Source organism: Vigna angularis, chromosome 2 (genome assembly GCF_016808095.1).
Source record: "Vigna angularis cultivar LongXiaoDou No.4 chromosome 2, ASM1680809v1, whole genome shotgun sequence".
Taxonomy (NCBI): domain Eukaryota; kingdom Viridiplantae; phylum Streptophyta; class Magnoliopsida; order Fabales; family Fabaceae; genus Vigna; species Vigna angularis.
The window spans coordinates 35,275,600-35,347,688 of NC_068971.1; the positions used below are offsets into that span (position 1 = coordinate 35,275,600).

Below are 72,089 nucleotides of genomic sequence, written 5' to 3' on the forward strand. Positions count from 1 at the left end.
ACACCATGGCGGCGACGCTCCTTCACACCACGGCGGCAATGGAAGCTTTCAAACCAAAAAAAAAAACTGGGAAGAAAAAGGAATGGAAGTGCGGGAGGTGAAACGAAAATGGGGAAAAGGGAAGAGAGTTTCGTGGGTGGGTGCTGGGAAAGTAAAATTAGGGTTTCAAATTATTTAAAACAGGGTAAAAGTAAAAATCTTTTTAACTTAAGGATATAATTATATTTAAAATAATGTGGGGAGGTAGAGGAAGTATAGGGTGGTGGTGGAGGGAGCAACACCCTTTCCCTACATACACTCATATTCCTGAAACAGACCCAAACACTAAGTCTTTTCTCCTATACCCCTAAATTTTCCTACCCATACCCCTCCTACCACTAACTAGTCAGACTTCACCAGATCATGCCACGTGGCAATCCACCATTAACAAATTGAACCACCCAGATGATGCCACATCACTAATCCTTTCACTTACTAGTGAACCAATCAGAACACGCCACCTCAACCCTAACACATGAGCATCATCTTCTCCAAAGAGAAACCCTAATTCCCAATCCAAACCCTAGCCACCTATGGTGCCGTCCGCCGTTGTCGCGCAACCTCCACGGCCACTTTTTATCTCCTCCTTTCTCGTTGGCGCATCAACGGACCACCACTCCTGCCACCACAGCACCTCAACCATGTCGCCCCGTAACCGGACAATGACCATCTTCCTCGCGAGATCCGTCGTCGCCCTCCTCATCAACAGTTGTCGTCACGCACAACAACCGCACCGCCACCACGATTCACATTCATCACCATCAACACCATCGCGAGTTCTTCATCGCCCCAACAATCGCGATCCAACCTGCATCAGAAACACAACTCGCGAGAATCACCCAAACCTCAAGCCGTCGTTGCACAACAACCACCTTCATCGTCCTTCGCCTTCAAAGCGTCACCCAAATAGCCACCGCGTCGCTGTAATCACAGACAAGAACCAAGAAGGGCTTTCAATTCGCCAAGTAGCGATGTAACAGGAGGAAGAAGTCGCGCCAATCAGAATTTCTCACGTCTTCGCACATGACGGCTCAGGAGTTTTCCCTTTTCCCTAATTTGCTGAAACTCTAATTTTGGGTGAAGAAGGAGATTGACACGTGGCGGGCATTCATTAGGCGCGTCCTTTCTCTAGTCAAAGCTGGTCAACAGGGGCTCTAGTGCAATTTTAGAGAATTCTGAAGGGGCTAAAGTGCAGATAGAGGAAATTTCGAGGCTATGTGTAATTTTGGAAATTCAGAAAAGCTAAAAGATAAAATTCAGTTGTTGAATTAATTTAATTTGGGAATATCAACAGAAAATATCTTTCAAATAATGTTATAATTATCTAAATCTTTTAGTTATTTGGAAGATATAAGATAAAAGATTTTGTCAACTGAATATTCAGAGTCCAAGCCCAATCAAGCCCTATATAAAGAGACCCATGGAAGACAGAAGGGGGACTTCACTTCATTCATTCATTCACCACTTCTCTCACTTTTCTTTCATCTTGTATTCAACTCCATTCATGGAGAGCTAAGCATCTAGGGGTATTCTGCTGTAATTTCATTATGGATTTTGAGGTTAAATTGAGTTAATGCAATTGTTTATTTTGATTATTGATTTAAGTTGTTCTCTCTCTATGTCTTTCATCTCTCTATCAAATTAAAAGCAAACATTTTTGCATCATAATATGTTTGAATCTACATGCATATTGATTATATGAGTTTTACGGTTTCTAGGTTTAATTGAGAATCTACTTTGATTTAATTTAGGAACTTTCATATGATTAAATGATTTTTACTATCAATTGAGAATGTACTTTGATTGGTAGTAATAATTTCAACTATAATCAATTGAGAATGTACTTTGATTAATTAACTTTTAATTTGGTTAGGAGATTTAAGAATATACATGATTAAACACAATAGGATTTTATTGAGAATGTACTTTGGTTGAATTCATTGTGAATAATCTAGAAAGGTTTTGCATTTGGTTGAGAATTTACTTTGGTTAAATGCATGATCGCCCTCAAATTAATTAAGAATGTACTTTAATTAATTTGAAACTTAAATAATAATCAATTGAACAATTATCTGTGAATAACCGATGATGAATCTATCTTGGAAAAACAGTGGAATTAGCATGTTTAATCATAACTGTTTTTAAGTTTCTTATTTGTTCTTTAAACATTATCCAAACATTATCCAAACATTACTTTTATTCTTGAGCATTGCATTGCATTCATAAAATTGAAATATTGAAAGGCAATTTCGTATTCATTGGGAGACGACTCAGGGTTACTTTAACCCTATCTACTTTCTTGAATACTAGTTGGCAATACTAAAGTTGCCTTGAAAAGTAGTATTAATTTGATAGCTTCAACGACACCCTATCACTCCTCAACTAGGAGAATTGGACTCTTCAAGATGGTTTTTTGCCTGTGTTCTTGGTGACTTTTTCCAATTTTTGAGAAGGGTGACTGAGTTTAATGGTCATGGGTGATGTATAGTGCACAAATGAACATGTTAGGCCATTAAATTGTTGAGAAAATAGGTCATTTAGATGCTTTCATGTAAGTTAAATAAGGTCCATTAGCATTGTTGACCATTTTATGCCCTAGTAATTGATTACAAGGGTCTTGTGAACGATTACTAAAGATCTAAAGGACATTTGTACAAAAAGTTCAACGTGATTCCCCAACTAGGAGAACTAGACTCTTTAAGATGGTTTTACTTGTGTTATTGGTGACTTTTTCCAATTTTTGAGATGGGTGGTGAGTTTAATGGTCATAGGAACATTCCATTAACATGTGAGTGAGTTTAAATCCATTAACATGACATTATAAGAACATAGTTTGGTTCAATCCATGAATATTAACATTGAAAGAAGACGTTGTGAATTGGAAATGTTTGATACAATCCATTACAATAATTGTTAAAAATATTAACGTGAGCATGATAAGAAAGTAGACATTCCGTAATTTTATCAAGTAGACATTCCTCCTCCTGAGTCAATCTTTCATTCAAAGCACAAAACAACTTGGTTTTGAAAGAATGTCGCACACACAATTGCATAAAAAAAAAACTTTTCACATTAAAACAATCCAAAAAATAATCAACAAAACTGGAAACACAAAATGGCAAAGGGGAAAGGGAATAGCAGAAATATTTTGCTCTCATCATCGAAATCACTGGAAGTTTCCATTTCGCAACCTACAACTCAAATAAGGGGAAAGGAGAAAGGTGTCTCACCGGTGAACGTTGAATCGAAAAAATAAAAGGCCCTAACGAATGAGGGCAACGTCTTGACATTAGTGATGGTGAAAGAAACAGAAAAGGGATCACCGGAGAAAATGATGGAACGAGAGAGAAAGGAGAGAGAAGGGAGAGAACGAAAATAAAAAAAAAAATAGAAAAGAGAAAACCAAAAGGAAAATAGAAGAAGAAGAGAACCAAAATAAAATGGAAGAGAGAAAACGAAAATTAAAATGAGAAAGAGAGAAAAAAAATGAAAATCTGAGATGTATGCCTTTCTAAGTCATTATTTCAAATTAAAAATACAAATTTTAAACCGACCAATGAATTTTAAACTGGTCCTTTTAAACATATACATATGTTGTTATTGTACCTATTGATCTGATTAAGTACTTAAAGAATTGGTGTTATTACTTTAATTGCATAATTTTGATGATGTTGAACAAATTACCATGCTTAATTGTCAATCATCTTACAGTGCATGGCTAATTGTCAACCCACACAGTGCATGTTTAATGCCCTTTCTTTTCTTCCTTTTTCACCTTTTCCTTTTCATAGGGAAGCATAATAATGAATCAAAGTAACCATTGTGTAATTGTCAACCACCTTCCTGTTTACATACAAATAATTGCTCATGTACTGTACACTAAATAATTTAAATAATTTTACCCTAAAGTCTCATATCTAGCTAATTCTAATTCCAATATTTAAAAAATATAAAAAAAATCTGTTTTTAATTTTTATAAAACAACTTTATTCTATTTTTTGTTTTTAGCACATCAGTATTTTCGCAGGAATTTAATTAATGAGGTGCGGAATTCAAACACTTAAATTATAAGATTCATGAAATGTGCACAAGTGGAATATCCAATGATTTAAAAAACAAAACTGATAATGTTGCACTGTTTTACAATGTGATGTATAAGCATTAATTTATTCTAATATTTTTTATCTAATTTTTTAATCTTTTTACTTATGTATGATGACCCCGCTGTCATTATTGACTTTTGATTTTTACACTAATTAATCCAGAAAAAGAGAGGTAATAGAGCACAATAAACCCAAAAAGGAACATGAATTTAGACTTGGTGAGGCATATGAATTGCATTTGCACCTGTGCATTAGAGTGAACATCTTAATCTTAATCATATACATCTTAATCTTAATCATATTAATTTGCCATTTATAATGCAAATTAGTCTTGAGGCACCCCCACCAAAAAGGAAAAAGAAGAACATAACAAGAAAGGCTGGGTAAAATCACAAGATATTATGACATCACTTGGACCTCAATGTTGGGGTGAAATTTCAAGCTTCATCATGTGGCTTGACAAAGAGGAACAACAATTGAAGTTACTTTGGCTAAGGTATCTTTGTCTACAAGCAAAACAAAGATCTTTCACTGCTTCAGATGCTATTATTCTGACACTGCTTCCACCATGTTTCTGAAGTGAACATGGTTCACACAGCAACATATATGTGCTGCATATTTATTACTTTTCAATGGATGCAGTGTACAAGTGTGAATTAGTTCTTTTCTTTATGCATAATTTTTTTCAAGATTCATGTCATAATCCATTCCAGTATCTGCATGAGTATCCTTAAAGTGCACCATTTATGATGATTCTTAATTTCTGCCGTATAAGGTTAGATAATACATATGCATGCGTGTTCAACTTGCAAAATAATCAAAAGGGCAAAGCCTCAAAATGTGTTCCTCTTTTGTCATTGTTTTTGTCCGAATTGATAAATTCAAATCGAAAGGTGAATTATTATTGTATGTAAAATATGTTTAAAAATGGCTACCATTTTTTTTCTGATTTAGTCTTTAAAATTCAATTGGTTAATTCTTTTTGAAATACTATACATTTCGGAGTCCAAACAAATTATCAATGGCAGCTTAATAATATGCATATTGAACACATTGTGTCGTATAAATTATATTAACAAATATATCGTTATAGTTATCTTTTTAAAATAGACATAAAAAGTAAAGAAAGAAATGTAAAAAGTGTATCTCCCCGTTACCCAAATTAAACGAATAAGACCATCATTAATGTCCCTCAAATAATCCTTCTAATATAAGCATTATTACGATCTGTTAATAAAGCACCTATATAAAGTTATTAATACAATAATTATTCCATCGGAACAGCAGAAGTTTCAGGAGAAACCACTGCTCGTGAGAAGAAACTTTCTCGCTTATGATAATAATACTTTGAAAACATTTTTTTAACAACATTGTGTCATTTTATAATTGGTCCAAAATTACTCCACAACTAATAATAATAATTATAAACACCAACCTACAGAATGACATTTAAATGATGTTAAAATGTTGTCAAAAAAATATTGTTAAAGTATCATCATCTAAAAACAAAATACACATAACTATCAACAAAATTTCTTGGATATGACGAGCAACCGTAAAAAAAGCTACAAAAACTAATGTATATTAAAAATGATCAGGCCTTATTATTTTATGAACTGAACCAAAATTTAGCTGGTAAAAATAAGATATCATAGCATTAGATGTAAATTTATACATGCACAGGAAGTTATATCTGGTACAAAGTTCCTTATAGCAGAAGTTACATTATCCCCAAAAATTACACCTTGTATATATCCTCAGGGGATTTGGGCTCCGTAACTTCAATATCACGAGCAAGGGTGAGATATCCTTCACTTAACTTAGAATTGTTGAGGATATCCTAAAACATTTCCATGCCATCATCTGCAGCCATCTCCTCATCAAGCTCAAAAGTAATTCCCTGCAGATAAATAATAATCAACAATAAATATCTCACAAGACGATAAAAAAGGAGCCCCCAAAAGAATTTGATAGCGGAATCTTGTCAGTATATATGTATGGCCTTTTAGAGTAGACAAACAAGTTAGGCCAAATAACATAACTGTTAAAAAACTTACGGATCACAGCTACCTCACAAAGAAACATGAACCAAGATAATTTTACAAAGTAATAAACAGAATGCAGGACTTACATGACGTGCAAGCATGTAACAGAATGACTTCTTTCGCAGCACATCATTACAAGAGGTGAACACCTCCCTCACATGCTTTCACAACACTGCAACTAATCAGTTTCAAGCCACAGTAATAGATACAAAAGATAAATATTTCCTGATTCATATATCTATCTATCTATATATATACACACTCTGAGAATTGAACCTCTGCATAAATACACCCATAAACCTCTGCATTATTATAAAATAAAACATCACTCTCAAATTTCAACACCAAACTTAGAAGCTTCGGAACCTCTGTAACTATAAAAAAAAAAATTGTCAGTAAAACCAGACTTCCCAATCTACAGTATCCTTAGCACAATTGTAGTAAGAGATCCAACGACAACTTAAGCAAACAGCAGTTCTCATTCCCAAAGTATTGGAACACTCATCACTTATAGAAGACCAGGGTGATAAACTAAGATTGTTTAGTTACTAAATAATTTAGTATAGGGATTTAGAAATTAATATAGAGAAATCATAGAAATAGAAAACCAAATGAAAAAGCATGAAATTGCAAAACAAAAAATACAATCAAACCATAAAAGATACAAACGTTCATATGCCATGATAAATTCTTACTCCCTCCAGTCATTATTATAAGACCTTCTAGAAGCTCTATATGGTCCTTTTCGGAAGGCACTTTATACTTCCAATGATACATTTAACGTTTTATTACTTATTCATCCTTAGTAAATGTTTTCGGTATGTATTTTGGGGTTTGTCTGCAACGATGAGAGCTTATAATTCACGTACTTTCCAATGAAATGTTATTTGGACCATTTTCAATTCCTAAAGATTGTGCCATTTTCTACATAAACTTCCATTCATTTATAGGTCACTCAACTGACTATCCAGTTTTCATTCATGTAAGCTTTGATAAGCTATTTTCTCACTAAACATTCTCATTCACATATCGTTTCACTCTTGCTTTGAAAAATCTGATTACAGAATTTTCAATTTAGTGGGAGAAGTTATAAAGGGAACTTATCAATTCTTGATTAACAATCTCAATGTCTGTTCAGATAATTTTGGTTATGTAAAAAAAAAAATCTCAATGTCTCAACGCATTAGTAAAAATATCAGAATAAACATATGGTTGATCGTTCCAGCACCTATTAGACCCAAGGAAATTACTGCCGCCTAAAGCATATAAATTGTTTTAGCTACAAATAAGCAATGGTATATATAGACTCAAATGTTCAAAGAGACTTGAGATCTCACCATAGCTACTTCTGAATCCATATCATGGCTCGGTCTACTTAAGGTATCCATAACACTGATCTGTAATGTTTCAGTAAAAATTTAGCAAAGGTTATCAAAAGTGATGTCTGCACCCATACAATGATATAATAGTTTGAACTACAAGTAATGTTTTTCAGAGCACGGTTAATTTGTTTCACTTTCACACTGTTAAAAGTTAACGCTGCAAAGTGCACTTTTTACCTTTGGATTTGATATGCAAAGTAGACCAAGTGCCAGAGGAACTGCTCTACAAATATTCTGCTCTCCATACTGTAGATGTTCTAATGATCGAATTGTCATCTCAAGTCCCAGTTCTTCAGCCACGGCTACCAGAGCAATTCCAAGCACACCAGGACCTTGGTGAGTTTTACATTTATCAAGATGTTGCAAACAATGACCTAAGAGATTCTGGACCTACAAGAGCCAGAAAATACAAACATAAAAGCATGCATACACAATTATGAACATATAAAGGTGCCGCAGAAGTTTGTTTTTTAAAAACTTCATAACATTGTACCTTGAGAACATTTCGAGTTCCAGCATAGGCACATGACAAGCGTCATGTCACAATACTTTCTAATTTTTTCATTAAAAGTCTTTGAAACTTCGGCAGTTGCATCAACACTGTCCTGCAGTAACAAAGCACAAATGAAGAGTGAGTATTATACCTTAACAACTTTGACCTCACCCAATAGCAGGACCCGCACAATATCAATTGTTATTCAGAAACTAAAGAAATAAGATTAATGAGGTGAGAAGAAAATAAACTCTAATTCAAGAAATAAAAACATCATACTGCCGACCAAATGATTACCTGCTTCCCAAGATATAGAAGATCAAGGCCAAGAGGTAAAAGTCGGGTAAGGGGCTCTCCTAACTCTGACTCACTCCTGTCCATTAGTGTATATATAATTTCTTGGGCAATTTCCTCATTGCAAGAACCCTCAAAGATCAAGCCCAGAGAAATAGCAGTGAAAGCAAGCACATCAAGTGATGCTTTAGAATCATTCAGTACACCTGTCAATTTCTCAGGTAACTGAAATAAACAAAAACAAATTAAAAACTTTACACATTTGCATATAGTGTGTATCTCAATTCGGAACAAATATTATTACAAGATTTTCCAAAATATAGAGAAAACATATCACCTGCTCACTCTGGGAACCAGCATATGCAATACCCAAACCCATTATAACACCAATCCTGATTGATGTGTCTTCTTTATCTGTATAATCACCAAGAAGTGCCCTTGCCTGAAAAGAAATCAAATCATATCTAAAATATAAATAAAGAATCTAATGTATATGTGTTGCCAGATTCTGGTAGTGGAAGAATCTTATGAATAAGGTGTGGAAAAGGGCTTAGAGGTTTTGGAATTTCAACCGAACCTTTTAACATTTTCACCACAACACTCATTACAGGTCTTGATTCTTGCTTATATTGAACACATGACAGAGCTACCTTCATCATTCTTTTTGCAGTCTCTTTATTTTGATCATCTATCCCACTTGCTACCATCAATTCTTCTGCTTCTTCAACCTCAATTTTTTTTCCAAATCCACATTGGAAACCACTCCTGGCTCACAGCAAGGTCATCTCAAAGTTTCTTCTCCTTCCAAGGATTTCAAATAACAGCATCCCAAAGCTGTAAACATCACATTTTTGAGTTACAGGAAAATTTGGCGACCAAAGATCTAGTGCAGCATAACCAGGAGGGCCTCTGATAGTGGCATATTTTATCATGATTTCAGTATTGAATTAAGAGAAAATGTCAACTCTTTCTTAATTTTTTGCCTTGTAAATCCTAGTTTTCTTTTAGTTTCTTAAGTAGTTGCATCTTAAGCTTTAATAAGATAATTTGATCACTAATCCCTGCTTTTATGTGCTTAAAGTAGTTTGAAGAAGTCTATGCATCAAATGAAGGCACTGGAACCCAAGGAGAGCAAGAAAAACAGCATAATAGGAGAATTCTGGAATGCTGCCGCTGGGCTACCACTGAGCGCTTTGTCACTGGAATTTTTGGCGCTGGGTTGCCGCTAAGCGGCAACGACGCTGATGTGGCAAAAATAGGTCTATTTAGGTCTGAAACGCGAATGGCTTGACATCTTTGGGCACCCAGACACAATTTCTCTCAATTGGAGTTCTTGGAGGCGAGTTAGGAGTTGTGGGAACAGTCCTTCTTCTTCCTTGGGTTCTCTCCGTTCTTCCATTTCCACCATTGTTGTAAGCTCAAGCTCTCCAATCATGGAGAGCTAATTTCATTGTTATTGGGGGATTGATGTAGTCACTGAACTCTTATGTAATTGCTATTGATTTGAATATATTTGATGCTTCTTTCATTGATTGCTACCCATGGCATGATTATTGGTTTGCTTGATATTGGGAAATATTGTGTAAACTTAGAACTGGAACAAATTACCGAAAGAGAATTGTATCTAGGGATAAAACTTGGACTTTTGGTTGTCTTAGATCTCAATTCTTAAAGCAGATTAACTTGTTAGGTTTTCCAAGGGAGTGGAGTTTAATAAGAAAGTCTAGGCTCTTTCTACCAAGAGATTGGTTTTGAGTAAATTAGAAGATTGACATTAGTAATTTAATGAAGAAGGTGTAATTTTATATGCATAAGAGTGGAGTAGGTGAAATCATATCCCCAACAATACCATTCCATATCATTTCTAATCTTTCCATTTGAGTTACCAAAGTTCACTTTATCATTCTTGTATGTTTACTTTAATTGCATTAAAACCCAAATTATGGAATCATTCTTAGTCTATATAATTAGAAATTATACGATCATTCTTAGTCTATATAATTAGAAATTATACGATTGTTTGGTGACACGAGTCTTGTGGAAGACGATGTCCAGTCTTATATGTTTATTATTTGAAACGATTTGGTACATTTGCGAAAGTCTCAACCGTCTCTGCCCTTAGTGAAGGTAATGAAGAAAGTAACCGGAAGGGTAACACTGCATCAGATCAAAACTGACAGTGGTCGACAGTCAATTCGGCCAACTCACTGAAACGCCATATCTCTTGTAGTCTTGGCCAACTTTTGAGATATAGTTCGTGCAAAACTGTGAAATACGGACGTGCAAAACAATAAGGAAAAATACGAAACTAATTATTTACAAGCATTAGTACTCCACAAATACGAAATTTAAAATCAGTAGAATTACATAATCTTCGATATGTTTCGACTACTTAGTACAATTGCGCTTATTTTATATCCAAAGTATCAACCAGATTCAAGAGCAATACACAACCACCTTTTTCTTCAGATGAATTAGAGATCCAAAGGTTATTTCTTCAGGAAAAAAAAAAAGAAGCTTGAGAGTTTACAAAATGCGATTAAAAGTCATACCTGCGCTTCCACATTGCAAAGTCAATCTTGGTTTCTCCAGAACTTGAAATGTTATCTGGCACTGGAAGTGGAGAAAAGGAATATAAATTGAAAGTGGAAACCCGAAATGGATCTTAAATGGTACATCTAAGAATCTGACCTTGTGGACCTTAGGAATAAAAAATTCATTGGTGGATTGACCTTGTCTTTGCAAGAGACACACTCCTTAGAGGAACTTGTTGTGTCCAACAATCCATTAGATGCCCTAGGTTTTAAAATTGGGGATTTTCAGAACTTCATGAACCCTACAAAGAAAATTGTCAGATTTGATGCAAACGGAGAACAACATTGTGTTTGTGTTGTTCTAGGAAGGGAGGAACCCGAAGAATAACCAAGAAAAGAGTAGGAAATCACGAAATAGAATCGACACCGAATGCATCTTTATTGATTGGATGGGAATTTGAATGAATATTATATATATATATATATATATATATATATATATATATATATATATATAATTTCATTTACACTTAAACAACTAATGGCTTATAAATTGTAACTTGTACTAAGACTAACTAATTATTTTTATGCCTCTCAATTATAAAGTTAAGTAACTCAATATTAACCTAGATTTATCTTCTTTTATTAATTCTTCCTTTTTAAGCTAATCTTTGTTTTCAAAAATAGAATTCTCCACTTATATTTTTCGGAATGATTCTTTTGACTTATATTTTTCGGAATGTTTTTTTTGACAAGTACGTTAGTAACAATCTTATTTCCTTGACTATCTTTTTATTTAGGATCGCTTTTGAGTATTAGATTTTTATTTCTTCATCATTCCTTAGGCAATAAGTTGATATGCTACATAGACTTGTCTTTAAGGGTATAATTTCACAAACATTAAATCTCCAATTTCAAAGGCCATATAGGATCTATTTTTGTCAACTAGTTGTTTCATTCTTTCTTGTGTTCTTTTCATGTGGAACTTGACCATCTTAAGTTGTTTCTCCCTCTTTTGTAGATTTATATCAACAAGTTCAATCTTGGATTCTCCTGGTAAATAAAGTAAGTAAGTTGGAGGTGTTTGTCCTTACATGTTTCATAAGAACACTGGCCTTAATAGTGTTGTGATATTTAGAGCTATACCATCATTCAGCTAAGGGAAGTCATTTGGACCATTGTTTAGGATCATTTGAGCACATACACATCAGATATGTCTCAATACACATTATTACTACCTTTGTCTGCCCATCTATTTGAGGATGGTAAGTAGTAGAAAGTTGAACTTGAATCCCTTGGTAAGTCATGAATTCCTTCAAGAATTGACTGACAAAAATTGGATCCCTATCACTTATTATTGAAGCTGGATAACCATGAAGCTTAAAGACATTATTCATAAAACATTGGACTACATCAAAAGCAATATATGGGTGTTGTAATGTTATGAAATGAGCAACCTTGCTCAGCCTCTCAATAACAACAAATATCACTTATTTTCTAAAGGAATTGGGAAGACCCTCTATGAAATCCATGGTAATTTGATGCCAAATCAAATCAGGGATTGGGAGTGGTTGTAGTAACCCATGAGAGGTAGAATTATCATACTTACATTGTTGACAGACAATACATTAAAAGATAAACCTTTTAACATCCTTAAACAATCCTTTCTAGAACACCATTGTCTTGACTTTTTTATAAGTGGCATCTCTACTTGAATGACCACCACATGATGAAAAGTGTAACCAATCAAGTAATTTCCTTCTCAATTCAGGATTTATATATATATATATATATATTGCGTATCTATTTATAAATAATAATAAGTAAGTAAATTTAGGCCTTGTATCATGGGCCAAATAGTATAGAATTTCCATTTGGACCTTGTATAATGGACCAAGTAGTGTAGGGTTTTTGTCAACTTGAGTTAACAAAGGTTAACATTTAATGTTGACCCAAGAGAGATGCATATTCTAGAGTTGACTACATGGACCGAAGTTTTGTCTTAGCTTGGAAAGCAATTTGGGAGAAAATTTTTGAGTGTCATCCTTTCAATGGAAAGAATTTTCAATAGGTAATGGTCATGTTTCATTCTAGGAATAGAGAGGATTCTCCCATGTTAATGGCCATATGTCCTCCTCCTAATGGAGAAGATTTTGGCCTTAGTTTCCAAGCTAACTAAGTTGAGATTTTTAGGTTTTTACTTCTATAAATTTGGAGACATCTTAAGCTTATAAATAGATGTGTTTTCTCCCATGTAAATTCACTTTGAAATTAGTATTGCTATGATGTCAACTTATTGTGCGCCCATACTTGTTTCTAAAGTCATGGTTAGAGCATTTCATGTGGTTTCCTCTAGCCACCTTCCTTGAGAGTTGGCTTAACCTCTTTTAAGAGCCATCAAGTACCACCATACCTTCACTCCAAACATTAAATCGAGAGTTATCATCACTCATTCCCCATTTCTTGAGGGCATCACATATTTATGGTCTCATCTTCATGTTTTGGATCATCCTAGATTAAGAAGGAGGTTATCAAACCCATTGGTCACCTTCAAAATCACCATCCTTAACATCGTTGACAACCATGTGAACTTAGTTGAACCAACATACAAATGTGTCTTTGCATCAGTAGACATTGTCTCATACACATGTGCTTGGGCAAAAACTTAAATGTTAACATCGCGAATCATCTCCTTTAATCGTGAGACAAGATGTTCAGTTTGGGAGACAACAAGTTCAGTTGGGAAGATAGTTGAGAAGTCTATTAATTCGTCGTGTCATGTCCAAGTTGTATAACTTCGAAGGAAACCATCATAGATAAGATGTTCCCTAATTTTGTTTGCATTCAACTTTCTTTAGTCCAAACAATTGTCACAAAGATATCTAAATTTCACTTTATCACCAATTATACCCTCGTTATGTTGTGCAAATTGTATAATTTTTTCAACTCCTCTATCATACTTATCACTAAATGCATGGTGAATTAATCCAATATCAATCCATACGTATATATACTAAAATTGTGTGAATAATTTTAATAATCTGTAAATGAATGAGGACCTCCCCTTTGTATTCAAGATGCGACTTTATCTCATTCAAGAAGATTCATTTTTTTAGTTTATTGCTAAATATCAATTTTAAACAACATATCTTAAAGTTCACAAAAATTTTCCCGCATTTTCCATTGGTCTTCAAGTTACACGAAATGAAAGTGATTATCAATCATAATCAAATATGCACTCAAAGATCAATACAAAATATAATTAACAAATATTCATGATTTTTAAGATATATATATATATATATACTAATAAACTATTAAAAAGATATTAATCTTCTTAAGTTGTCCAACCAAACAATCCAAAAATCAATACGTAATTAGTAGTGTCTTCTCTTATATATGATTTTTTTTAAAATACATTTTTTTCATAAAACTTAGAGGTAGTAAATAATTTTCATACTAAATCTCAAACAGGAAACTAAGGTTAACTCAATAACAATATCACATAAACAAAATTTAAGCATATATAATTATGAATTATAGAAATAGAAATAATACAGCATATATCAAGCATTAAAAAATCATATTAAACATAAAAATATACTTTAGTATTAATATAAAAAAAATATTAAAAACATATTTATAAAAAATTAAAAAATCTTATGAACCTGAGAACGGAAAGCAATATTTTTTTCATAAAACTTAGAGGTAGTAAATAATTTTCATACTAAATCTCAAACAGGAAACTAAGGTTAACTCAATAACAATATCACATAAACAAAATTTAAGCATATATAATTATGAATTATAGAAATAGAAATAATACAGCATATATCAAGCATTAAAAAATCATATTAAACATAAAAATATACTTTAGTATTAATATAAAAAAAATATTAAAAACATATTTATAAAAAATTAAAAAATCTTATGAACCTGAGAACGGAAAGCAAGATGGAATCACAAGTCTTTCAAATGTTCGGAATGCTAAGTGAAGAAATGTGTGTAATGTAAATAACTTGACAAAAAAATAGTTGCATTAGAAAGAAAAGTTTACGAAATAGAAAGAAAAAAATTACAAACGCTTTCGAAATAGGAAGAAAGGAAAGTTCATGTTAGGGATGTGAAAGGAAGGGAAGGGAGGAGAGTGAAGGAGTGGTGGCTCACGTTTGGCAACTAGGACAACAAAAAAGGAAGGGAAGGGAGAAAAGTGAAAAGTGGTAGCAAAAGCGATAGTGTGGTCGTGTTTGGCAATGAGGAATAGAGGATAGTGGAGGAGTGTGGGTCTTGCATTTGAAAAAATTAACCCTAATTGGATCTTTAGGGTTTTGGTTATTTGTAAAATCAATATCTATTCATTTTCAATTTTACAAATAGCTAAAGCTTTAAGGGATGCTACATAAATAAAATATTTTAAAATGAAGTGAAAGTTATGAAATTTTATTGAACATTTAGGCACTAGTTCTTGGACAACCAAAGCTACTTCTCTTTTAGGCTTTGATTTTTGGAGAACCGAAGCCTAAAGCGTGCAACTAAAAAACAATTATAAAGTACAATGTCAATTTTGAAATTAATAAGAACGTACATGCTTTGATTCCTAAACAATTGAAGTACGTTCCCAGTAAATTTTAAAGTGTCATCGTATTTATATTAACTTTGTTTTCTTTTAACTCAACGCATATTAGACGAAATTAAATGAGATTTTTACACTAGTGTGATAGGGGCTAAGCTATAATGGTGAGGAGAAGAAAAATATTGGAGAGCATGCTAAAACTATTGTGTGGGGGTGCTAGTGAAAAAGATGAATATGAAAATTGTTGTGATGATCATGTATGAATGAAAGAGAGGAAAGTTTCAAAAAGGCATCACATATATCAAATATAACATGTCTATATCTGTCACCTTTAATTTGAAGTGAAGAATGTATTTTACTTATATCTAAAATATAAGAATGACTTTCATATAAACTTTAGAGGGTAAATGAATTCTAATTTTACAAGTTTAAAATATTTATCTTATTTATATCAACCTAGCATACTAACTTGAAGATGAAGAATGTCTTTGAAAAATCCGAATTCATATTTCTTTTCTTTATATTGAGAGGATTCAAGCAAAGTGGATAGATTTCGGAATAAAAATGGAGGACAATGAACCTCAATGGCACATCTCTCTCGATCTAATTAGTAAAATTAACATTTACATGTACATAAATATTTTATTTCATTAGCATTTTCGACATGAGGTTATAGAAATTCTTAAATACTTTTGTCTTCTTTTTTTATCCAAAAATGATACACAAGTCCCTATGTATAGATCTATGTGGTAATAGTCACCAAAATAAAATATTTATTTTCAATGACCTATAAAAATAGTTTAGTTAATAAAATTTAAAGATTTAATATTTTCAATGCACCAAATATACAAAACTCCACCGTCTCATATCTCGTGGACTTCATATTCTAATTTCCCAAAGCTAATTAGTGGCAAGCAAAAGGCATGCACTGTTCCTTCCACCTCTAAATGTCCTTCTCCCATTTTCTCTTGTTTTTTTCTTCCACTCATAAATTCACACCATTTCCTTGTAGAGTCAAATCAATACTTTATTAAACATTAATTTGGTGCCTCTTTTTTTCGGCTGGATAAGAGCAAGAAACTGAAATCTTCCAATTTTTGCAATTGAAAAATTTGATATAAATAGAAAAATACCATTTATTAATCTCCTAATTTTACTATGTAAACAATACAAGTGTTTAAGAGATTTGGAATTTTTGCTACTATTTGCTTGAGCTCTAAAGTGTACAGATTTAGCCAAAGCAAAAACCAAAGACTGACACATTCTCCTGCACAAAAATATTGGGGATGAAAGGAATATTTAACAGTATTCAAAATCCCATAGAAGATTTTATAGCACTCATTCTCTCAGGCCTTAAAATCTACAGAAAGTTTATGCATTTGCTCAAGGTGTTCCTGGTGTCTTTGGATCATGCCTGTTGTTTGCTCCAGTCCCTGGATAATCATTATTTTCAAAATCAATCCTTCTCTCCATAAACTCTTCTGCTAGATCAAACAAATCTTCTCCACTTCTCAATTCCTCAACACCCTGAAACCATAGACCCAGAAATTGTATTTTCAGTTATATTACAGACCCCTTTGCTGCATGCAGATACAATACAGGAACATCAGAATATATCAGAAGGTAAAACTTGAAGACAGTATCATAGCATTGGTGTTAATTTTCAATCAGAATGGTTTTGTTTTGTCAATCACTTATTTGAAAGTTAAAATCTGATTGAAAGGACTAGGATTAGATTAAGTTCAATCATAAGGGTCTAAATTATTATAACCTTATCTGATGAAATTTGGGCTGAGAGATTTTCTTTGTTTGGCAAAAACCTTCCTGCAATCAGTGAAATTTGCACATAGCATTAAAATGAATTATGAAAACAAGAGAAGAGATCTAGATAGAATAAATAGTTGTATATTAATTATATGAAAAGTTTAATTTATATTCTTACTGGTTTGCACAGCAGCAGAAGACATAACAAAAGAAAGGGCCAGAAGAAGGATAAGGAGCAATTGCATAGGAGATTTGGGGTTCATGTTGAAGAAGAAGAAGAAGAGGGATCTGAAAGGTGACAAAGAAATGGTAAGAAAGAGAAAGTTGAAGAAGGTGAATTTTATGGAATACTTTGGAGATAGTGTTTATATGGAGAATGAGAATCCAAGTACCATTGCTTGATCCAAAGTCAACCTAAACTTTAACATTTTCATTAATTATTGATTCTTCCAAAGCTTTTCAAAATGAAATATTTTCAACTTTCATGTCCATGTACCACAATCAATGTGCCTTTCCCCACACATCACTGCTCTACTTTGGATTTGTTTTTATTAGGTATTAAAAAATAATTTTGAAATCAAAATAATATTTTTAAATTCGGTATAGCTTTAATGACTAATTTTTATATAAAGTCAAAGTTCTTATAGTCTATTTTACACACATTGTAAAAATAGTGTAGGCTAATTTTTCTTCTTCTCATATGTTAGTGTACTATTATTAAATTGTACTTGAATATTATTACTTTGTACTTGAATAATATATGTAAAACAATTGTATTCTTCTTAATTATTCTCTCAAGGAAAAAAAATTATATAAAGGTCAAAGCTATTCCTATTGCTGTTAAGATACGTCCATGAACAATAACTAATTTTAATTTAAATATTAAGAGGTTAATAATATATAATATAGTTAACTAATTTCTTTTAATTTTGTGTGAATATTTTTTTAAAAATTGAGAGCGGAAAGGTATTTTTATTAATTATATGTGAAAATTATAAAATAAGGATAGGATAACATATTTTTACATTTATTTAATACATAATATAAAAATAAAATGGTTAAAAAGGAGTGAATTTTTATATATTTTTAAAAAAATATATAAAAATAAAACAGAATAATATCAAATAAATATAGAAATTTTATGTGTGAAATTATAGGTAAATTGTTAAGACGATATTTAGAAAACAACAGTTTTGGATGGATTGAAAGTTGTTGCAAATTAAAAGTTGAATGTGCAACAGAAACCACAGGAAGAGTTCACGGGTTTTCATAGGTGTCGTGCAAAGGAAGGATCAGTTTTGGAATTATTTATTTAATCACCATTATATTTATACCAAATATTTATTGATTTTGTTCAGGAATCATTTTTTTCCGACAAATCTGTTTATTTTTTATAGTAAGATTTTTCTCTTATAGATGATATCATATTTCAGGATAAGAACTTGCATCTTTCGTTTTTCTTGGTTGTTATTATAAGGGTTTCCCTGTCACAAGATATAAGTGTCACATATCTGTAGTATTTGAAAAAAATACATGTGTAATGTAAAAAGTAATTATATAATATCATTTTAAATATATAAATGTTTTATATAAAAGTTTAAAAAATTGAATTACAATATAATTTGAAAATTTTCATAATTTAGTTTTATATTTTATGCAAGATGTCAAATCCAAAATCCAATTCCACTGCTACTCATCAAAGCACTGAAGAATTCCTTGCTAGGTTTCATTTTTGTAACTAAAGAAAATAACATGTAGAAAATAGAGAAACTTACAAAATCAGATAAAAGAAAATGGATTGAGGAAAGAGTACGGAGAGCACACCATCGGAAAATATACTCAAAACATAAGTGCAAAGAAAATTCATCTTTTAAAAAAAAAAAAAAAAACTCTCCATAACAAGAATCAAAGCTTAAATAACCTTTCATACTAAACATTCATTTCTTATATTAACAAAACAATTTAGCATAGAATTCATTTATTATATTTTCGTGGGAATGTGTAAGTAAATTTTTTTTTTTTTTGGAATCCAAATGTAAGTCCAAATCTTACATTGTGTAAAAATGAGAGAGTGAAGCAATATATAAAAGTGAACATTCATTAACCAATTATAAGATTTTGAGTAGATGGTGGTGTCAATCTCTTGTGTGGTTGGACTCAGGTCTCATTGTTGTATCTCTCCTGTGAAAGGTGAAGACCCATTACCTTAAGATTTTAGGTAAAGAGTGGTATCAATCCTATTTATGGTTAGACTAAGATCTCATTGATTATATCTCTCCAATGAACCTCCTTCTCGATAAACCTAGAATTGGTATTAGAGACGATGGTTCAAGTTTGATGACCGGACTCGGACAAGTACATCCCTCCATGATAAAGTGAAGCCTTGGCAAGCAGTTGGTGACAAACAACTAGATGAATGATGAGAAGTGGAGAGCAAGAGATGCTCAATGGTGTGTTTGTAGATCATGGTGTACTCGTGATAAGAAAATAAGACTTTCGCTGGGGGGAGTGTACCAATGTGGAAGAGACTCATCTCTAAGGGGGAGATTGTTAGAATTCGAAGTGTGAGTCTAAGTCACACAATAGATAGAAATGAGAAGACTCATTAACCCATTACCTTAGCAAAGGCTTCCAAGTAAGCATGTTCCGTTAAGATATGTGGAAGGAACCCACCTTTGAGAGAGAGAATTGTTGAGAATATAAGTGTAAGTCCAAGTCTCACATTGGGTAGAAATGAAAAAGTGGAGAGGTGAAGACTCATTGCCTTAAGATTTTGGACAATCTTTTATATGGTTGGACTCAAGTCTCATTGATGTTGTATATCCCGATGAATTTCTTTCTCCATGGATGCAATAAACTTACGAGCATTAAATGGATTATTAAGATTAAAATGTCTTGATCAAATTCTCCATAACCTTATCATATAAACTTAACATCCTTTATTTCAAAACTATAATAATTATTTGGTTTAATTAACATATTTGGTTTTATATGTTTTTTTTTAGTTTTATTCCATTATTTTGAATGCCTTTAATAATTTTATTCCATGTTTTAAAAAAACAAATCAGTACAGTTCTTTTTATAAAAGTTATGAATCAAAGTTAACTTGTTGATAAAATTATAATCTTTAAATATTTATTTTTTATAACGAATGATATACAATCAATTAAAGTTAGTTAACTATTAATACACTACCAAAGAAAATCGATTTCTTATTAACAAAATTATAATATCTCAAATTTTCATTTTAATGTTTACTTTTATGAGGACCTTTACTATAGTACATACAATTTTAAAAGTGGTGAAGTAAAATTATTTAAGACATATTTAATGTATAAGTTCATATTGAATGCTTATATATAATAATTGGTTATTGTAAGAACTATTAATTTAATGTTGATGACTATTATTTTAATAGCCTAATTTTTTTTTTTAGAAAACGGTATGAAAAATATAAGAATGATCTAATAAATAGTTTATTTTATTATAAAGTAAAATTTACGTCCATTAGGCAAATCTATACCAAAACTACTTTCAACTTTCCACAATGACGATACACATTTCTTTGTTTACTTTGAACCAAACAAGTTGTTAATAATTTAAAAAGAAAGAAAAAAATACTTAATGCATATATTAGGATGAAATATATATATATATATATATATATACACATATATATATTTAATGAATAATTTTAAATTTGAATATTAAATATAAAATTAAATTTGTATTGATTGTATATGACGTTATTGAATTTTAAAAAATTTGTCTGCTTTTTTTTAATTTTACTGCAAAAAATATACCTAATACATTACCATGTTAGTTTTGCATATTACACAATAAATTTGATATATTAGTAATCCAGCACGAAGTGTCAATGCATAAATAAAGTTATTTTAAATTTTATTCAAATTAGATCTTAGACAAATTTTGTCATAGTTTAATTGCGAATAATTAGTTAGATTACCTAATACTAAAGAAACTGAAAATTGTAATAATATGCTAACATGACTTTAACTAAAATAATAAATTTTACTATTAAGTGACATTTTTTTTATAGCCAGCTGTATTTGACTAACGAATTTGTTCAGGAATAAAAGTGAAGAAATATTAAGAAATATGAATAAGTAAGAGGATTAAATGACTCTTGAAAATATTAATGCCTCATAATAACTGTTAGAATACGAAATCCACATTTGACAATTGTTACAATTAGTTATGTAACTTTATTTAGAAGAGTACTTTTAAGATATTGGTTAATAACATGTGTATTATTATAGTTTTAATAAGAAAAAAAATTAATGTTTCAATCATACCAATTAGACATTTATGAATTAGTTTTTTACTTCAAGCTATAAGTGGTGTTTGCCACTGGTATAAAAATAGATTTTTACGAACTTAAATAACAATGATCGAAAAATAAATATCGTCAAATGAGATGTGACGGTATTGTTTTGTAATTTTGACAAACTTTTACATAACACTAAAAGTCACACAATGGAGAAATAATAATAGTTTCCTACTTCAAATTCGTTAAAAATTCAACTCAATTTTTCATATTTTATTTTTTCTTCTTGAAGTTATATGTGCTATTTTTCTCTCTTGTTTTAAACTTCTATCGTTTGTATGGTTATTCACCCTTTTTAATGTCGTTTTAAACTTCTATCGTTTGTACGGTTATTCACCCTTTTTAATGTTCACATTATCACTATTGTTCAACCCAATATCGTCATTCATGTCTCTAATTGTGTCATCGTTTAAATTCGCGTGTCCTGTTGCTACGTGTTCTACTCATGTTGTCATTGTTACATGTTATACTCGTATCATCATTTGTTTGCACACCCCACTTTCGTCGTCATTAGTTTGCATCCCGCATCATGTGATGTGAACTTCCAAACCCTACGAAGCTTTGCGCACCACATCATGCATTTTGAAAACCCGTGAGACTCTGTCACATTGCATCATGCAATCTGCATCATGTGAAGCTCTTATGTACAACATCACACACTTCTCATAACTCCTCTTCACACTGCATCATTGTACCTCCACCTTTGTAGTGTCAAACCTTTATAAGCGGTTCACGTGAAACCTAATGCATTCTTTGCGAGAAGTCCACAAGAAAAATGACACAACCTTTGCATTTTAAACCCTAATATTTTAATGAAGGTTAGAATTTAGAACCGTCTTCATTTAAAAAAAATTTAACGACGGTTCAGAACCATCGTGAAATTCGCAACCTTTTAACGATGTCTAATATAATGACAGTTAAAAATTTGTCTTTAAAAACCTTATTTGTTGTTAAAAACATTTTTCGCAGTAGAGTGTATAACTTATACTTTCAATTAAAAAAAATATTATGATTAGTCTTATCATTATTTATTATTATTACCATTTTCTCAAACCTAATATATTGTCATGCCTAACCACAAATATTTATCGATGTGATTTAACGAGTTGTACAAGTTATAAGTTGAGTTTTTTCATTAAAAAAATTGTAGGATAAATATAAAAATGGTTAATATAATTAAATTAAATTAAGAAAGACATCCTTAATTTAAATAAAAAATAATTTAAATGTCTAGTATATTAACATCTTTAATGTTTTCTAAATCATTAATCAACAACTATATTGTTAGTAATTAATTACATATTAATATAAGACTTAATACCTTTTTGGTCCCTCGAAAGAGGGGGATTGTTCAAAGTGGTCCTACCTCTTTTAAAAAGTTCGAAGGGGTCCCAATTTGTGACAAGTTAATCCTTTTTTGTTACGCCGTCAAAAATTTTACGGTCCATGTGCTCCCCTGGACAAAACATAATGAGGTGTCCAGTTTTTGTGATTGTGTGGCACTGTGAGGGTGAATGAAGTGTAAAATAAAAAATTGGACAAAAAGAATAGATTACGTGGGAGTGTACTTTGAGAGGTTAAAAAAAGAGGGGTTATGGTTACGATGAAATAGTGATTTGGGATTAAACATTCTGATAAAAGTGGAGTTGAAATTGGGGTCAGTGTTTATCTCGTTGAAGGTGAAATTTGAAGATCGAATTGAAAAGCGTAACTCAGGCCATCTTTGAAACGAGTAACATTGCCAATACAAGACATGAAATAATTATCAGGGAACTCATCCTGATAACCTACTGGGTTCCCGTTTTTTGTAACAGCCTTTGCATTCAAGTCTGTTACTGATTTTTCTGTTTCTTTATCAACTTGGTTACCAAGCAATTTTTGAGCCGCTTTGAACATTATATCACCAAAAAAGCAGGAGTAATATGGGTGCTCTACAAGTTCATACACACTCACAGTTTCCTCCAATTTTTCTCCAGTCAAATTATCTAGGTTACATATGGAAATAGTTTTCCATTGTACCTTTACAGTACGCTCATTTGCATCCATACATTGGACAACACCCCATCTTTGACTTCTACTTTTAAGAGGATAATCAGAAGCACCTTTTTCCATAACAAACTGGTGTGGCCAAAATTCATGATTGTTTATAACATTCACAGGCAGTAAATTCTCTGGATCCAATCCCAAAGTATGTTCACCATTTTGCAGGTTCCAAAAGTTTGATGCGCTGATGGCGAATTTTGGTTGGGTGATTTTCGCGAGAGGGTTGGGCGTTTTTTTATTTGCGATGAACTCGTGATTAGGGTTGCTAATTTGGGGTTTCCTGTCCTGTGATTAGTGTTCATCTGGGATTTGGTTGTCGTAGGTTCTCGGTGGCTATGGATGAGGCTCGATTTGGGTTTCTTTAGGTTTCTTGCAGGTTTCGAAGGAAGAGATTGGTGGAGGAGCTTGCGTTTTTGTTTCTGAGTTTTTTCAAAAGTCTAGCGGAGAAGATGGTGGTGGTTTTTTAGTATCGTTGCAGTTGCACATGGAGGAGGAAAATGTGATCTGGTTGTTAGGAAGAAGCTGGTAGCCTTAGCGGTGGTTTGAGGTGTTGACGGCGACAGTGTGTGGCTCTAACGTTTCTAGAGGTGGAAGATGAAGCTGATGTGGCAAGCAACTTTTTTTTAAAAAATTCAAAATTGACACGTTATATTACCTCAATGTGCCACGTATGAAAAAAAGTGGACAACTCATTAAGTTTTGGCCAAGGAGGCAGTTGCACCGTTAAAATTTTGACGCTGTAACCAAAAATGATTAACTTGACCCGATTTTTCACATGTTGGGACCGCTTTGAACTTTTTAAAAAAGGTAGAACCACTTTGAACAACCTCCCTCTTTCGAGGGACCAAAAGAGGTATTAAGCCTTGATATAATATAAATATCTTGAATAATTTTCTTGTGAGAGTACATACCAAACAAGTTAAATTTGAAAAACATCGTTACGATAATTTGTCTCACATTGGATCTAATGATACTCAAAAGGCTAAACATGATCCACATTTAACTATTTAAAACTATAAGTTTTGAACTAAGGAATTATAAAGAAAGAATAAATCTGAATCAATTTCATCATTAGATCAGTCTTCGAGGTTTTCTAATTTATACAGATTGGTTGATCGAGTCATCCACTCCTTGAGGAAATTTTTTGTCTTCAAAATCTAAGAGCTCATATTATATTACTCTATGGGTGAACCTTTTGAATAAGGCTTTGTGGATTTGGGTCATCGAGTGAGTAAAACATTTGTTGAGCGAAATTCATTTTGTCAAAAACTTGAGAGTTGAAGGTGGCTTGGTCATTGGGTGAGTGTGATTAAGCGAATTAGTTTGTTCATAACTTTCAATACTTGGTTATTGAATGAGTTAATCCTCTTGTTGAGTAAAATTATTTTAATTAAAATCCAAAAAACTCAAAGGGGATTGGTCATTGGGCGAGTCAAGTTTCACTTGATGAGTATATCTCTAGAGGTGTCTTTCTCGAGTGAAAATGCTAGTTGAGCGAGCCATAATTTTAAAAACTTGTAAAGTGGTCTCATTGGGCAAGCTAATAAGCTTACTAAGCAAGAGAGAGAGAGAGAGAGAGATAACTTGAGTAAGCAACTTAGTGCTTTTGGATTCTTGAAAATGCATGTAACTTGTTTGGGTTATGATGAATGAAAATAAGAAATGATTTGTTTATTTGGATGAGAAAGTTTAGATGTTTGAAAATTTAAATTGAATATATGTTGTGCATGTGTAACAGAATTGAGTTAGGGATTTAACTATAATTTACTTCTGTGTGATTGAGTAGAGCTATCTCTTTAGTTTTAATATACTTTGATTTATTTATTTGATATTTGTATGTTGTAAATATAGTTATTCTCAAGAAGAAAATACTATATTGTGAGGTTATTTGTGTATTTAATGAGGATTCGAAGAATGAAGTTATCTAGATTCTGTTAATATTAGACTCTGTTAATATTAAATTCACATAGAAAAAGATATTAAATAGTGAGAATCGATAAAAGTTTCTATGATCCAACTGTGAAAAAAAAATAACTATGATAGATTATAAAAAATTTATATAGAGGACTTAGTTTATTTTACTTATAATTTTGTTTAAGTGAAGGTAACATGATAAATAGAGAACTTTTAAATCTAATTCAATGTATAAGTAGTTTAATTAATTGTTTATTATGATATAATGTCATGAAAATCAGTGACTTATATATATATATATATATATATATATATATATATATATATATATATATATATATATATATTATTTATTATTTATTTATTGTGTATGGTTGTAGAAATTATTATTACTTATAGATTTATGCTTACTTTTTTAATTTGTATGTGTTATTTTTCTGATAATCTTTGTACATATAAATATATTTCATGTAAAAGTGTTTAACATTAATACACCGAAAAGCTATATGTGAATACTTTAAAATGTTTAGTAAAATACTAGTAATAATGTAACTTATAAGAATAAGAAGAATAGATGCGTATTGATCACATCTCTACGTCTAATTAGTTAAATTCGCAAGTAAAAGTATTCAAATAAAATTCCACAAAAACAACCAGAATATTTCTGAATAAAATTTAACTTAAAAAAGTTTACTAAGGTAATATTTTTTTTTAATTTTTATTTGTATTATTTGTACTATTTTTTTAACATATCAAAATAAATATGAAAATCTAAATAAAATATTATAAATATATTCTTTAAAATTATTTTTATTTAAAAATATAAAATTATTTAAAATATTATAAATACAAACATTATTCTTCAAAAAATTATATTAGTATATTTTTTATATTTTTAATTAATTAATTAGTATTTAAATACATATACTTTTTAAATTAAAAAGTAATTTTCATCTATCTCATACATTAAAACAAAAATAAAATAGTATATACAATATTTAGCAATTATTGTACTTAGGATAGTAAGGATTGAGGAGTGGATAAGCTTTGCTTCCATAGACTATGGTACTGACCACCTATTTAAGACAATCAATTACCTAATTCTGACCTTGTCTTTGATTGATGTACAACATATGCACTTTTGGTGCATGCATGTTCATCACTAACTTGCAATGGCACTATTGGACAGAAATCAAAATCAAATAGAAAGAAATAAAGCAATATTAAATGAGTAAAGAGTTGAGAAAGTAGAGTTGTTTAATTGGTCGGTAAGAAATAAATAAAAATAATAATAAAGTAATGCTTAATATCATTTAATTTTAACATAATATACGTGTGACATCGATAACTCTTTTAAAAACCATGAAAATTGTTTGAGAATAACTGGTTTTGTTTTCTGACTGTTAAAGAAAGTGACATTTCATACCATTTATCAAAAGAATCAATTTTGCCCATTTTAAATGTGTTAACCTTCATGTCTCTTATTAAAATGATTTCTGTTTTTTTTTTCTTTGGTGATTTTAGGTAACAAAAAAAAATTATTTAAAAGATAATCTACTTTTTACTTTATAAAATTTTAAATAAATAACTGTTATTTTCAACCCTATTGATCCATTAATATAATAATATACAAATTAAAAAGGCTTAGTTGTTTTTACACTGAAAATATCATCTATTTAATTACTGTTATCTTCTTTCTTTCCTTTTTTTTTTTACTTTTCTTTAACTATCTAAAATAATAATAACAAATTAAAATTATCATATATAAATTAAAAAAGAACTAAGTTCTTCTCGCACTATATTTTATCAAATATTTAATCTTATAATTTTGATATCTTTTCATTATAACCCACCATTCAAATAAGATTATCTTAAGCATCATTATTATGAACTTTAATATTTTAAATATGTTTAATGTATATATTAAAACATAATTTGTTATCATATAAAAAATAAATAAAATAAAAGAATATAAAATAGGGAACTACAATAATAAAAGTTACCTTTCATAAAACACAAACAAACTATAATTACTATGAAAAAAAATCTAAATATAAGTAAAACATTAAATCACTTATATTAATTTTTATAAATTAAAACTAAATTAACTAATTTATCATTAAATGATTTCTTTAAAAAAAAACATAAAAAGTTTTAAATTACATATGTTTAAAAAAATGTAAACACCAACATCATTTTCCTCTAAAACTTCTAGGAATCACTCATTAATCAATAAAAATCATGACACACTAAAGAAGAATCTCTCTTCAACTAAAGTCTTTGAAAGTCTTCCTTTCAAGCATGTTCAATTGCATAAATGATCACATAAATCCAACATAAATAAAAGTCTATATCTTAAAAAAAAAACTGAAAATTTACTCACATACTTCTTCCAACTTTTTCAAAAAATATTACCACATGAAATCAAATAAGGACAACCCCTACCTCCACCATAATATTCACCTTAAACAAATTCGCATATAGAACTTGTCATATTACATCTATAAATAAAATCACTTTATCTTTCCTAGTTTGAATATTGAATTTTAAAATAATATTATTCATATGTTTCTTAGATTTATTTTCAATCATATGCACTAACTCTTTAATTATAAAAAATAACATAAGGAATCATAATTGGATCCTGAAATCTATTATGTTTTCTGATCTTTAATCTTCCAAATAATAATAAAAATCACTGTAAAATATTGAAGTAAAAAGGGACTACAATGAGACTTCATAGACTGAACAACCAAATTCAAGAAAGAAAACTACAAATTTTAAAAAATTTCCTTCAACCACGTCCACACCTGTATAGTAATAGAAAAATGAAAAAATAAATAAGATAAATATTCAACATCATTACACATAAAAAAACACGTAGAACATGAAATCACTCATTTTTTAACCTCCAAAATCAATAAATAAACAACTATACAACAACTTTGAAAAAAAATCAAAGTTTTTAATTAATAGTGACACCTTATTAAACAAGTCAAATATAACCAATAATAACTTTTTCTATTTTTTTTTATGTCATTTAATATTCTTTTAGAAAACTAAGATATATTAATTTTATATATTTTTACTTTTACACTAATATATATATATATATATATATATATATATATATATATATATATATAAATTAAAAACTAAGTGCAAAATAAAAATAAGAATAAAAAAATTAACTAATGTTTTAAATTTTGAAAACTATAATCAAATAAAAAGAAAAGAATTTCAAATTCCCTAGAGTTAAAAGAATCAAACTCTTGATATGTATATATTTGGAGCATAATTTAAAAAAGAAAAAACTACAAATAACATGAAATATTTTTTTTTTAAAAAAAAAGCTAAGGAGAAGGAGGAATTTATCTAAACTTGAAAAGAGTAACCATGATTGTGCAACTTTTTTTTATCAACAACTTATGTCTTCTTTAGCCACGCTCTTTGAGATGTTTAGTTGTGTTTGTGTGAAGTCTTGTCACATTAAGATGGATAGAAAAGGACAACACCCAGATGAATTTCCTCCATGAAAGGCAAATAAATTCCTTCACATAAATAGATAATAAAGGAGTTAGAATTCAATGGTTATGATTGTGAGAAAATGGTTAATAATTGGTTGCATTGTTTGAAGGTAACGAGAAAAGAATGAATGGAATCTTGGGATGCCATAATTGAAGTTAGAAGAAAGAAGTAAGAAGTGACAGTGAGAGATGGGAGCAATGGTGGCACAAAAAGGTGGACTTGGGCGGTGGATCTATTTCTTAAGGATATGACGTTAAAATTTGTCTCATTGCTTCATGTTTGTGAATATCAACATACCAATTATTGTATACTCTAAGGTCAATATATCAACTTATAAGGGCTCAAGTACCTAGTGCTTTTCTTAATATATTTATTGTATTATTCTAGATCTTATTAGAATGTTATTTTATTTCGTAATATAAAATTGTATTATTGTAATATTTAAATTAAAATCATTATGTGTCAAATAAAATGTTAAGTAATATGATCAAATTACCATATTTTATGATAATATTTTATGCGTCAGGTCATCATTTAAGATATAAATAATAATAATAATAATACATATCAATCACGTACATAATTCATAAATAAAAAATATTTACATAAGGTTCTTTTGTCTTTAACATTCTTGTATAGTTGATTCTTTTAGCTTAAGTTTTTCGCTGTATCAATTTCTTAATATATATATATATATATATATATATATATTTGGAGTTTTAGTTACCTTTAAGACATTTACGAGCTTTTGAAGTGATAAGCCTTCCAATTTTTATATGTTGACATTATTATTTGTGGTTTTCATTGTTTATGCAAACTTTTCAAAATCTTATTAATATAATCATAATTGTCATATTATCATTGTGTTTTGTTTAAAGAATGAAGAATTTAATATGGTTTTAAATCTATTATTTCACATGTTTTCACTTTCTTCTATGTTGAGAAAAAGAGAAAATAAATGATTGAGAGAAAAGGAAAATACAGAAAAGGAATTTAACTAAAAGAAAACATGGAATATATATATATATATATATATATATATATATATATATATATATATATATATATATATATATATATATATATATATATATATATATATCAAAGGTAGATTTCAAAACTTACATTTTTTTTCTATTACAAATTTTGAATCTTGTAAGAATCTGAAAATAAATTAGAAAGTTAATGGGGTAATTAATTTAATGAAACCAAAACTCTTTCATTTACAAGCCCATTTTCATACATTTTGGTTCAGTAACCAAACCCCATTATCTCTCTAAAACTTAGTTTCAGACTTTTCTATGCCTTATCTCTACCACATCTCTGCCTTCTGTCTTCCAGTCCTCTTCATTGAGCCACTGAATTTCTGTTTAGGTGGCGCTCAAACGTCCGCGACGTAGAGGGTTTCACAACCATCCGATTCGTTTTGGGTTCTAAGCTGGTAAAGTCCCACCATGCAACCTCTTCTCTTTCCTTGAACTAGCACATGCAATCTTTGTCAGTTGCATGTGTTTTGTGCTTTCATTTTCTTCAATTTTCCACTCCATTCTAGCTCTAAGAGTTGTTTCTGTCACCAATGTGGTGTTCTGTAGGGTTTTTGTTGAGTTCTCACAACTCAAGGTTCGGTTGAAGGGTTCTTGTGAGTTGTTTAGTCAAGTTACTCTAAGGTAAAGGGAGCTAGATACTTTTCCATGGGTTGTATGAACAATGCATCTGCTGAAATCTGTAATATTATGTTGTTTGATGAACAAGTTTGTGTTTAGAGTGACCTTGTTTTGTATGCATCTGTATGAGTAAATGTGGAACTGAAAATTGTTGTTGTAAATTGATCTGGGGAAAATGTATTGTTGTTATTTGGGTTCATTGGTGAGGTAGAGATGTTATGAAGGTGATTAGATAAGGGGTCAAGTGAAACTGTAGTGTTTTGGGGTAAATTGAAGGTAGTGAAGTAGCGATTTTGGGCATGGGAGATATTGTGTAGGTTTGGGCTGTTTGGGTAGCTCATATAGGTCAATTTTGACTTGTTAGGAACTTCAAACTGGTCTAAAACAAGTTACAAGTAGTAGAATTGGATTTAGGTCCCTAAGTTGTGGAATTTGGTGTTCTAGAGTAGAATTTGAGTCTAAATCACTCTAGATTTGTAGTAAGGAGGGTTGGGATCATCTAGATAAGTTTAATTAAGTATAAAACACAAATTAGGAGTGTTAGAAGTTGGGGAAAATGACTAGAAATGGTAAAGGGTGTGTGAGTTGCATAATTCTGTAAAATTTGCGCTCTGCAGATTATGCAGACTCGTTATGCGAGCTGTCTCGCATAGCGAGACCCTGTAGAGGGTGCTCATTGTCTGGGTCATTCGCTATGCGAGCTGGTGCGCTGTGCGAATGACCAGAGGGTGCTACTTTTTGTTTGAGGATTCGCCTAGCGAATCCTGTCGTTATGTGACTAGTGATGGTCTAGAACAACTCTTATTTTAATTCGAAGGGCGAGTTTGGGCGCATAGCGTGTATTTGGGAGTGGTGGTCTCTGTTTAGGCTCTCGCATAGCGACCTCGGTGCGCTATGCGAGAGGTTTAAAGTCTGGTGCATGCTGCAAGTTAATTCGCTATGCGAATTAAGGGGTGCGCTGTGCGAGATCCTCTTGTCTCGTCTTGCGAATAGGGTGCGCTGTGCGAATCCTCTGAGTCCAAAGTTCTCTTTTGCTCTCTTTTTGGTTGAATTAAGTGTGTGGAATGTTTGGAATGCATAGTATGATGTTGGTAATGTGATTATATTGAAAGTATGCGAGTATATGAAACATGTTTGGTGATTGAAAGTATGTGGTTTTAAAAGTATGGTTGATGGACGTAATTCCATGGACCTCAAAGGAGGTCATGGTGGTGCCTTATGTTATTAGACGTAATTCAATGAATCTCAAAGGGAGGTTACATGGTGGTGCCCTATATTATTAGACGTAATTCCATGATCTTCAAGGAGAAGATTCATGGTGGTGCCCTTAGTGTTTAGAAGATTTGCATGGTAGCTCAGTCTTGGGGGTTATCCTGAAACTACAATGGTTAATCATTCTCAAGTAGAGAGGATTAAATCATGTCGTGAGTAGTAGTAGGAGGTCCTAGTCTTAGGTGCTTCCAGTATGGCCCAAGGTGAGTGATAACGGACTAACCTCGTGAGTGCGGTAGGGTGAAACCCATTGGCAATGGTTTTGCAAAGCAGTAGAGGCCACCACGAGTGCATGACCCGCCATAGCTCGGCAATCATTCTAAGTCCGAACGAGTCAAGTTTATAGTGCAACAAGTCATGTTTGTATAGTATAGTATATTTGTCTTTATTTGCATATTGTGTATGAATGTTATAACATGATTTTTATATCTAGCTCACCCTTGCTTCTGTGTTTGTGTTTTGCTTGGGTATGCTTTTCTTTTGCAAGGATCATCCACTTGGATGTGAGCATAGGTGGATGAGGTGCCTCTGGAGTAGGCTTTGGAGGAAGATGATGATGCTGCACCTTAGTTTAGTTAGGACTCTTAGTTGTTCCTTATTATTTTGAAATACTCTATTATGTTTAAGTTTTAAATTAAGACTTATTTTGGAATGACTGTAACTTTAATATTTTACTTATAGTCTACTTCTCATTGTTCTCTTATATTAAAATGCAGACTTACTATATTATATGTTTCTATATAATCGGGGATGTTACATATCTTTTTCTTAAAAGTATTACTTATATAAATTGTATTGCTTTGTTGCGTAGTGAACATGGGCATATCAAAGGACAATAACATAAACAGTGGAAAGATGAAAAGAAGATCATATAGACGATAAAAGTACATATATAGAAAGAGATGCTTATATAAATATTTTCTATAGGTTTTTCCTACACGGACACTTATATGAACATTCGTGTTAAATGAATAAATTATATGCTTTGAAATTTGTAATCATATATATAATAAAAGTTTAGGAAACTAAAAATATTTTAAAAATTATTTCATAACTTTGTCTTAATTGTATTTGATTCAAAAATAAAAAAGTGAACAAGTACGAAAATAATATTGGAGGTTTTTTCATAGTACATGTAATATTTCGTTCGATAAGTATGCTAGATAAGATTCATATTATCTTTAAATGTTAAAAATTTGTCTTTCATGATATAGATGGTTTAAATTTGAGGATGAAGTCCTTTTAAGAGGGTAAGAATGATTTTTAAGAAAGTAAGAATGATGTGACCATAATTTAAGAAGAACCTGTATTATTAAAAAAATTGAGTTACTACAAAAATAAGTTAATCCGAAAAGAAAAATACAGTTTATTTAGTCTAACTAAATATCAATATAAATATGTTTTTTTATTGATAAAATGTTAATAGTTAATGTTTTATTAGTGAAAAAAAAATTGATTTTATAATTTTTTCACTTTTTTCTGTTAATAGAAATATATATTAATAAGAATAATTTATGAATGAGCATGACATACATTTATATTACATTCTTTTATATTGATTTACACTTTTTAACGAGTGATTGTGACTAGAGGTGTCAATTTGTCTTCAAGAGTTACTTCTTTGTATTAGTCCATGATTATGAGTTGAAAAAGCATTAGCTTTTAAAGTCCTTTATCTTAAAGTGGCATGATAAGTTTCAAGCGGGTTTCATCTTAGTGGAATATTTTAATTACCTTTTAAATATTTTTCATAATATCACTAGTCTTTAAAATATTTTAAATTTCTAAATATTATCATTTATTTTACATTAACTATAAATTGGTTATTATTTAATTTTTACTAACTTGTAACTTAATAGGAAAGTAAATATTCAACCTGACTTATCAGAAAAGACCAAACCAACCTAACTTAGTTTCACTCGAAACTAACTTTATCAATCGTGAGTTCAAACTTGTTGAACATGTCTCAACCTAAATTAGCATGACATGATCTAAGCTTAGCTCAACATCGACTTGACATGTATCCAATTCAACTTGGCCCAATCAACTCAACCCGATGTAGGCTAGACTTGATTTATCTAAAGATCGATTTGACTCAACTGGAATCAAAGTGGGAAAAATCAACTCGGTCTTATGGGGCTTAACTAGACTCAATAAAAATCAGACTATGTGATTCAATATGACATAACTTAGTTTTACTTAGCCTAACATGTGCATAACTATACTCAATTGGATGTGTGTGACTCGACTATGCCTAAGGTGTATTTGACTTAACTTTGTTTGAGATGAACCTACATGGCTCGACAAAAATTGAATCTGACTTGACTTAGTATGAGGTAGACTTAACTTGTCTTAATCCAATGTACACTCAAATTGACTTAGCATAAGGTGAGTTTGATTAGACTTAACCAAAAATGGACCTAACATGACTTAGCTAAAAATGGATCAAACATGACTTGACTAGAGTTGGACTTGACTTGACTTAGCATTGGACTTGATTTAACTTAACTTGAATGAATTCAATTATACCAAATGAATTCCTAACACGTGTTACGATTCCGAATGAGTATGATTTTTTTTAAAGTGTTAAAAATAAATTTTTTATTTAACCAAATAATTAGAAAAATAATGATTATTGTTTTTGATATAGGTAAATTTTTTTATGAAATTTGGTTCAAACATAAAAAATACTATTAAAAATATAATATAGAAATTCTCAAGTTTCTTTTTGAAGTGAATACAATATTATTTCATATATACCATCACATTAAAAGTAACAAAAATGTTAAATAAGTTTTTAAAATATCAAATAAGATTTTACACTTAATTTATTTTGATTACTGGTACCCAAATATATAATTGGTGTCACTTTTTGTTATGATTTTCATTATTTTGTTTTATTAATGTGATCGTTGATTGATTTTGTATAATTTTTTTTAATTTACACTGTTAAAAATTTGATTATATAACATTTTTTTAAATAATATATATATATATATATATATATATATATATATATATATATATATATATATATATATATATATATATATATATATATATATATATATATATATATATATATATATATATATATATGAATGTGTGGAACAGTAACACTTACTTAAAATTGTGTTATCTAAACTTATAACAATAAATAATGTTTTTTTAAAGTGATATATATAGATAATTAATATATATCTATATATATCACTTTTTTTCCTAGATTTTTTTTTTCACTTCGTTTAGGTTCATCAAACTCACTTGTTCCTAGATTTCACTTGTTATTTGCTCTCAAATTTCTCTTCATGCTATTTGAATTCGCGTTGTCCCAAACCTGCATTGCATTCATCAATCAAACCTGATCGGTTTTAGTGAAGCAAGTAGTTATCTTTTTCGTCATTGTTCGTCGGTCAAGGTTCATCATGTGCGGTTGCCGGTAAGGGTTCAAGAAACCAGTGCGCAAGCCCTGTCTCCTTCAAGAAATCAGTATGCTCGTTCTGGTGAGTTCTCGAACATCTTCATCTCTTTTACATGGCAGCTTTAATCCCTTCCAGCAATACTGTTTGTCGAACATCTTCGTTATATATTTCTTTTCTTCTTTGTTGTTCTTTTGATTTTTCTCGTACCAGTTTTGGAAGTTTGGGCATTATTGCTTCATTTGGCTGATACAAAACATTTTCCTTTTTTTTATTTGCTAGTTGCTTCACATTCTTTATTGCAAAGTATTTAGATTGTTTTTGAATTAATACGTTATAATTTAGATTTCACATGTTCAATAACATAAATAATAGATATTTTCATGAGACCGTAGCTATCTGCTTAAGATTTATGCATGTTGTTTTTCTTGTTTTGTTTTTACTATTGTAACACAATATTATGTATTTGACTTGCAATGTGCTCTTATCAACCTTGGCTTCTATATTGCTATAATGTCTGATTGTGTCAGAGTGCTTTAAGGTAAATTTTGTGGGGTATATTGCTATAAGGTATAATATGGTGAACTAGTGGCTATAGTATTACGGTCTAGTGTTTAAAGTAGCGTTGCAGTTGCATAAGGTTCCTAATCCAATGCCTGGTGATCAGAGTGTTTAGACCAGTGTTCCAGCTGTTGTAATGACCCAAATTCAGTTGTTTAGTTGTTATGAACCAGTGTCTATTTGTCCTGATCTAGTGTAGAATGTTGAGAACTTGCTATTATGTTGAATCTGTTACTAGGTAGACCGTTGTGTGAATATCTTTATCGTGAGTTTGAGTGACATTAGACATTTTGTATATTGTAGTTTCAATGATTGCATTTGTATGGTCTTGGATGATGATATTGACTATAATATGACTGTTTGAAATTGTCTGTGACGTGAAATCACTTGTTGCCATGCTAATGAATCTGTTTTAGCTTATTAATAATCATGGGGGTACTGTTATGCTTGTTTTAAAACACTAATTGGACAAATTGTGTTCAAGGGCTGTGTGTACTGTTTTAATGTCTGAATTACTTCGTGTTTGCACTGAAGTATGTGATACTGTTGTATTGTTATGTTTTGGGATGATTTGTATTTGCTGTCTTCACTTGTAGTAGACTATCACCTATTTGCAATGAACCTAATCTAACCATTTAAGATGTATGTGGTTTTTGTGTGATATGGGTAGCTGAATTGTTGCAGCAGATTTCTATTGCTTTTAATTGGTTGCCAATGGTTGTTAGATATTTAAGTAGACTGCTGAAAAAGGAAAATACTTGTTGTTCCGTTTTTTTAACTTGGTTTATAAATGAGACATGTTTTGTGAGTTGTTTAGTTGCTTTTATTGATGTACATGTAAAGAAACAAGGAGAAGCATATTTTTCAGATTTATTTTATTTACCAAATAAGAAGTTGTCAAGGTTTTTATTGGGAAGAAACTCATAGACAAGGAGACGTTCTTCTCTTTCAAAACAGAAACCAAGGAGCCTTACTAAATTTCTGTGTTGAAGCCTTGACATTAAAAGCACTTCATTCTTGAATTCAGTATCTCCTTGGCCAGAGATGCTACATAAACTTTTGATCGCAACTTCTTGTTCATTGAAGAGCTTCCCCTGATTAGTAACAGAATAACAGTGTTTATGCATCTAAAATTGGCCAACAATCTTTCCCTACAATATTTTGTTATACAGATAAATTTAATTGTAATGATGCAATGTTTACCTTGTAACAGATAAATTTTGTTATACATAACCCTTAAGTCTGATTGATTGCAATTATAGTATATGCTAGGTGATGCTAATTCAGAGGGGTATTTGATACTTAAATCCATGGTGGGCTTTGGATAATTCTGGTTAGGCATTTCTAGTAATTAAAAATTTGATCTTAGGTGATTTATGCATGTATGATAGGTATGATTGCTGGAGTAATCCCAGGCCAATAATTCCTGCTGTTTTGGGGTGACGTGTTTGAGAATTCTGGCTGATTATATATGATGCTTCAAAATTGTTTATGGTGTTTAATTTGTGTGCGTATGGGACTTTTTGTCTAACATGTTTATCATGGACTGCTCTGGGATTTTGTATGAAATTGTAGTGGTGCATGTTTTCTTGGTCCTTGCGTATTAGATTCAAGGAGAGAATTTTGGTGGAGGTAAGCAGTCTTCTAGCATGATTAGTGGTTGTTTTGGGGTAATGTAAGGGGGTGCTATCTGGTTTTCGATTATGTGAATTTATATATATGTGTTTATGGACTAGAATGTTGTGATGTTTATGGATGTATTGGGACTGTTAATTGACTGCACATACACCCTTCATTCTCTTATGATTAACGTGAATTGCAATGTGGCTGCACTGCTTGTAATAATGGAAATTTATAGGGTTAGATCATTGTTTTCTTGGATTGAAACTGTGAGTGCAGGGGGAAGCAGTCAGGTAGGTGTTATTTTCGTAGTTTAGTATGATCTAAATTTCCATGCGTAGGGGGTTTGGTATGTAACTCTGATATGGTGAAGGAATTTATTTTAACTGTTGTTTCTGGTGCTTGAGATTATGTGAATGATGTTTTATTGCAGAACTAAATGTGCCTTGGTGATGTATGCGTTAATTTTCAATGTGTGCAAAGGTCAAATGTTAGTTAGTCTTTTTCAACACTGTAGGCATACCATTGCATGAGTAAATCACTATTTCATTGAAATATAATCTGGTTTGATTGGTATATGACTGGTTGCTATGTTATTGTCTGTGAGAATGAATGTTTACAGTGTAGGATAGGCCTTAATGGAGGATACATGCTTGCTGGTTTGAGTAATTCACGTATGTATGCTGTTGGGATTAAGATGTTTGCATCTTATCTACTTTTGATGTTAATGTGGTGAATTTAGCATGATAAATGATCTTGGTTGGGTGAGTTCTTTTTAGCTTGAGTTAGTTGGGTATAATCTTAAATCTTTTAGTGAAATAAATAAAAAAATGGTTTTTGGTTTTATATGAGTAAAACGTGAATTGCCTATAGTTTGGAGTTGAATGATTTGTTTGCAGGTTAAATAACATCTGCATGAAACCTGTTACCACATAAATATTACTGTAACGTGAAGCTATATGTCAAGTAGATTGGGCTAGGGAATTGGTTATGAATAAGAAAAACAGAGAGCTATTCTTGATGTTGCTTGATGAATTGTTAGATATTAGGTGGTGGAGGCATAATGGTAACTAGTAATTATATTAAAAACCTGCATTAGTTCAGATGATGTGGTTATGAATGAACAGAATGTTAATCACTCAAACCGTATAACAAAATACTAGGTCTCAGTTTGAGAATTTGTGATTCAATACATGCTATATATGAAGGAACTTAATGTTTATACGTGCCTGAGAAAACTGCCAAACTTGGTGATGAATGAGTGCTTGAAAGAACTGAATAAATGGCTGAAATGGGTTATTATATGCTTGGAGTTGAATGATTATACTGGTATGTGCTAAGATTTTTCATTTTGCCATGTATCATTATGTTTTGGGCTGCATTCTAAACTAATAAAGATTTTAATGGATTTTAAATGGCTGTATGTAGTTATGATTTATTGGAATATATGTTAAGTGGAAGTTAGACTCTAGTTGTATGATAAAGGGCTGCTAGTACAGATTAAAGATTAGACTGTTGATATAGCATGAATTCTGACACTATATAATCACTACTGCTCAAAATGATGACTGGGCCGTAGAGTAACATGTTAGGATGTTGAATGATTCAATAATGTCTGTTATGAAAATCATCTCTGAAAATGGTTGTCCGAGACCTGTGTTTGCTATGAGTTTTATTCTATACGTATTCAGTAGTGTGTTGGTCTTGGATTAAGTTAACTAAGGTTGGCCAGAATAGTGGTTACTGCTGCATGAAAATACATGGTAGAGGAAATGTAATTAACCTTTCTAATTTGTTTAAAATCCTTCTTTCTTTCCAGTTTTATTGGTGTAAGTTATATCATAAAAATCTTAACCTTTCTAGTTTATATTATTTATTTTTTTGGATTTATTATTTTATTTTACTTATTTTATTTCTAAAGTCCTAAATATAATAACTAGAAATACTTTCTAGTCAGGAATGAAACACTTCAGAAAAACCTCCATATTAAGAATTTTGAAACGTCCAAATTTTCTAGACCTGAGAATAGCTAGCAGTGTGATTGTACATTACAATAATTAAAGTTTATTGTAATAGAAAATTGCTGCATGATCCAACTTGCTATATTGACTTAATTAACCATCATGCAGTGATTAATTGAGATACATAACAGTAGCAGCACTGATGTGAAAACTAAGCTACAATCTAATCTATGATGATGGAGTGATAAAGAACCATATGACTGACGCTATTGAATTATAAATAACATGGTTGGCTACTGCTAAGAATGTCATCATCTGATAAATACATCATCTCCCACACAATACACAACAAAATCTCAAGCACTCATATCAAGAACATAACACAACACCCCAAATTGTAATGCCTTGTTATTCAGGAAAAGCTGACCCACCAATGCATCCTCAAACTCTGATCACTCTGGTTTTGTTAAGGAAAAGATGACCCATCAATGCCATATTTGGCCTTATGGTCTTTAAGTTCCGGTAAGTACAGTCTCCAACCTAGCATCATCATCATCAAAAACTTTGACTATCAACAATAGTTTATAAAAGTTATCTAAACCTAACTCAATAGTTTAAGGGCCTATTTAAAAATTTAAGCTTTACTTAGAGTTACCTAAAATGCATCAAGCACAACTCACCAATGCATTGTGCATGTTTCCTGGGGAAGCAGAGATGAAGTAGTCAAGTGCAGCTAATAAAGAAGCTTTTCCCTTTATCAGATGAAGCAAGGCTCTTTTCTTTTTGTTTTCCATATGAGGAAACAGTTCCCTCAGAGTTGAAATCCTTGCAAGGGCCAATTTTTCAGATTTTCCTCCAAAATCGCAGGCTGAATGAGCTGCCATATCCTGCCATAAAACATTTTAGACAACTAAGTTCTAAACTTAGAGACAAATGCATGTAATGATGCAAGCAACAATGTTCAGCAAATAAAAGGATAAATGAGGATGTGAAGTAACGGATCCTACAACCTTCTATAGGTAGCCACAGTAATTGTGATCAAAAGACTAAAATTTATGTTCCACATCTTATTAGATACTATAGAGTGAAGATGCTACATGGTTAGGCAAAAGTTGATCCACAAAGTCCAAATGAGAGGATTTAGGTAAACAAAACTGGAATTATTCAGAACCAATTTCTGGTCTTGTGACTACGGATTCGGGTCTTTATCCCTAATTGAACGAGAATAACTCATCAAAACGAAAGAAGTTATTGCCATTTAAGAGGGGGAAACAAATTTTTTTACTGACTTTTAATCAGAGACAACAAAAAGGGACAGATAATTTGTCCTGTCACCACAAACAACAAAGAAAAAAAAAAGCCTTTATCATAAACAAATGTTTGAGTACCTCAGCCTTTATTCATATTCTTTCTTATTATAACTTGAGTACATATGTTCTTTATTTCATTCAAATATTATATTCTAAATAATACAAATATCAATTTCGTTAAATCAAATAGTTTTTAGAATGTATATTAGACTATTTTCACTCCTTCACAATATTATTGTTTATTTATTTTCATGAGAAAATGTGATTGGAAATGTGTAGGACTATAATTTCTAAAATTAATCGCGATGTATTTTGCATCTTATAACTTTCGTAATTGAAAAAGCTAAAATGATTGCAGACCGTTTTGATGGATATACTCTACTAATGACAAAAGGCCGTTTTTGGAGGGGTTCATCAGAATATATTTTTCATTAGAATGAAACTAAAATGAAAGTAAAAAAAAAAAGTATTGTTTTTCTTTATTTGAACTTTAGAATCTATATAGAACAGAGCTTGCAAACTAAGTTCAAAACTGATGTGCCACAGTTGTACAAAATGAAGTGAACAAATCGTACCGTTGTGAAACTCAGAATCTTCTTAAATTCTTCTAATCGTAAACTTATGATAATTCTGTAAACCTTAAGAGTTTGCTTTCTATAAAAAAAATTATAAATTCAATTAACGAATAGAATAATCAAACAAAATATATGAGAATGCTTTTGGATTGCTCTGAATTGAAATTTGATCCATTTCCAGGAATACTTTAAATTGATCTGATTTCAGTTTTCAACTACGAAATTAAAAAGCATGATTATATTATTATTAAATAATTTAAAATAATTCCTAATTAAAATCTGAAATTAAAACCCTAATTCCTAACTGTACAATTCAATTAAAAAAAATCATTTATAAATAATATAATATATTATATAGTCCAAGGCGACACTTTCCCTCCTCTCTGCACAATAAAGGAGACGCGATCCAGCTGAGAGAAGAGGCAAGCGAACGGCGGCACGACGAGCGGCGACCGAACGGCAGCCTGATGAGCGGCGATTGAACAGAAGCATAGCAAGGAGACGCGATGGCACGGTGACAAAAACGGATGTAGAAGTGAAATCCTACATTAGGTGAGTTTTCTTCAGTTTTTACACCTAACGGCTATGGTGGCTGCCGTTTTAAGGTTTAAAACATTTCTCCTTCGAACTCGCCAACTCAGTATCAAACTCGCGAGTTTGAGCGAGTTCACCAAGTTCAATCCCGAGTCTACCGAGTTTACACCAAAAGCGAGTTTGCTTCGAGTAAAAACGTAAACTCGTACGAGTTATCGAGTTAACTCGAGTTTGACAACCTTATGAACTTGACCTAACGTTACTAGGTTTTACCATCATATTATTGTTTTCTGCACAATATTGTGATTACAAGGCATTTTATTAAGAATGAAATAATTCTGCATACCATTAAGACATTTTTTTGACAGCATTGATTTAAATAATTCTAGAATATAAGAAAGGATGCTAAATTTCATCCTTAAGGGAACTAGATGCACTAGAAGAACTGAAGGTGGCACCATTGACATAAACAGAAGCCTTAAAGCTTGGTATATAATGTGGAGCAATTTTTTGACAGCATTGTTTGAATAATTCTAGAATATAAGATAGGATGTTAAATTTCATCCTTAAGGGGCACTAGAAGAACTGAAGATGACACCATTGACATAAACAGAAGCCTTAAAGCTTGGTATATAATGTGGACCATCTTTCGTGGCAGAGTACCTATGCCAACCCCATTTTCTGTTGTGGCATAGATCTTGTAACTTTGTCTTGTAAATTTTCATTTTCAAACACAACAAAGAAAATATTCACCAAATAATATATACATGAGAGGAAGAAGTAATTTGATGATTGGATTAGTTATAAGTAAAACCAATCCTGTTTAAAACCTATGCATAAAGAAATCAACTAAAAATTCGTATTCATTTATCATATATGATCAATTGTAATTAAAAGTATTCTGCTTCTAGTACGTCACATAGCTCATATTAACAAGTGATTTATTGGTATCTCATTTGCTGAAGTATACTTATGTTCGTTATGGAAGTTAGTTTCTGATACTACTTTCGTCCCTTTTTCATTGAAAATGAATGCAAACTGTCTTCTGCTTCTTTGCCGTCTGGGGCAACACCCTTCTCAAGTACCTCTCTCTAGGATTAGCGTGCATTGTTACTGATTGTGTTTGTTTTGACCAACAAGCCTTTGTTTCACAGCCATATAGTATTTTCACGTAAGTCCATGTCTTTAAACACACGTAATCAGAAAATTAAAATTTTTAAGCTAACCGATTGTTACCTTCTATTACAGGTCATAAATAGTAGTCTACAGGTGTACCATTTTATTTAGACTTCACCCTTGCCAAATCCCTAAAGCTAAACATACCTATACTCACCCATAGGTATATTCATTTCTTGGAAAACTATGTTTGCTGGGTTCTTTTATTATTATTATTATTATTATTATTACAAGTTATATTTTTAACATTTGCAGCTGAGGTGAAAAAAGCTATGACCTCAAAGTTGGTTTTGCAGAGAAGGCTCCTCAGGTTTTTGCAACTGTTAGCGCCTTCTTCATCTTCTTCCACTCATGTGGTCCCATTCCTTTCTGTAAAAGCTTCAGAATGCACGTCCCTCTGCAGGAAAAATAGCCTTCTCCCCTCTCACTCATCTTATTCAAGAAATTTGTGCTCTGACAGTTTTAATCTTGATGAATCTCAAGCCCCCCTGACTGTTGATTACCGGTATGTGATTGTTTTTCATCTGATATGTTCTTATTTGATTATTCTATCTAGTCAATAGAACCAATGTCAGCTCTGTCTGTTCTGTCTAGTGTCAGCTCTGCCACCAAGAGGTGGTGACTAGTAGGTAGGAGGGAGCTGTCTGATCCTAGTGGTAGTGAATTAGGGTTTCGGTAGAAATGGGCTGTGTGCCAAATGTTTCTCTTTAGTTGTTTTGGAGTCAACAATGCCCCACAATCTTGGATTGAATACTAAGATTTTATTCTTGGAAGCCATAGAAAGTTGAGCATTTAAATTTCAAGAACGGTTTCCTTTTTTTAAAAAAAGATAATTTTAAAATTCAATTAATTTTGGAGCTAGTTGGGGTTTGACAATGGTGGATTTATGAGTTCCCAATGCATATTTCTGAGAATTCATGTCAGTCATGTGCTAATTCCCCATTCGATGTACATATTGCAATTTTGTTTTTCAATAGGGGGAAATGACTTAACTAACTATTAGTGTGAATGCAGTTCTCTACTGGATGAGAGTGAATTCCATAGACTGGCTGATTCCACAATACATAGCGTACAAGAGAAATTAGAGGTATCTTTAGCAAAGCTTTGTTGTTTGCACCAACTTAAATTTGTAATATGCAAATCATTGGAAGATTGTCTAAGTGTGGTGGTGGGAGTTGACAGCCACAACGCATTCAATTCATATTATGTGAATTTTAAGCCATGTTTGGTATTCATTGTTTTGTTTGTTGCTTGACAGGACTATGGAGACTTAGTTGAAGTTGATGGATTTGACATAGATTATGGGGTAAGGATTCTTTTTGTTAGAATAAGTTATAAATAAAGGATAGATAATAAAAATTACTTGTCAACAAAAAACTATCCTTAGAACATTTCGTAAATTAGAAGTAAAACATGAAGCTGTATTGTTCATCAGGTGGTTATTTTGAACAATCATATTTATAACATGATAAGATTTGCTTAAATAAAATTCTCTGTTACCATTTAGTCCTTAGAAAATAAATAGCTTTTTTAGCTTTTTTCTTCTAAGATTTTATTTATTTTCTTCCAATTACTTGCAAGATTTTAATTATTTTCTTCATACTACTTTTAAGTGGCTTCTTTGCATGGTGTATTGTTATTTTTATATGGCTTTCCATTTCAGAATGATGTTTTGACTGTAAAACTTGGCGATTGTGGCACCTATGTATTGAACAAACAAACACCAAATCGACAACTTTGGCTGTCTTCTCCACTGAGGTATTGTGTATGTTATTTGTCTATTTATGGTCAATTTTTTAGCAAGGATTTTTCTAAGGCTTTAGTCTCTAGACATGTGGGTTCATGTCAGAAATTGCATGCGAATGAATTTTGCAGGAGCGGTATACATAGACTTCTTCAGTATCTTTGTGAGAGAATGAACTTGGTGAAAAGAGTATTGGTGATAACCATCCAAATGTTGTTAAAAACGTTATCTTTAAAAATAAGTAATTGTAACACAATCAACTATGAGTTAAAATTTATTGAAAATAATAAAATTATGAGTTAGAGTTATTAAATGAAAAATGGAACCAACAATATTGTGATTTTCAATCAATTTGAGTTAATAATAGTTTGTTAGGGAGTGTATTGAGACAGTTCTTTGTAATTTGCGTATCTTAGCGGTAGGACTTTGCTAAATCCTATTATTAGTTTAATTTCAATGTTGAAACTGTTCCGCATGTAGGTTTTTCTCTTTTAGGAACAAAATACAAATAACCCATACCCATTTCATTTTATAAATTGAGACCAGAGGAGTATCTTTTCTATGATATAGTCCTTTTCATGTTAGAGATGATATCACCGTGTGTATATTAGTTATGCCCAATCATGTCGGTTAGTACTACAACGGATGGCATCTTATATTCATATATGTATCCTCCCTGCTTTCAACTTCAGTGTAGTGTAGATCATATTCAATCTGAAGTGATGTCGTGAATGCTTGTAGCAGTGATATCTTTACGGTCTTTATGTGATTCCAAGACATTAAATGCAGTTTTATTTTGCTAGAATAACTTTCTGCTGCTTCTGTTTATTTACATGGACCAAAGTAGGTACCTTGAATTATCTGGATGACATGTATCAATGATCTCTCGGACTTGTTTTCTGCAGTGGTCCGTCAAGGTTTGATTGGGATCGGGATACCAAGGCTTGGATTTATAGACGGAACAAAGCAAACTTGTACAAAATCTTGGAAGGTGAGTTGGAGCAGTTATGTGGCAAAGCTATCGTTCTTTCCTAAACTGTTGAAAAGGTGCCGCCAAATCTTGATTTTTTATGTAGAAGACAGAAGTTAATAATGATTGTATCTTCTAAATAATCAGCAGAAAATAGTAGTAATTAACAAATTCTTCTTTGAAGTTATACTACCTTTTCAGTTTATTTCTTGTAAGGATTATTGTTGCATTGGGCATTGTGGTAAGTTATCCTACCATTTTGGCTTCCAGTTTTGGAGGTTTAAGGAATACTAGGCGTGCATGATAAAAATGCTGAGATGAGAAATGGAGAAAAGGTTTCCGACAAAATACAAAAGCTTTTAGCACTTGTTCGCCCAAACTATGCTGTGCTGGGCAATGTTTCACCAGTAATTTGTTGATTAGTTAGGAGAAAATCACTGTCATTTTAATTATAATTATTCTGTTTGTAATATTCTTTTTTTCTGGAATAAATTGGGTTGCACAATGATATTTATTCTCTAGTGTTTGATTTTGTTTTAAATGCTCTTCAAAGCATAAAGTGTCACCAAATTACTAGTTATCACAGGAACTACATCTTCATGAATAAAAGTATATTTGAAGAAAAAGCATTTAAATTCATGTTCTATACAAAGTGTTTCAACCTGCTCATTAAGTTCAAAACATGTCATATTTATGAAGTGCAAAACATTGTTATATCTATTAGGGTTTGCTAAAATGGTTACAATTGACACATGGGCAACTCTGGGCGTGACACTAGTTTGTAGCCTCTATTTGTTTGAAGGAGTGGAAAAGTGAAAAATGTGCCTTTCTGGATCAAGGAAATGAGGATCGAAAATAGAAGGAAATAAAGGGAAAATTTGTAAATGATTTGATAAATATAATAATTTCAAAAGAAATTGTAAAATTATGTTTATAAAATAACTAAATTACTTTTACTATATAAATTATTTTAACTATGATTTTATTAATAATAACAACATTAGTTAGTGTTATCAATTATTATATTTATTTGTTAATCTCCTTATAATGTTTTATTTGTGCATTATTATTTTTAATTATGTATTATTACATTATATTATATTATATATTTACATTATATATAATGTAATCGAAAATTGAAGGGTATATATTTATAAAGTTTTCTTTCCAGTTGGCTTTTCGTGAGTTTCTTTGCATATATATATATATATATATATGAGAAATTTCAAAATGTATTTACTTGCAAATTTATGCTTTCATTTCTTGACATAAATGTGGAAACAAATGAGGAAGTAACTTTCTTTTCTCATAACTGTACTTTCGTCAAAGCAAAAGCAAAAGCAAAAACAATGTTGTTGTGGATTCTTGTTCTAGTTCGTGAGATGTGGATGAGTTATTTGTTCGTTAGCATAGACATGGATAGTTGCTTTAAATTCTCGTAATGAAATATTTAATGTAAACTTTTACTTGAAGACACATTGTGATGATTATGAGACCTTTGTCAGATATCTTTTAACTCTTAATAGGATCGTATATAAGATTGATGAACTATATAGATGTGATGGATTGTTTTTTCAAATAAGTTCTTGGCGTAAAATAGTTTGGATACACTTTTTGAAAAATCTTCTTACATTGGTTTTTCTTGAGATTCTCTTGATGATTAGACGAAATAAATTATTTGAAAAGCATAATATATACAAATATAAAATTGCATGATGTTGTAATATCTCTCAACATAGAATGAAGTCCTTGAGTTCGTCAACATCAAACAAAATATTTGTCTTTGCAAAAATTGAAATGCTTTAAGATATTTTCATGTTTTGAAAAGTTCATAGCAAAAATTCTTAATTTAGGTGTGGTAAACTCTTGTCACATAAAATTAACTAGAAGAATAGAGAAAGGGTGATCAGCTTCGGGATGTGAGAATATTTAGGAAAAATATCTATCTATGGAGTCAATCGGTAAATTTTGTTTATTTAGGTTTTGTTGTAAAAAAAAATTCAAACCGGGATACCAAATGGAGAACACAAGTGGCAGCGAAGCAATCATCGTGAGAAATTAAAAGTATATTAAGATATGTAATGTATATATGGATGTGTGGGAATGTTGTTTTAATTTAGATGAGGAAACCAAATTACAAGTGCAGCGAATTTAGCTGAAGAAGTGTGAAATGAGTGGCGTGGCCCCAAGGTTCCTCTTCTTCCTCTCCACTCCCCTCCCTCTGCTCCGCCGCCACCACCACTTCAACCTCTTTCTCCTCTCTTCCCATTCCCTCCGCCTCTCTGCTTCACCTTCTTCCTTCTCTTTCTCATCTTCACCTTTGCCACTCAAACTCAGAGCCTCCCAGTTTTCCTATGCCTACTCATCTCCCTGCCCTGAGTACTCCTCTTTCCTCTCTCACATATCCTCCGCCGGCTACCTCTCCTCCCTCCCCGATGAAGCCTTCACCGCCGCCGCCCAACATCTCTCCTACTCCTTTCTCCGCGACGCCACCGCTTGCTTGGCCTTCGCACGCGACCGCCCTAACCTTCTCAGGTTCCTTTCTTCTTTTTTTCCCCCCAAATTCTATCCGATTTTGTTGAATTCTATTCTGAATTGAAGTGAATTGGATTGGATGGTGGTAGGTTGCTTTCTACGAGACATATTGCGGCCGTGGTTGAGCACGGCTCCCCCTTTCTCTTCCGCGATGCAGATGATTCCGTCAGGAAGATGAAGTCCTTTCTGTCCAACGGTGACGCCAATGTTAGTTTGTTTCTTTCTTCTTAGTTATCCTCTGTTTTTTGTTTCTCACTACTTCGTTGTGGAGAATGTTAATTTGCTCGTGTTAAGGAGCAATTGCTTGGTGTAAGAAATTTTTAACATTCACTATCGCGTTAACTGTGTTTCTGCTGACAATTAAAATATTATTGATTGCTTGTAGTTAGTATTTGATCTATTAATCGTCAAATTTCAACCATGAGTTTGTTTTACTATAAGCCTTTTAGTTCAGAGCTAGGTTTGTTCTTATTTCTCAATATTACATGTTGCAAATGTAATATGATTGCTATCATGTATGAGTGCAAGTAACACATTGGTGTCTGCAACGAGCAACTAGAAAGCCGTTAAAAAAAATAGTGTTGGAAGTTTCGACAGTGTAACCTTTTCTTAAATACATACTCCTTTTGGGTCAAAAGAAACGTGGAGATTCACTTGAAGCTTGAACTTATGCCAAGGATCATCGTTTCAAATCATTCCGAAATAAATGAAACAGTACATGATATCGTATGGAACATATTTTCTGTCATGTATTAACACTTAATTTCAAATTTTGAAAAGTGCATCGAAACCCAGCTGTGCTCAATATGTTCTTCACAGGTGTTGGACACTGATAGAGCAAATACGGTTGACCTAATGAAGTTTTTGCTGAGCTATGCGAGTGATCCATATGTCCCTTCAGAAGGGAACAGTCTCAATGAAAGAAATCTTCTTGAATCATCTGTCAGAAATCTCTTTGATGAACTTTTCAAACTGAGTTATAGTGCACCTGGATCAAATTCTTTTGATTCAGTGCAAAGTCAAATGGCTGGAAGATTTGGATATACAAAGCCTCCTGCACAAAAGATTGAAATGAAGAGGGGTGATTGGATTTGCTCAAGGTACTATTTTATTACTTTTAATTTTAACTATAGTCCCAATGAACTATCAAATGTGTTACTTTTGTGTAATGGTGGAACACCAAGGGCAGAGTGTGAGGCAATTGTTATAGTTAATTTTGTCTCCTCAAATATTGTACACCATTCTGATAAGTCTGTTTCTCTCTAATATTGAGCAGGTGTAATTTCATGAATTTTGCCCGAAACATCAAATGTCTTGAGTGTGATGAAGCAAGGCCAAAAAGGCAACTCGCTGGAGGTGAATGGGAATGTCCTCAGTAAGTATTACCCTTCCTTAAAATGTTTTTCCGTGTAACTTGTCATAGACATCCAATTAACAGGATTGTCGTTATGAAGGTGTGATTTCTTTAACTATGGGAGGAACATGAGTTGCTTAAGGTGTGATTGCAAGCGACCTGGACAAATATCTTTGGGTGCCATCAATACCATGTCAAATAAGGAGTACGAAAATGGAAACAATCCTAATACTTCAGATATTGATCCTAGGTTAGCTGCTAATGAAGAAAAGGCACAGCGTTGGTTTAGCAAGGTTTCTCAACTAGACAGCAGTGCTGATATTAACAGTGTGGTTGCAGATGAAGATTTTCCTGAAATAATGCCACTGAGGAAAGGAGTTAATAGATTTGTTGTGAGCACAAGAAAGACTCCACTGGAGAGGAGGTTGGCTAACGCTCAATATAAGAGAAACTTGTCTAATTATGACATTTCTGGGACTGAGGATTTTAATGTTGGGGAGCCAATCAAGTCCCATGACAGTCTGGATGACATGCTAGGTCATTCAGCTGGCCTTCCTCAATATGGCAATAACAACATTGTTTCTGAACAAAATGCTGGCGGAGACAGGCAACCTTCATTTGCTAGCTATAGCAATACTTCACATTATAAAAATGTTCAAGGGAACTACACTAGTACTGTTTCTCCCAGTCCATTGTCTGCAGATTCACTTGGCCCGAAGTCTGAGAACTTGCTATCAGACGAGAGCAAAAATGTGGTGTTAGACACTGATATCGGATATGCTAGTTTGGGAGACAGTTCACAAGATTCTAAGAATTCTACAAATATCACAGAGGATAAGAAGAAAGAACAAGCTGAAAAATCTGAGAAATGGTTAAGAAAGATTGCTGAGCTGAATGATTTTCCAGATGTGACAAGTGCAATATCCGATGAGGATTTCCCTGAAATAATGCCCATGCGTAATGGAGAAAATCGATTTGTTGTTAGCAAGAAAAAAGATCGTTCTTTAACAACACCAGCATATAAGAGACAAGTGGCAATGGAACAAGCTAGCAAAACCAACTTTGTTCCGTTTGTCCCCTTCCCCCCAGATTACTTTGCTAAAAAGGACAAGCCGCAGGCAGATGGAACAGATTCAATGGATAGGTCCAATGATGGTACATCTTCCATTTCTGAGGTGGCAGAGAAGGCTTCAGAGATATCGGATGATACTAGAGCTCAACCAGAACAGAGTCCAAAGTCTTCTGAACAGAGCTCAAATAACAATGATATTGGCTCTATGTCTTGGTCAGGAACCAGTGGAAATTCAAGGCAGAGTTTCAATCAAGATCACGTTCCAAATTTGACTGGGAGTTCATCCCCAGTTCCAACATCTGACAACCAGAGTGGTAAAGCAGAGTGGACAGGGAAGAGTTTGGAGGGGTCTGCCGTGAAGGAACCAGATCCTTTGGACATGTCAGAGGAGGCAAAGGCAGAGAGGTGGTTCAGGCGTGTTGCACAAATTAAGGATATATCTGAACTCAGTCAGATTCCAGATGAAGATTTTCCTTCAATAATGCCTATGCGCAAAGGGGTGAACAGATTTGTTGTAGGCAAGAGGAAAACTCCATTGGAAAGGAGATTGACATCTCAGCAATACAGAAGAAATCTACCAACTGTGAGCTCAGATCCAAGTAAAAACGAAAATGAAGGGAGCTGAAAAGTAGTTGTAGTATTAATTATTTTACCATTTTGCTTCCTTTTTTCGTTGTGAAGCTAAAATGTTATTGGCAAATATTGAAAATGGATGATAAGATGCTGGAAATAATCAGTACTAAAACCTTTCATTTTTGTATTTTCTGGTTTTGTTTCTGATGTAGGATTCCAGTTTTCTGTTCCTTTTCCATTGTAGGTTGCCTCGGAATTTTTGATCCAACGAGTTTTCTCTTTCAAATTTGTTTTTTGGGTTTTCGTGGAATTGAAGTTGTTAATCTTATAAAAATTAAAATAATCCTTTTTCTTTTTTGGATTTTTTGATGTTGAGATCATGGCAAGCTATGAAGGTTTTTCTTTAATTTTCTTAAGAGGTGTGCACTTTGGTGCATATGTACCTTAAATGTGACCACATCAAAAATCAGTTTTGCAATTCAACTTATGGTGTGCACTTTCTTGAGAGGTAGTTGTGTTAAGATTCCACTTATTATCTTCTGCAAATCAGATTTGCAATTCAAATCAAACAACTTGGGATTATTTCATGCTAAGGATATTACCATAATTTTAATGCCATGTTGTTTATGGGTTCACAAATGTTGTGAATAAAATATGTTATTGGGATGGTGTCAAATGACTTTTGCAGTACATGATAGCTCAAATTAACAAGTGATTACTTTCTCATTTCGTGAAGTTTATTTATGTTGTTATGGATGTTAGTTTCTGAAATTACGTTGGTCCCTTGTTCACTGAAAATGAATGCAAAATGTCTTCTGCTTCTTTGCTACATGGAGCAACACCTCCCTCAAATCCCTCTCTCTAGGCCTAGCATGTTCTGTTATTGATTGTGTTTTTTTGACCAACAGGCCTTTGTTTCACTCCCATATAATATTTTCACGTAAGTCTGTATCTTTAAACAAAAGCAGTAAACAAATTAAAATTTTGAAGTTAAATGATTGTTACCTTCTATTACAGGTCATAAATAGTAGTCTACAGGTGTACCATTTTATTCAGACTTCACCTAAGCCAAACCCCTGAAGCTAAACATATCCATGCGCATCCATAGGTAAATTCATTTCTTCAAATACTATGTTTCCTTGGTTCTGTTTCTTTTATTGTTATTATTGTTATTGCTATTACAACCCCTTAATTATATTTTTAACATTTTCGGCCGAGGTGAAAAAAGCTATGGCCTCATAGTTGGTTTTACAAAGAAGGTATTAGAATACATGGAGAAGAGTTAGTTAAGATATTGTTAGGTTCCTTTATGCAAGGAACCGAACAGCAGCAAATAATACTCACACACACTCAACAGTATAAGAAATATGTATGTATATGTATTGATATTTCCTCTGTAATGATAAGAAAAGATGAATACAGGTATCTCACTCTCCCCCAAGGAAGCCTCCCTTCCTCCACTGGCCAAGAGGTCCAGTCTTAATTCCAAAATCCTCCTCATATACACTTTTAATGGTCTAACATTACCCTCCTCCCCAAGATCAACCTTGTCCTCAAGGTTGAAATCAGGGAACTGCTGTCGAATGTATTGTTCCTCTTCCCACGTAGCTCCATCCAACCCATCGTCTTGCCATTGTATTAGAACTTGGGGAATTTCCTCTCCTTGTTGCAGCTGGTTTCTGCGCTCTAATACCTTTAGAGGTGTGTACATAGGGTTGTCAACCTGCAGTTCAGTGGGAAGCTGCCCTTCCACCGAATGATCCCCTATAGCTAGCTTCAATTGGGAAACATGAAAAATAGGGTGGATTCTTGATGTTGTAGGTAACTGCAAGCGAAAAACAACTGGTCCTAATTGTTTCTCCACCAAAAATGGTCCATAATACCGTGCAGAAAGTTTTGGGTGTAAGTGTGTGTGCATAGAAGTTTGTCTATGAGGCCGGATTTTCAAGAATACCCAATCTCCCTCCTTGATCTTGGTGTCCATTCTCTTCCTGTTGGCATAGTGGGTCATCTGATCTTGAGCTCTGGCCAGATGATATTTAAGTTGTGTCAAAGCCTCATCTCTTGTTTGTAAGTCTTGTGCAACGGCTTCCACCACTGTTTCTTCAGGAATGAAACGTGTGAGAGTTGGAGGGGGTCTTCCATACACAGTTTCAAAAGGTGTGCATTTTGAAGCTCCTTGGTAACTAGTATTGTACCAATATTCCGCCCAAGGCAAGACTGTACTCCAATTTTTTGGTTGTTCAGAACTAAAACAACGTAAATACGTTCCCATCACCCTATTCAGCACCTCCGTTTGGCCATCTGACTCTGGATGATAAGCAGTACTCATGTTCAACTGAGTTCCTTGCAGGCGGAAAATCTCCTGCCAAAAAACACTCATGAATGTTGAGTCGCGATCACTTACAATGGTCATGGGTATCCCGTGAAGCCGAATCACTTCCTTCACCAACAATGCAGCGATGGATCTGGCTGTATAAGGGTGTTTGACTGGGATGAAATGGCCATATTTACTAAGTCTGTCCACTACCACCAATATAGTATCAAACCCCTGAGATTTGGGTAATTTTACAATGAAATCCATACTAATCTCCTCCCAAATGGCTTTGGGTATTGGCAAAGGCTGCAACAATCCTTGGGGAGAAGCTGCCAAGTATTTATGTTGTTGGCATACGAGACATGCAGCCACAAAATCTGTAACAGTTTTCTTCATTCCTATCCAATGCAAAGATTGGGCCACCCGTCTATAGGTTCTGTAAACCCCAGAATGCCCTCCCGTGACACTACTATGGAATTCAGCCAACAAGCGAGGGATCCAAACAGATTTTGCTGATAATACAAGTCTCCCCTTGTAATGTAATCTTCCATGTTCCAACGTATAAGCTGGATGAGAGTTAGGGTCTACCCTTAATTCCTCCAATACTTTCTGCAAACTCTCATCTTTTTCCACCTCCTCCATGAGCTCTTGAAATTCAAGCCAATATGGTCGTGATATCATCCGTAGCATCTTATCTGTTTCCTCCTCCTCCATGCCTTTTCTGGATAACCCATCCGCCACATGATTGGAAGCACCTGTCCTATATTTGATTTCAAATTCGTACCCCAAAAGTTTAGCTAGCCAATTTTGTTGACTTTGAGTTGTGATGCGTTGTTCCAGTAAATAACGCAAACTCTTCTGATCAGTAAAAACAACAAACTTCTGACCCAATAGATACGGCCTCCAATGTTGTATAGCAAGCACAAGTGCCATTAATTCCTTCTCATAAATGGACTTGGTTAAGGAAGAGTCAGATAGCGCCTTACTAAAGAAGGCTATGGGTCTGTTTTTCTGGGACAAAACAGCCCCAACGCCTGTACCCGAAGCATCACATTCTACAACAAAGGGTTGCTCAAAATCAGGGAGAATCAACACTGGAGCTGTAGTCACTGCCTCTTTAAGCTTCTGCAGTGCCATGGCCCCCTCTTTAGACCATTTAAACATTCCTTTTTTCAACAATTCAGTAAGGGGTTTAGCCATTTTTCCATAATCTCTAATGAACCTGCGATAATACCCAGTTAATCCAAGGAACCCTCTTAACTCCTTGATGTTTCTGGGTTCTGGCCATTCCAAGACAGCTGCCACCTTCTCCCTGTCCATCTCCACCCCTGCTGCCGATATCTTGTGCCCCAAATATCTCACTTGTCTTCTCCCAAATTCACACTTTTTTTTGTTTGCAAAAAGTTCATGTTCAGCCAAGACTTTTAAGGCTTGAGTGAGGTGTTGAGAATGCTCCTCCCAAGTCTTGCTATAGATAAGTATATCGTCAAAAAATACTAACACGAACCTCCTCAATAGCGGCCTTAAAATTGAATTCATCATGTCCTGGAATGTGGCTGGTGCATTTGTTAATCCAAAGGGCATCACAAGGAATTCATAATGCCCTTGATGTGTCCGAAAAGCAGTTTTTGGAATGTCTTCCCTCTTCATTCTTATTTGATGATACCCAGCCTTTAAATCAATTTTAGAAAAATATGACGCACCTTGAAGTTCATCCAGCAGCTCCTCAATGACTGGAATGGGATATTTATCAGCCACTGTTACTCTATTTAATGCCCTATAATCCACACAAAACCTCCAACTTCCATCCTTCTTTTTTACCAATATTACAGGACTAGAGTAGGGACTGTTACTGGGTCTAATAATGCCCAAATTCAACATCTCTTCCACCTGACGCTCTATCTCAGCTTTCATTTCATGGGGGTACTTGTATGGCCTCACATTGACGGCCTCACTACCCTCTTTTAAAGGGATTTTGTGATCCACTCTCCTCTCGGGTGGGAGGCCTTGGGGTCTCGGAATACCCCTTCAAAAGCACTCAGAATTTGTTCCAGCTCTACCTCCTCCTCTTGCCTTAAGCCACTCTCTTCCGTCTTCTCATTCATCAATTCTGTTTGGCTTAAGCTCCATACTAAAGACAGCATTTCAATCCCTTTTTCTTTTATAAGAGCTTCAGGAGTCACCACCCTACGTGTCAATGATGGATCCCCCTTTACCTCCACTTCTCTTCCTCCATGCGCCACCTTCATGATGAGCTGTCCCCAATTTACTTTGATCTCTCCTAGGGAGGATAACCAGGTCATTCCCAATATTATGTCCACACCGCCTAATTCAAAGAGATATAACTTATCTCTAACTTCTAAGTTTTCTAATAACACCGAGACTCCTGTGCAATACCCGCTGGTTTCTTTCCTTTGTCCATCCCCTAAACACACTTTATAAGGGCGTGTGTCGGTGCATTCCAGACCCAGCTCTTCCACCAATCGGGTGGATATAAAACTATGGGTAGCTCCACTGTCAATAAGCACTAGAACTCTCTTCCCCTGCACCCAACCTTGCAGTTTCATCGTGTTCGATTGTGAGAGGCCACCCGCGGACAATCCCGACAACTCCATAGCCTTCTGTTCTACTTCAACACTTGCCTCCGCTTCTTCATCTTCATCCTCCTCCGCCAATATCATCACCCGCATGCTCCGTTCAGCGCAACGATGACCTGGACTGTAAGGTCCGCCGCAGTGGAAACAACGTCCTTCTTCTCGCCGCTTCATGTATTCTTGCTAAGACAGGGTCCGAATGCCTCGTCCCGCGGTTCCTCCTCCACTGTTACCAGCCTTCGAAGCCATCGTATTCACACTAACGTCCTTCTTCATTCCTTGCCCTCCGCCGCCATTCACCGTTCCCTCTGACGGTCCGCGAAACGTTTCTGTCCTCGCCACCGTCCCTGAACTCGCGGAATATCTACCCCACGTCGCTCCGCCTCTTCCTCCCACTCCACTACTTCCTCGCGACGTCCATCCCACTTGTTCGATGTCCCTAGCTCTCTCCATCGCCGTCAACAAATCGCGTGGGTCATGCGGTCTCACAGCGTTTCGTAATCCCTCCTGCAAACCCGCGAAAAAATATCCCAGCAATTGGTCTTCGGTTACTCCGGTCGCCTGCGCCACGAGTACCTCGAACTCCTGGATATACTCATCGATGCCCCCTCTCTGTCGCACCGCGGCCAACTTCTCAAAGACGGTTCCCCTAATTAATCCGCCGAACCTCCTCGTCAACGCCTCCGTGAACGCCTTCCATGTTGGATGTCGAGTTTTCTTCCGCCAGAAGCGGAACCAGTAGTTAGCGCTTCCGTCCATGCAGATATACACTAACTTCATCTTCTCTTTCTCCGTCACTCCTTGGATGTCAAAAAATTTCTCAGCCTTCGCTATCCATCCCGTTGGATCAGTACCTTCAAAAGTTGGAAGCTCAACTCGCTTCATCCAACTGCGTTGTACGTCGTTCCGGTCCTCCTCCGATTCTTCATCAGAGCTCTCTGTCGACTTTCGTTCTCGATCACCCTGGACGGAATTTCGACTCCCCTCAGAACTCCTATCGCGGGTTCCAGAACGTCTTCCGAGGGCTCGTCGAAACTCGAGAGTCATCGTTCGCATTTCTGCCTTCAACTCCTCCATTGTCGACTCCACAGCCACCATTCGCCCCTCCATTCTTCTCCGATCACGCGCACTCCTCTTCCCTCCGAAATGATCCGGCAGGTCGGACCAAATCTGTTAGGTTCCTTTATGCAAGGAACCGAACAGCAGCAAATAATACTCACACACACTCAACAGTATAAGAAATATGTATGTATATGTATTGATATTTCCTCTGTAATGATAAGAAAAGATGAATACAGATATCTCACTCTCCCCCAAGGAAGCCTCCCTTCCTCCACTGGCCAAGAGGTCCAGTCTTAATTCCAAAATCCTCCTCATATACACTTTTAATGGTCTAACAGATATACTCATGAATTAGTTACTTAAGGGGTTAGTTAGATATACATAAGAAAGGGGAGGAGAGGGGAAGGATGTAATTTTGTTGACTGAGCATTAGTTCTGTGAAGGGAAAGCCCTTGAAGGAGATTGCGCTCTCCTATTTCTTGTTCTTTTCATTCTATTCAATAAAAACTTTTCTTTTCTGTAAAAGCTTCAGAGGCACATCTCTCAACAAGAAAAATAACCTTCCTCCTCTCATCTTCTAAAAAACATGTCTGGCAGTTCCTATTGTATGATTATATTATTTTCTTCCTACTACTTTTAAAATGTGGCTTCCTTGCATGCTGTATTACTTGTTTTTATATGGCTTTCCATTTCAGAATGATGTTTTTACTGTAAAACTTGGCGATCTTGGCACCTATGTATTGAACAAACAAACACCAAATCGACAACTTTGACTGTCTTCTGCAGAGGTATCGTATGTTATCTGTCTAATTCTGCTCAATTTTTGACCTAGGTTTTTTTAAGGTTTTAGTCTCTAGATATGTGTGTTCATGTATTAAATTTCATGTGAATGAATTTTACAGCAGTCGAATATATAGAATTCTTTAGTATCTTTATGTGTGAGAATGAACTTGGAAAAAAGCGAATATTGGTGATAACCAACCAAATGGTGTTAAAAACATTCTCTTTAAAAATAATTGTTGTAACACACTTTCTACTATTGGTTAAAATTTATCGAAAATTATAAAATTATGAGTTTGACTCCTTAACTAAAAAATCGGAATAACAATATTGTGATTTTCCATCAATTTGAGTTAATAATAGTCTGTTAGAGAGTGTAGGGATCTATGCAAAGTTTTATGACAGGGTACAGGTTGTCTTTAAGGAATAAAAAACAAATAACCCACTTTATAAATTGAGATCAGATAGGAGTACCATCGTTTATGATATAGGTACACTCCTTTGTATGTCACAGATGCTGTTACCGTGTGTATAATCATTCTGGCCAATCTTGTCAGTTACTACCACAACGGATGGTATCTTATAGTCATCTTATTTTTTTATTTTCAATGTTCATTGTTAGTATTATTATGTTATTGGAAAGAGTTAAACCCATAATCTCTTCTATCTTGTCTTCCAACTTACTAAGCTAATCTTTTAACTCTCAAGTTAGTGTCAGTGAAGGAAGTTGAACTTACAACCTTTTTTATTCTCTCTTTTAACTTTACCACTAAGTCAACTTCATATATTTGTCTCCCTGCATTATCTTCTTCAGTGTAGTGTAGAACATATTCAATATGAAGTGATACCGTGAATGATTGTATCAGTGATATTTTTGCGAACTTTATGTGATTCCAAGACTTCAAATACAGTTTTATTTTGCTAGAATAACTTTATGCTACTTCTGTTTATTTACATAATCTATGATCTCTTGAAAAACATGTCTTGTGCACTGTGCACTGGTTTATAGACAGAACAAAGCAAGCTTGTATAAAGTTTGGAAGGTGAGTTGTGATGAATTTCCCAAGCTGTTGAGAAGATACCGTCTAATCTTTATTTATTTTTTATTTAGAAGACAGAAGTTAATATATGACACCTTCACTGTTCAGTTAGACCACTAAATAATCAGAAAAAATTAATAATAATTAGCAATTTCTCCTCTGAAGTTATACTATTTTTTCAATTTACTTCTTGTAAGGGTTATAGTTGCATTGGGCATTGTGGTAAGTTATCCTACCATTTTGGCTTCCAAATTTGTCACAAGGTAAAAATGGAATAAAAGGTTTCCGACAAAATAGAAAAGCTAAAGCTTATAGCTTTTGAGATAAATATTATTCTTTGCAGGGTTTAATGTGATAAATGAAGTTTCACAAGATATTATAATATAACACATATATGTTGTTGATAGGATATATTACATGAAACTTTCTTCTTACAGAGCCAAAATATATATCTTATAAAGACCCTTAAAAAAACTGTCGACCTTTGATTATCAAAGTATTCGTCATTTTCATAAGTGTTCATTTTCCTTAAGACAAAAGGAGATTATGTCTACAAATGACATTTGAACGTCCAAGTTAGTCTTTCACATTAACAAGCAATGAATATGAATATATAATTAATGAAACATAACTAACATATTTCATGTTATTTATATTTATTGTTTATAGACTTTTAACTGGATGGATATGAGTCTACTGACTCAAATACGTCTTGGTTTTTAAATCATCGAAGTTAATTATGAATTATGATAATTAAGTTTGCTATATGATATTACACTATCCGAATAGAAAATGAGAGTACATAGTTCGACATGTACTAGTTCAACAAAGAATAGATTCATATTGGTAAGAGATACTGAGTTATATTCAGTAGATAAGAAATAATATCAAATTTTTAATAATTTAATTATATTTTAAGTGTGTTTTTTAGAAAAAAATCAATGTATAAAGAAAACAAGTTTAATATGTACAACATCATTATTTCTCTAAACTATGTCCATCAAAAAGTTTATAACAAGATGCAATTTTAATTTTTAATTTTGTTCAGACTGATTTAGAATTAATCAGAAACTGACTCACATTACATTAAGCACTTTCTTGTTATTGTATGCAAATTTTGGATTTGTCCATCCAAAAACAAATGTTTAGGAAGAGAGGTATTGTAAGTTTATTAAATTGAGTTCAACCTATTTTATGTGAAGTGAAAGGTTTATCAACTTAACGAGTTATTTGAACGCAAGCCAGAATAATTTCACTAACATTGTGCTTATTGAAAATAAATATAGATTGAAGTAGGATGACACAATATAGAAATCTGTGTAAATTTCTTAACTCTTTTTTTCAATTTTGTATATGACTTTATTATGATTATATTTGTGCTTTCTTATGTTACATCTTAAGAATTTCAAAATGCACATGAGCTTTTTGATTTAGATATTAAAGTGGTATATCAATAGCCATCTCAAGGGTGTATTATCTTTTTGTAAATTCTCATTTCTTGAAGTTATTTTCGATAAAGAGTATTTATTTATATTATATATTATTTTTTTGGAAAAATTTATTTATTTTAAACAATATATCTATTGTCGTAGTTAAGAGTAGCATTAATAAAATCTACTCAGCGGAGATTAAAAAGTTGTTCACTATTAAATAATACATTTATTTATTTTTTTCGTGAGAGATTAGAAAAGATAATTAAGAGATTTTACATTAGATTATTGTCATTTTTTAAAGAGTTTTTAAAGTATAATATAACATAATTCATGTTAAGTGAATTAGTATAGAGACAAAGTATCTCTTTTCAATTAGACACTTCGAAAAAGGAAGTTTAACACAAATCAATACCGGTTAGATATTTGGTCATCAACGGCAGTACATCATATAATGTTATGTTGGAGCATTCCTTGCTGAACATGCTTAAAGTATTGGTGAGGATACTTGGTGATGAAGTTCTCTTTGACGTTTGGGGACATCATAATTGTACACGAAGATCGAAAGACTGTTAAAGAGTGTTATTTCGCTATTCTACGCCTTCCGACCCCTTCACTTAGTACCAGGCTACTGTGGGGGAATGTCTTGATTCCCGGGTAGGAAATGATGCAAGGATGGAGCCAATGAGGGAAACACAACACTTTGCCCTATTTAGTGATCGTGGGTTGAAGATTGGGGTAGCAATTGAAGGGGAAGAAGAAACCTTGATTGGCTAAATGCTAAAGGACAACACTAACCTATTCGCTTTCGAAGCAGCTGACTTGTTTGCTTACGCAGCAGCTGACCTCTTAAGGGTTGACCCAAGGCCTCCCATCAACTATCTACATTCATAGAAGTCAGTGTTATATCCCAAAAGAAGAGGCAGTTGGGCAAAGAAAGAAGACAAGCTGTAAAGATCGAAGCTAGGAAGTTGTTGCAAGTAGGGTTCAACAAGAGGCAAGATATATGACGTGGTCGACCAATGTCATCCTGGTGAAGAAGGTGAATGGAAAATGGAGGATGTGTGTCGACTACTCGGACCTTAACAAGGTTTGTCCTAAGGATGCCTACTCGTTGTTGAGTATACACTGCTTGGTTGACAGAGTCGTCGAACACAATACGCTTAGCTTTTTGGACACATATTCGGGGTATAATCAGATATCCATGACAGAGGGTCACAAGATGAAAACAACGTTCATCACCAAGGAAGCAAACTTTTAATGAGATAATGTCTTTCGACCTCAAGAACGTAGGAGCTACCTACCAGAGGGTGATGGATAAAGTGTTTGGGCACTTGTGTGGAAGGAATATGAAGGTTTATGTTGAGATATGGTGGTCAAGTCCCCTACCCCAGTGCAACACTCGTAAGACTTGAAAGAGATTTTCTTGACCTTAAGGGCGTACAACCTAAGGTTAAACCTAGAGAAGTGCGCCTTTAGGTTTGACTGGGGGAAGTTCCTAGGCTTTATGTTGATGCATTGTGGAATCGAAGCAAACCCTGAGAAGTGTCAGCCAATAATTAAGATGAGGAGTCCAAAAAATGTAAAGGAGGTGCATCGACTAATCGACAAACTAACGAGGATATCCCATTTCCTTCCCCGGCTTATAGAGAAGACTAAGCATATGATAAAACTACTAAGAAAGTTGCTAAGGTTCATATGGGACAACCAGTGTCATCAATAGTTGGAGAAATACGACCCTCCGTAAACTTGACACATCAGAACCCCTACTGGTGTATATAGCAACAACCGAGGAGGTGGTTAGCAACCTTGGTTTAAGACCATGATGGTGAGCAAAGGCTAATCTACATCATCAGTCGAACCTTGCCGGATGCTGAGATTCGGTATTAGATGGTGGAAAAGGCTGCTTTATTTCTTATCATCGTAATAAGGCGGTTATGCCTTTATTTCCAAAGTCATTAGATTTTCGTAAAAATCGACTACCCATCTAGAAGATTTTGTAGAAGCATGATCTAACAAGCTAAATGTCATCATGGGTAGTGGAACTATCTGAGTTCTCCATCCAATATGAACCGAGGGAACCAAGATAAAGGTGTAGTGCTTGACAAATTTCGCGAGTGACCTATAGGGAGAGCAGATCCTTCATGAGGATAAATGGACTATGTGGATGGATCTTCAAATCCAAAAAGGGCCAAAGACAGAATCGTTATAAAGGGGCCAACAACGTTCTCATCGAGAAGTCCTTATGCTTCGACTTTAAAACATCCAACAACCAGATTGAATACGAGACCATTATAGTCGGGCTCAACCTAGCTAAAGAGGTAAGGGCGAATTGACACCTCCTTATAGAGAAAATCAACTTGACAAAGGGCTTTCTGGAAACCCATCTTGTGTTCATTGAAGACATGATTATAGAGATCTTCTATTTCAACGTTGGCCTCATTCTGTCTTTCTACGATGTCCTTTAAAGACATTTCTAGGTCTATCACTTTGCTTTTGGCCTTTCTCCCTTTCTATGATGTCCTTTAAAGACGTCTCTAGGTCTGTCACTTTGCTTTTGGCCTTTCTCTTGAACTTTAAGCAACGAACCTTTCAAGTCCTCATGTAACGAACCTCTTCCTCTAACAATCTTTTCTTGTGAGCCTATTTTTTCTTCTCATCAACCCATGATTTATGCTTTTCTTCACAAGCCTTCTTTTTGGTTGCCAAGTCCTCAACCAACTTCCTCTTCCCATCACCTTTCAATTCCTTTTGGGTTGACAACCAAGAACGATATCCCAACTTTGGAACTCTAAAAGTCTACAAAACAAAACTTTGGTGTTAGACTTGTCCACCACCTTCAGTTCATGCCTACCAAGATCAATAGAGACACCCTTGCGCATGCGAATCAAGGGACCTTCTAACTCACTTATGTCTAAGGGTTTATCTCCATATCCAATCGAGTGCCCCACACTGGCCTCTTTACCCTTGCCTAGAATTTAGGCCCTCAACCTCTTCATTTCCTTACTGGAACCTTTGATTTTATGGGTACCGGTCTCTTCTTGCTAACCTTCGAACCGTGGATGTCAACCTCAAGCTCCTGCAGGTTGGGGATGTTGGTCCTTCCTGCCTCCTTCACTTTCCCCTCCATTTGATTCTTGATCATAATGAACAAGTCATCCTCTCCTCCAACCTTGTTATCATGATGGGCAATGAAACATACAAACACAACAAAATGCTCAAATCAATTCAAAGGTGTTCAAAGTCATAACATTTTATTGAAACTTACCAATTAGTTCAGAAATTGGATTGTTGCATAAATAAATCCTAACGAGATGCCTAGTCGGCATCCTCTAAGGTAGCTTCTCCAACAGTCCTATGATCTCTTGATCCTTTGTTGATAAAGAATCCTTGAGTCAGTCTTTGTATCGTGAAGGATTATTGGTCTAGAAGTGGGATCGACCACTTTGGTTAATCATCACCCAAAAAATATCTTCTTAAAGTTTTTGAATGAGTCAAGAGTATGGACCAAATAGTGGAGCCTTCGGCTTCCTTATCAATGAAACCACGACACGGTTCCTAGAGACGTGTGTAGTAAACATATATATGTGTGTGTATATATATATATATATATATATATATATATATATATATATATATATATATATATATATATAAAAGCTCATATGGGACGGGATCTTGGATGCATCCCCTCTAGTTGAGGTGCAATTGTGTCGGAGCCACGTTTAGAAGACGAAGAACACCCATTGTGAATTCGTCAAACGACAACAAAACATGAAGTTAAGTGAAGAGATTCATGTAAACATAAAAGAAATCGTCTTTAGAGCTTTCCTTGCCGTGGCAGACGTACTTAATGGTGCAAGCTCTTTTCAGCGAAACAATGTCTTTTGACACCTCGGGCCCCAAAACATAGATGCTCCGCAACCAATAATCCAGTAGACAAGTCCACCTGAAGTTCGACACCTGTGTTCGAACCTCAATGTCAACCCAATCATATCCTTCATTTGCTTTCCACTCGGTCTCGACATGTTCCTTAGGAGGATCAATCTTATTTTCTCTAATAGTTTTTGCGGTTACCCCTATCCCTAAAGAGGATGTAGCTTTTGATGATACCGATACACGGCTACTAACACTACTACCACTATTCAACCTCAACATACCTTTCGAAATAAGATGACCAATATGCACTTCAACAACAACACACCTCTCTTGTAATCACAAACAACAACAAAGAGTTCAAATAACTTGGTGGAAAATTATGACCAACTTCACTCCTATTTATAACTTAGTGGTGACAGTTTGCCTTCTGACCTAATGGGCCAAACCCATCATAAATTGGCCCATGAAACGCTTCGTCCAAGGCAAATCTTCGAATTCAGTAACATCTCCTCTCCCCTCCCCCCTAAAAGGTAGTGATTCATTCTTGAACCTTCGCTATGTTTGCCAAGTCATTGTTTTAGTTTCCACATCACACCTACCACCACCAATCATATCCCTCATATTTGACATCCCATCATTGAAACCTCTTTGTCGCTACACTCCTTGAGGCTTAGGGGCTACTATACCCATAGAGTTAAGGCCATAGATAACAAATTTTCTTTGCAAAATCAAGTTTTCCAACTACCAAACGTTGACACCTTACTTCAACTACAGGTCAGGCACTAACACTCTTTGACCAAATGTTGACTTTCACTTTAGCCTTTAATTTAAATTTGACCAAAATCTCTGACCAAGTACTAACTTGACCATCAAATGATCTTTTGCGGACACTCCACCATTCGGTAGTGGACTAAAGAGGTTTGGAGGACTAAAATTGGGTAATAGAGAACTCATGAAAGTAGAAGACAACTTTATAAGATACGTTCGATTCCGAAAAAACGCCATCATTATTAATTATTATTATTATTATTATTATTATTATTATTATTATTATTATTATTATTATTATTATTATTATTATTATTATTATTATTATTATTATTATTATTATTATTATTATTATTATTATTATTATTATTTCTAAAATTAAATGTAAACTTCTCGTCTTATGCTATTTGAGTAATAAATCTTTTATTATTTTTTATCCCATAAATAATTTTTTTATATTTAATAAATTAACAAAATTGTGAGAGGATTCAATTAAATTAGCTTAGAAATCCATTTAACTGAGAAGTTCTTATAATGGACTTGAGTCAGTTTCTTCCTACACCTCCATTACTTTTTTTTTCTACCCTTCTATAAATAAATAAATAAAATATTCTTTTGCTCTTTTCTTAAAAGATAATATGACTTTGGGCCTAAGGTAAAAAGAACGTTGCTCCCTCTACCACCACGATATGCTCCCTGCACCTCCTCAAATTCTTTTATTTTCAAAACTATCCTTAGGTTAAAGGTTAAAACTTTTTTACTTTTACCATGAATTTTTAATTTAATTTCCAAACCCTAATTTTATCTCATTCATATTCCCTAACTGCAGCAATTGCACCCCACCCCATGTCAACTCAATCTTCTTCTACCTACTTGTATCCACGTCAGATATGGATTTTCATCATTCAAATTTAAAAGATTAATTAACTAAAATTCGATAATAATTATTAGGTATAATCAAATACATTATAGTTTTATGTACTTCATCAACAAAAGATAATTAAAAATTCATATCTGACGTAGATACAAGTAGGTAGAAGAAGATTGAGTTGATATGAGGGTGGGGGTGCAGCTGCTGCATTCAGAGAATATGAATAAGGTAAAATTAGGGTTTGGGAAATAAATTAAAAATTTGTGGTAAAATTCAAAAAAATTTAACCTTTAACTTAAGGATAGTTTTGAAAATAAAAGAATTTAAGGAGGTGCAGGGAGCATGGCATGGTGGTGGAGAGAGCAACACTCCTTAAAAAACTAGAGCTGTCAAAACGGGTAACCCAACTCGACCCTCCCGACTCACCACGGGTTAGTCACTTAGTGAGCCAACCCATCCTGGCTCATTTATTAGCAAGCTAAAAAAATTCAAACCCGGCCCAACCCACCACGAGTTGGTGGGTTAAACGGATTGACTCACTAGCTCATTTAATTATAAGTTTTTTTAAAAATAAAAAATTACAATTTTTTTAACTCAAATCTGAATAAATGTCACACTAAAATGATGTTAAACTCCAGAGACAATTCAAAATAAATAAAAAAAGTATACAATCCAAAAACATGTACAAAAGGCGAACATATAAGTTTTTAATATTGATAGTTTTTGTATCACTTATCCGTTTATAATATTAGAGTCTTGAATAGATAAATATATAATATTTTTCTCTCTTGAAATATCATCTTTTTCATCACCATCTACAATATAATAAAAAAATACTAACTAATAATATTGAATCACAAAAATAATTAATAATTAAATTAAATTAGGTGGGTTGGTGAGCCAACCCGACTCACCACAGGTTCAACCCCGTGAGCCAGGTTCTAAGTGAGCCAGGTTGAAAACTAGCACGCATAAAAAAATTACATTTTTTTCAAATCCAACCCGACTCAAACCCGTGGTAAGCTAGGTTGGCTCGCGAGTTACAACTCATTTTGACAGCACTATAAAAAAACTATTATTCTAGTTTAAGCTCATGCATTTATTTTCATATAATTAGAATTTATTGTAGATAAATTTCATTGAATATATAAATTACAATTTTTGATATATGATAAACAATTTAACTTAGGACATAAGATTACTTTAACTTACATCTGAATATGTACATGATACTTTTAACTTTCAAGGAATGATTTAAATTGTGATACGAAAGAATTTTTAGCTATTAACAATTCTTTTCCTAAAAAAGCATTTAAATTTAATTGAGATATAGATTGAAAGGGATGGATGGATATAAAATAAAGAATCAAAGTAAGATTAAAATAGGAAAATGAGATTATTAAACTACTTTTTAATTATTTACAAAAAAAATAATGTATGAAATACACACTTTTTTTTTTTTTTGTGAATGTGAATATGTGAATGAGAGAGCTCAATTATCCTCTTACGTGGCCAAACCTCAATCACCATTTCATATTCTCTCCTTAATGGCAACCTAAAATCCAGTTTTTCAATCTCCATGATTGCACAATTAAGAAAGCTTTGACTTGTTTTTAAGCTAAACTTTATATTTAGTGTTTTAAAACTGAGAAAGTAAAATTATACAATTACAATTTACAAACAATGGTTTAAGGAGATAAAGGTCAATTAAACTTCCATCTAAGTTCATGTCTCTGCCACTTTCTTCCCCAAAATGGTTGACCAATTGTGTTCAATCACTCATCTTCATTCTGTGTTGTGTTGTTTTCCTCATATTTGATCTTCTTGATTCTGTTTTCTGCGTTATCTATGGATATATTGATAAACTCATTGAAGGAGAGGTTTCGCCTTGTTGCTGCTCTAATTGGGAGAGGCAAAAGAGGCGGATGAATGTGACAGATGATGATATATCAGATAGCTTGTATGAGAGGAGGAACATTTTCAGAGAAATGGGGTTCCTTCGATATGAGAGAAAACGAGAAGATTCCACCACAAATTTTGTTAAAGGTAGTGCCCGGTCAGTGAATCGTTGGTCTGATTGTGGCTGTGATTCTTGCCTTTCATGGGTGAATGATGGAAGTGACTATAAGCTTCATTTTGTTGTGAAGGAGCCCTTGTTGGGTAGGTTAGTTCTACTGGTTTGGTTATCTTTTTCCAATTTCATTGCCGTTTTCAATGATGTTTACTATCAGAATTGAAGTTCACCTATGCAACTACATTTATGTTTTGTCTTACTACTATTTGATGACCACTTTCATGTTTCTATGTACTTTTCTCTGTGACTGATTTTTGTTGTCAATTGGTGTTTGACAGTCCCTGGTGAGAACTGCAAGGGAAAACCTTCTGAGAATGTGATCTTCTTACATGGATTTCTCTGTTCTTCCTCATTTTGGACAGAGACAGTGTTTCCATATTTTTCTGAAAAGACGAATCACGAGTACAGATTGATTGGCATTGACCTGCTGGGATTTGGCAAGAGTCCAAAGCCTAGAGATTGCTCATACACTTTGCAGGATCATGTGGAAATGATTGAGAAATCTGTGGTTTTACCATTGGAGATGACTACCTTTCATTTGGTTGCACACTCCATGGGATGCATAATTGCATTGGCCTTGGCTGCTAAGTACCCAAAGAATGTAAAATCAATCACCCTTGTTGCTCCTGTAAGTACTTTAGACCAAACTGAATACTTTGCTGCTTATTAGGTTTGAGAACTGATCTTCTCAGAACCAATTAACAATTTCTGTGCTTTGGATTCAATAATACCTTCATTCTGCAATCAAACTATGTGTTTTATTTGTTAACAGTCACTAAGATATACTCTCAAATTCAGAAATAAAAGACAAGTAAAAGATTAGTAATACAGTGTTATACTTTTTAATGTTGAATTTGGATCATTGGTCAGCAGGGCCCTTATTTCTTTTATTTGTCCGGTAATGTCTCATGAATTTCTTCATTCTCCAAATGGTTTTGGTGGCAGCCATACACTTCTTCTGAGGGTGATGCTTGTTTAAATGCACTATCAATGCTTGCTGGAAAGAAATTGTGGTCTCCACTGTCTTTTGGTTCTTCATTTATGTCCTGGTATGAACACCTGGGCCGTACAGTTTGCCTTGTCTATTGCAGAAATCACCGAATATGGGAGAGCATTCTAAAATTCATTACTCGCAGGAGGTAACAAAACATCTATTGAAACACTGTAATGAATAACATACCACATGTTTCAAGTTTCTTTCTCACATATTACTTAGGACACTGACATGATACACATAATGCATGCTTTCTTTTCCTTTGCTAGGGATCTTCATTTCTTGACCACAGACATGACCAGGCACACACATCATTCAGCTTGGAGTTCCATGCATAATGTGCTATGTGGAGGAGCAAAATTTGTGGACAGTTACCTCATCATTTTGACCAGAGTTGGAGTGAGAATAAATGTGATTCAAGGTGAAAAGGATCAAGTTGTCCCAATGGAGTGTTGTAGTAAGTTCGAGTTGAAGGCTCCTGAAGCTGAAATCAACATCATTCCAAATGCAAACCATGGGACTGTACTATTTGGCAGAGAGAAAGAATTTGCACTTAGTCTAGAGCATATATGGGAATCTTGCTGTTGATAGAAGTTAATGTCAGTTCTAGGGTAACTGGAAAGATATGAAATATTAATCCTTTGCATTAATTAGGGATAAGCTTATAAGATGAAGGTGGGATGAATGATGAAATTGTATCATTCATGGTAGAAGTTGTTTGAGAAATAAAACAAAAATACAACATGCCCTACTAAAGCCAAAATGCAGCCTGTCAGAGAAACTGAACTTTTTACTTTTTGTGTTTTTAAATTGTTTAATCTAAAAACTGAAAATGTAAACTTTGTATTGGAAAGTTTTTTGTTGCATTCTTAAGATTGAGTTCGCGAAATGAGTAGATAATATTTTATTAATGAAGAATTATATGGGAAATGTTTTTGAGGTGCATGTCCAATATAACCAAGATGTTGCCTAAAGTAAGTTACTTTTACACAGGAAAAGACCCGCCGTTTTTGTTTACGTGGAGATGGTTTCATTTTCGGAACGTGAGATTTGGATTTATACTTAAATTCTTAATAAGCATCAAGATGCTTGTCATTTTTATTTGTGTGGAATTGGTTTAAATGTGAGATTTAGATTCATATTTAAATTCTCAATAAGAATATCATATCTGATGATGATAAGTATGGATAAAAGTTAGGAAAAAACTAAACATATAAATTTATTATGTATAAAAAGTTTGAGTTGGAAATAATATCAATTGTTTATGTAAAGTAAATTCATGTATAGTTGGTGTTTGTATCTTTCTAGACTCTTAAAAGATTTATCCATTGTAATAGAATATGACTTGTAGGTTTGAGAAGGACTTGATGAAGCATTTGTCTTGATAAGAGTTGGTAAGAGGTGTTTGAAGAATGTGTGTAGTGAAGGTAGACATGGGGCTATGATGTAGGTATGCAACCAAAAGGTTTGATTTATAGGTAAGGTTGGTTGAGAAGGTTAGAAGAAGGTGAAGATGTGATTGAAGTAAGTAAATTTGATGGTTATGTATTAGAATGGGTGTGAAATTGGTGTATAGGGTAGTTGGAGCAGCAACTAGAGTTGCAAAAATGGCTTGCTCAAGTTTGGCTTCTCTTTGAGCTTCCAAGGGAGCATAAGGTTGTTGTTTTTATCTTCTTTGGGGAGGCTCATCTACTTCTCTGGGTTGTATCAATGTTAATGGCCATTACAAAGTTGGCAACTTCTCTAAGCATTTTAAGTTTTGTTTGGAATGAAGGATGAAGTTAAGTCACCGAAAAAGAAGAGAAAAAAGATGAAGTGAAATGGTTGGAATTGATGGGAAAAAAAATGAAAAAAAATAGAAATCGTGTGTACTATTATTCTAGTTTGAGGTATCAGGTTTTAAGTCTCGTGTTAAAAAAATGTTGAAATAGAAGTTTTAAAAAAGAATCACGATACATGTTTACTCTATTTTCAGTCCACACCTACACAATACTAATACAATTATATTTTTATTTTAAAATATAAAATGATTTAGAAAAAGTTAAATTGAAAAGTAAAAATATTAATTTTTATTCGGTGTTAAATAGACCTAGAAAAATTGAAAGATGGACCTATAGAATTTTCCTTTAAGAAAAGTAGTGGAAAAGCAGCCAACGAGGTTATATACAAATTGTTTTTTTTTTAACACTGTGGTACGTGTTATTGCTTCTTTACAAAGGGATTTCTAAATATATAAATTCTTAATGTGCGTCAAAGCAGTCAAATGACAAAATTGACATAATATCGTGGATTCTTGTTCGTTTACACAAACTTTAGAAAAAACATTATGTTATTTCTTATCGGGTTTAAAAGAATCATAAATTCAAAAATCCAATACCCATATAACCAAAACAATATATATATATATATATATTTTAAAAAGATAACAAAAATAATAAACCAAAAAAATTTAGATTAATTATTTTTTATATGAATAAAATGAAAATTGTTAGAACCCATTAAAATCCACTAAAAACTCCAAGTAGTGGGAGTCAAGTGTCAAGGAGAGAGTTAGTGTTTCAGTTAGTGAAAAACAGGTGGCTACAGCAGAGTGGCCGTTCGGTTTTAGTGACGGCAGTATTTAATGTCAAATTTCAAATGTCGTGCCACTTCTCTGCATGCTTTCCTTCTTCTCCAAACCACTGAAACCATTTCCTCCTCCTTCTCTCTAAATCTCCTTCATCTTCTCTCTAAGAAAATCTCATCTTTCTTCTTCCGATCACCTCTCAGGCACCGTTTGAACTCTCTCGGCGTCAAGGACTTTCGTTTAAAACGATCGGGTTGTGGTGCTAAGCCGGTGAGTTACTTTCTCCTTAACTCGTTCGTTCTTTTCGCATGCAA

At 33.2% G+C, this 72,089-nt stretch overlaps 4 protein-coding genes and 1 non-coding gene across 20 annotated transcripts; 3 read left to right on the forward strand and 2 right to left on the reverse strand.

The window, feature by feature from the left end:
- Positions 1 to 5,722: 5,722 nt before the first annotated feature.
- LOC108329447 (uncharacterized) lies at positions 5,723 to 11,334 on the reverse strand. 8 transcript variants are annotated; one of them, XR_008247014.1, is made up of 10 exons: positions 11,048 to 11,334; positions 10,909 to 10,969; positions 8,934 to 10,621; positions 8,694 to 8,798; positions 8,360 to 8,581; positions 8,063 to 8,174; positions 7,747 to 7,959; positions 7,525 to 7,584; positions 6,274 to 6,359; positions 5,723 to 6,042 (listed from the first exon to the last, which is right to left on the reverse strand). It is a non-coding gene; the product is annotated as an uncharacterized LOC108329447 (transcript). The 8 variants fall into 8 exon arrangements; XR_008247018.1 differs by having other exon boundaries at positions 8,694 to 10,621; positions 11,089 to 11,334; XR_008247019.1 differs by having other exon boundaries at positions 8,694 to 9,190; positions 11,057 to 11,334.
- Positions 11,335 to 16,574: 5,240 nt separating this feature from the next.
- Positions 16,575 to 17,625, reverse strand: LOC108328522 (uncharacterized). Its single transcript, XM_017562399.2, has 3 exons — positions 17,406 to 17,625; positions 17,235 to 17,287; positions 16,575 to 16,990 (listed from the first exon to the last, which is right to left on the reverse strand). The coding sequence occupies exons 1-3, from the start codon at positions 17,488 to 17,490 to the stop codon at positions 16,847 to 16,849; spliced, it is 282 nt and encodes a 93-aa protein (XP_017417888.1). The 5' UTR covers positions 17,491 to 17,625; the 3' UTR covers positions 16,575 to 16,846.
- Positions 17,626 to 35,232: 17,607 nt separating this feature from the next.
- LOC108329534 (frataxin, mitochondrial) lies at positions 35,233 to 46,492 on the forward strand. 6 transcript variants are annotated; one of them, XM_017563792.2, is made up of 8 exons: positions 41,801 to 41,994; positions 43,225 to 43,315; positions 43,408 to 43,657; positions 44,167 to 44,239; positions 44,411 to 44,458; positions 44,816 to 44,910; positions 45,802 to 45,887; positions 46,137 to 46,492. In XM_017563792.2, exons 3-8 carry the CDS (start codon positions 43,425 to 43,427, stop codon positions 46,148 to 46,150), a joined length of 549 nt encoding a protein of 182 aa, XP_017419281.1. In that variant the 5' UTR covers positions 41,801 to 41,994; positions 43,225 to 43,315; positions 43,408 to 43,424; the 3' UTR covers positions 46,151 to 46,492. The 6 variants fall into 6 exon arrangements, with proteins under 6 accessions (XP_017419275.1, XP_017419279.1, XP_017419281.1 ...); XM_017563786.2 differs by lacking the exon at positions 41,801 to 41,994 and adding an exon at positions 35,233 to 35,499 and having other exon boundaries at positions 45,802 to 46,492; XM_017563785.2 differs by having other exon boundaries at positions 45,802 to 46,492.
- Positions 46,493 to 47,911: 1,419 nt separating this feature from the next.
- Positions 47,912 to 59,379, forward strand: LOC108329501 (zinc finger protein VAR3, chloroplastic). 4 transcript variants are annotated; one of them, XR_008246741.1, is made up of 8 exons: positions 47,912 to 48,401; positions 48,491 to 48,608; positions 49,182 to 49,501; positions 49,678 to 49,776; positions 49,856 to 51,410; positions 52,418 to 52,508; positions 58,069 to 58,161; positions 58,668 to 59,379. XR_008246741.1 is itself a non-coding variant. In XM_052872146.1 (7 exons), the coding sequence occupies exons 1-6, from the start codon at positions 48,037 to 48,039 to the stop codon at positions 52,478 to 52,480; spliced, it is 2,520 nt and encodes an 839-aa protein (XP_052728106.1). In that variant the 5' UTR covers positions 47,912 to 48,036; the 3' UTR covers positions 52,481 to 52,508; positions 58,069 to 59,379. The 4 variants fall into 4 exon arrangements, 2 of the variants coding, with proteins under 2 accessions (XP_052728106.1, XP_017419217.2); XR_008246742.1 differs by adding an exon at positions 52,309 to 52,340 and having other exon boundaries at positions 47,913 to 48,401; positions 58,069 to 59,379; XM_052872146.1 differs by having other exon boundaries at positions 58,069 to 59,379.
- An 8,353-nt stretch (positions 59,380 to 67,732) lies between these two features.
- Positions 67,733 to 70,055, forward strand: LOC108328052 (probable lysophospholipase BODYGUARD 4). The gene is made up of 4 exons (XM_017561834.2): positions 67,733 to 68,301; positions 68,494 to 68,843; positions 69,161 to 69,354; positions 69,479 to 70,055. The coding sequence occupies exons 1-4, from the start codon at positions 67,869 to 67,871 to the stop codon at positions 69,795 to 69,797; spliced, it is 1,296 nt and encodes a 431-aa protein (XP_017417323.1). The 5' UTR covers positions 67,733 to 67,868; the 3' UTR covers positions 69,798 to 70,055.
- Positions 70,056 to 72,089: the final 2,034 nt, after the last annotated feature.

Coding starts and splice junctions, on each gene's coding strand:
- LOC108328522 (XM_017562399.2), bottom strand. CDS start 17,490: ATGAACCCCAAATCTCCTATGCAATTGCTCCTTATCCTTCTTCTGGCC. Junction 17,288..17,405: donor TTCTGCTGCTGTGCAAACCA/GTAAGAATATAA, acceptor CACTGATTGCAG/GAAGGTTTTTGCCAAACAAA. Junction 16,991..17,234: donor CCCAAATTTCATCAGATAAG/GTTATAATAATT, acceptor CTATGGTTTCAG/GGTGTTGAGGAATTGAGAAG.
- LOC108329534 (XM_017563786.2), top strand. CDS start 43,425: ATGACCTCAAAGTTGGTTTTGCAGAGAAGGCTCCTCAGGTTTTTGCAA. Junction 44,240..44,410: donor GCGTACAAGAGAAATTAGAG/GTATCTTTAGCA, acceptor GTTGCTTGACAG/GACTATGGAGACTTAGTTGA. Junction 44,459..44,815: donor GATTTGACATAGATTATGGG/GTAAGGATTCTT, acceptor TTTCCATTTCAG/AATGATGTTTTGACTGTAAA.
- LOC108328052 (XM_017561834.2), top strand. CDS start 67,869: ATGTCTCTGCCACTTTCTTCCCCAAAATGGTTGACCAATTGTGTTCAA. Junction 68,302..68,493: donor TGTGAAGGAGCCCTTGTTGG/GTAGGTTAGTTC, acceptor GGTGTTTGACAG/TCCCTGGTGAGAACTGCAAG. Junction 69,355..69,478: donor AAATTCATTACTCGCAGGAG/GTAACAAAACAT, acceptor TTCCTTTGCTAG/GGATCTTCATTTCTTGACCA.
- LOC108329501 (XM_052872146.1), top strand. CDS start 48,037: ATGAGTGGCGTGGCCCCAAGGTTCCTCTTCTTCCTCTCCACTCCCCTC. Junction 48,402..48,490: donor GACCGCCCTAACCTTCTCAG/GTTCCTTTCTTC, acceptor GGATGGTGGTAG/GTTGCTTTCTACGAGACATA. Junction 48,609..49,181: donor TGTCCAACGGTGACGCCAAT/GTTAGTTTGTTT, acceptor AATTTTGAAAAG/TGCATCGAAACCCAGCTGTG.